The 71293-nt window shown below is 43.8% G+C and overlaps 2 protein-coding genes across 5 annotated transcripts; both read left to right on the top strand.

Moving 5' to 3' along the window:
* The first annotated feature begins 34502 nt into the window (after nucleotides 1-34502).
* STX16 (syntaxin 16) lies at nucleotides 34503-49609 on the top strand. 4 transcript variants are annotated; one of them, XM_037402480.1, is made up of 9 exons: nucleotides 34503-34755; nucleotides 37318-37329; nucleotides 40147-40254; nucleotides 41467-41607; nucleotides 42174-42336; nucleotides 43267-43358; nucleotides 44387-44530; nucleotides 45297-45377; nucleotides 47616-49609. In XM_037402480.1, exons 1-9 carry the CDS (start codon nucleotides 34675-34677, stop codon nucleotides 47718-47720), a joined length of 927 nt encoding a protein of 308 aa, XP_037258377.1. In that variant the 5' UTR covers nucleotides 34503-34674; the 3' UTR covers nucleotides 47721-49609. The 4 variants fall into 4 exon arrangements, with proteins under 4 accessions (XP_037258377.1, XP_037258375.1, XP_037258376.1 ...); XM_037402478.1 differs by having other exon boundaries at nucleotides 34503-34809; XM_037402479.1 differs by lacking the exon at nucleotides 37318-37329 and having other exon boundaries at nucleotides 34503-34809.
* A 2812-nt stretch (nucleotides 49610-52421) lies between these two features.
* Nucleotides 52422-67883, top strand: NPEPL1 (aminopeptidase like 1). Its single transcript, XM_037402476.1, has 12 exons — nucleotides 52422-52633; nucleotides 53624-53809; nucleotides 54967-55137; nucleotides 57723-57812; nucleotides 58494-58575; nucleotides 58770-58912; nucleotides 59470-59547; nucleotides 63156-63256; nucleotides 63912-64035; nucleotides 65208-65384; nucleotides 66067-66177; nucleotides 66981-67883. Exons 1-12 carry the CDS (start codon nucleotides 52484-52486, stop codon nucleotides 67137-67139), a joined length of 1572 nt encoding a protein of 523 aa, XP_037258373.1. The 5' UTR covers nucleotides 52422-52483; the 3' UTR covers nucleotides 67140-67883.
* The last annotated feature ends 3410 nt before the right edge of the window (nucleotides 67884-71293 follow it).

Here is a 71293-nt window from a genome sequence, read left to right as displayed (position 1 = left end):
GAAGGAAGGCAAGGTTCTCCATTACCGGGCACGAGGTGTGACTCCCCAAGCTCACAGCGATGTAGAGTGGGGGCAAGTCAGAGCAGAAGATGAGGTGAACTGTTCACATAGGAAATGTATACCTGGGGATTAGGTTTCCGTGCCTTTTCTTCTTTGCAATAGTTTTATAGTTTCCTAGGACTGTCACTATGAGTTCAGCCACAGGTCAGTCACAGCCCAAGATTTCTTCTCTCTTAACACCATATTCCACAGTAATTTCTGCCCCACATTCAGATTCTTTGCTGTTTGAAAGATGGCATGAGATAAAGTTTTCTTAGTTCATTGAAAAGTCTTACAGAACTAAACAGGCTTGATCCAGCAACCTTGAAAACTGATGGATCCCCTCTTGCTCCAGCGAGCTGGAAGGGAGAGCGTCTGATGTAACAACCTTCTCTTCCTCTTCAACGGTCCATCCTAGACTAGACCTCTAGGTCCTTCCTCGGGAGGTACCCAGCCTGCTCCTCGAGGCAGCAGCCTGCAGAGCCTGCAGCTGTGCTGCTCAGCCCTCACCCCTGGGACGCTTTTTCTGATATCTTGCCTAAAACTCTCCAGCTTCAGTTTAAGCCCACCTCTTTTTGCTCAATCCACTTATGTGCGGAGGAAGGCTTTATTTCTAAAATACTTCATAAATCGATAAAAGGTAAGATGGAGCCTTTTTGTTCCATTGTTACTTGTTTATTTTTAACCAGATTTTGGAGGATTTATGAACTTCCTCAGAGGGGTTCAAATAAACCACACAGAAGAGCAATAGCTTTCTATGGAGTGCTTTAGGGAAAAGTAGTTTCATGCACCAGTTAAACCCGGTGTACTGAAGTCATGGGAAGTTTTTCCATGGAGTATAACAGAGCCTGGATTTCAGCCAGTGACTGGCAGTTTTCATATGCATATATTCGTTAGGGTCCCCTGGCTCATCCATCCTGAGAGCATCTTAGTGTCTTCCAGATACACATAACAACTGTGAAGCCTCCAACAGGTCTTGCTGAGCTACGGCCCCTCCAGGGGAGAGACAAAAGGTGTCCTTAGAGCAGAGTTATATAGGGCTTGACTGATTTGCCTGATCTTGACTCTAAGTAGAGAAGAAAGCTGAGAGTATAATTGTCTTGCAATGGGAACACAGGTTTGAAGGAAGGTAGGAGGTAATACAGATTCTGGAAGAGGTAGAGACTCATGGCAGAGCACTGACAGCCTCAGCCCCATCCATCCATCACCCCAAACACGGACCAAAAGTCTATCAAGCACAACAGTTTACTCTTGTCAAATGATTCCAGCAGGAGCGATGGGACCAGCACCAAGCAGGGGAGGTTTGAATCATTTGAGCTTATCACACAGAGGTTTCAGAAAGTTCACATTACAGAGCCCCAATGCATTTTACAGCTTACTTGAAGGGAAGGACTGAAACATCCAATATATCTCCCATAGGCTGACAACCTAGTAAACACTCCAGCAGGACAACCATGATCCCTAGAACAATGGAAACATTTTAGTTAGAAACTGTAGAAGTTACAAGGCAAAGATTTATGTGCTGTGGGGCAAATAAATATTCAGTTCCCATTAATGTTAATGGGAGTTAAGTGGCTAATTCCCCACACATTATGCTGAAGATTTACTTCTCCGTGTTTTATAGAATAAATGAATTTATAGTCTTCCTGGAGGTTAGACCTGAGAAAAACAAAGAGCTCAGAGTTTACTCCATTTTTATGAGGTCATTTTTTTAAAGGAGGTTTATTCCCCAAACAGAAGGAAAGGTTAGAAGAGCACCAAGTTAAAGCAACCCCCTCCATGGGATGCCAGGGAGATTTGTGGCAGGCTTTTAATCCAAACTCACAGACAGAGAGACACACAAAGATCCATATAAAATGTCTTAATAACAGAAGCCGGAAATTCGTAACAATAATAAAGGCTGACATTTATACAGAGCCTTTCATCCACACATCTACAAGCTGGATTTTGCATTCAGAGGCACTCACAAAATTCTCTTGCAGAGCACATGTGATTTCACACTAAAAGGGCAAGACGCATCAAGTAGGCTGACTTCAGCATTACCGAAACTCAGCCAACACTGAGGCAGCCATTTAATGCCCCAGGAAGTAACGAAGCATGCTTCTATTTTAAATCTCAGAGTATTCTCATTACCTTCAATTGATTTTTCATGGTTTATAGACAGAAATGAGATATGTACCTTAATGAACTAATACCTATGCCAGCGCAATGGTCATTCCCTGCATCTCCATGCAAAAAATCCCACAGATTTTGGTCTTTTTTTCTATGCTCCAGTCTCTAAGATGACCCCATAAATTTTCATTGCTGGCTAAAAACATTTAAAGTCGGTTTTGTCAACAAGTTAGAAGTTACAAGAATCCTTTGCCCAAGACATGAACACTATGCCATAGTCTCTGTGTTCAGAGGCGACCAAGCATTCATTCCAAACAATCACATTTTTCTCTTCCCCTGTTAAAGACTGCTACGTATTTGTGCTGAAACTGAAATCAGAGATTATGTATGAGACAATTACACATTTGTTTCCCTTTTGCCTGATCTGAAAAAGAACAGCTTCAGAGAGAGGGAAAGAAAAATTCCTAGCAGTGTTTTCAATAGGGCACAGTGATCTGCTACAGAGAAGCAGGAGTCTTTTTTCCTTATTCAAATGTTAAGCTTTCCCAGGCAAACAATATTTTCCCCTAACTGGTCATTCACTCATCTGTAACTTCATGCAAATAAGGGTCACTGTCACAGTTTCATTTTGATCAGACATTGCTTTTGTATTGCATATATTGGATTTTTTTTTTCCTTTTTGGCAGCAAAACAGCCTCTCAAGACCTTTGACAGTAACTCCATGCACTCATCTTTCATCAGGACTAAGTTCTCTCTCATCACTTCATATTCATCTGAGCCAACAGCTAGAGAGGTAATACAGGATCAAATGGACCGGGCACCCTTGCCCCAGCTTCACCCAGCACCCTGGTGCCAAGGCTGGGCCATTTTTCTGCATCCCCTCCCTCCCCCAGCTCCTGTTAAATGCTCTTGGTGCAATGGGTTCCCCCCAGGCTCACCCGGCAACTGCAAAATGAGGTAGCACACACAAATTAAGTGATAGTTCAGGTGTGTTATGCTTGGCTTGGTGTGAACACAGAACACAAATGCAGCCCCTGGAGAGCTTAGGGCTGAAATGCCGGGGAAGAGGCAGCTTGTGGGTGGAGGGGCAGCGGGGGGCTGGTGGGGACCATGGCTCAGAGCTGGCCAACCGCCAACCGAGGGCATGCCCCACCAATACAACCCTTCCGTCCTCTCTGCCAATTTGCTAGGTTATAAGTGCACAGAGGAGGGCAACAGCAAGCTGTGGGCCACAGCACAATGTAAGGGGTTGGATGGCTTCCCCTCCTGCTCAGGACTGGGTCACTGCTGGTCTTTTGGGCTTTTTCAGTGCTCAGTGAGAGTGATGGGGAACCTGAGTGAGGCTCCTGCTTTCCATCAGACTTCGGAGGGTCTGTCTCTTCCCATCAGCTTTGAAAGCCACACAGGGAGACGGGCCAGCCAACAGAGACACCAAAATTATGTCTCATGTGAAGAGGTGCAAATATTCCCCAGAGTCATAACTATCTGAGTTTGTGCTGGACTTCCCACAAGTAGAGCTGATCCTGGAGGGAAGGCGGACAGCAGAGAGGAAGCAGGGCAGGAATGTGATTCCCTAGCATATTTGAAATGTTATTAACTATCTAGTAAAGCCACTTTATAGCACCCTACATTTTATTTTCAAACACTTCTATCGACACGCACTGTATATCAGTCATTATCTGATTATGGAAGCTTTCACAATGGTTTCTGGGCAGCTTTAAAAAGCTGCCAAAGAATTCAGTGTGGCAGAGGTTTGAACTTCATTGCTGCTTTTCACAAAAAGGCTGAAGAATAAATAACAGAGATTTTAAAAATGGATTTTGATGACCTGTGTGAATGCAGTAGGCCCCAAACCATGAAAAAAAAAAAAGACCTTTTGGGGTTTATATGGTTCAGATAACCTGCTCACAACTTTCTGCCAGTGGATCAGGAGATCCATAGCCCTTCTGAGTTTTTTATTAGTTCCTGGAGAAGAGCAATAAATAAATGTCATGTCATTACTGAAAAAGCACCTACAAGACACAGAACAAATATTAATTGTACTTAAAGTAGTCCAGTAAGATGGTATGTGCACATCCTAGAGAGATGATGGACAGGTAAAGAAAGAAATCTCTCCATTTAAGAGACAGCTGACTCGACCGGTTTGTTTTTGCTGGCCACACGTGAATAGGATTGTGCCTGTACAGATTACTTTTACATTCTTTGCTTCTCCTTGGGGACAATACCTTGTCTTTTTAAGCCATTTAGTTGTGTTGATAATTTTTATTCTTTACACTAGGCTATTAGCCAAGGCAAATGTTTGTGTTGTTTTAAAAACTTCAAGTGTATCACTGTGGGAAACTTAAAATATACAGATAACTTCAGAAAGCATTTTTGAAAAAATTGTGATAATATCCCATGTTATTTCACTTCCCTTCTCTTAGTTTTACATGTAGAAGTGTTCAGTGCCTTCACTGGCTGTTTTTCTGTCCTCCTTCCTTCCCACTCCAAACATATGAAAATACTGGTATGATGATAATTGAACTGATCGGTCAACATTTCTGCAACGATAAAACTTACAAAAGAAATCAAGAAGCTAAAAATCAAACTTTATTTTTATCGTTGAAAGAATGTGTGAAATATGTAGCTAAAATAAGAAAAACACTTTGAAGTGCATGTATATTAAATATTAGCACTAAACGGAAGACAAAACGGTAATGGAAGGACAGGCGAAGTTTAATTGAAAATGACAAAATTAAATAAGACACAGCCTCTGAGTTCACATAGAGAACATTTGTCTCAGTCAAATGCTACCAGTGCCGCATACCAATGATGTGCTGTGTGCTGCTGAGCACGCAGGGACTCAAATCAAAAAGATTACAAGTTTGGCTTGTGAAGCCTGCCTCAGACTCTAAGTAAAACAAAGTTAGATGGCTGAAAATATTCAAGGACTGCTAGGCACCAAGCAGGAAAGCTTGGGGGAAGGAGCAGAAGCGAGGAGGAAGGTGTCTGGGCTCTTTGCTGCTTTTGCAGAGCCACCCACTCCCCAGCAGCTCTCCCTTACCCCACGGGCAGGAGCAGAGGAGGATCTGCCACCGCCAGGTTAATCTACTGCCCACTCTGTCCTGGAGGTGGATCCTGGCAAGATCCACCAGCCAACAGGATACTGCTCACTGTAGAAGGAAATATGAAGTAAGAGTGAACCTGACCTGAAGAGCCTGGACTCACATACTTGAACCCAGCTTAACCCAGAGTTCAAGCAGATAGGTGTTGGTACAGCATCAGCAAGTAAATCAGGCGAGCGCCTGCTGGCCGCCCAGCCCAGCATCCCATATTTCTCCCTCATTTTTCATGGTGAGGGCACTGTCATGTGTTTAGATGAGCCAGATGCTGTTCCTGCCTAGAGCCTGACACGTATGAACTATACGTGTGTCTATTAACCAGGTGATGGCTGAGCCCCCATGCATCCGCAAGCTAACAGCGGTCCTGGCATATACAGCGCGGATCCAAATCCATACACCGGCTTGTCCTCATGAGTCATCATAACCTCAGACCCACCTTCCTTTTCCAAGACACATACATGCTGAATTCCCCACAGGTTTGTTGTTTTAGGAGCAGATGACATTAAAGTGGTACGGAGTTGTGTAATGTAGCTTTAATAAGCATGTGCTTTCTATTTGTCACTGCTTAAACTGTACTTTTATACACACAGCCCAGGAGTCTTGCTGAAATCTGCAAAACATTAACGGCAGCGAAGATGAAGGGCTTTCCAACACTCCACAGGCTGGGGAGAGCGTCTGGCTGGGGAGGCTGTGTTGGGAAGAAGTCATTTTGATAGAATTAAAGGAAATAGTAATCAGGGTTGTAGTGAGAACTCTCTTCCTCTGGTTAATGTATTTTCTTTAAACAAAGAACAGGAAGTTATAGCAGAAAGCTCCTCTGTGCTCCTCAGGCACACAGCAACCGGCATCCTTTGGCTTAGCACAAATCCCCTTTGATTGGGAGCAAATTGGAGATCCTCCCTGTTAGCAGCACACAATCCTGGGCATGCTCCATTCAATCCCTCCTTTTCCCACTCCAGGGATGCTTTTCTCCTTCCGTATACCTCCTTAAATAGATGATCTGTTGGTGGAATAAAAAGAGAAATGTCAGTTTTCCCTCCTTTTCACTGAACTCCGTCCCTCTGGCTCTCTTGCTGGCTGTAAGGGTTCTTAGAGTTTCTGTTTTTCAGCAATAACCATTCCCTTACCAAGGTCACACATACTGTCTAAGTGCCAGCAACCAGAAACTTTAAATAAAGTGTTACTGAAGTAACTGTACAAATACCTTTTTTGCAATAATCTGCTCGCTGTCTTTCATGTGTTTGCTAATGAGCTTTACCTCCTGTGGAAATTCAATGGGCTCTAGCTGTACAATTTTCCAGCATTCGAAAAATATATCAGTTTTGCTGGAAGGGGAGCTGGTGTTTGTTTTTCTGCGGTGAATTTTGTTTTTATTTCTCTAACTGCAGCTTCAGAAAATGAAATGTCTGTCAAAACAAATCAGGAGTAGGAATGCTTGAAACTCACATTTTTGGCACCATTCTGCAACATCAAGTGTTCATCGTCTCAACTTTTTAAAATGCTGAACATGGTTAAAATGAACCTCAAGATCAAAAATCAGTAGTTGTCCCATTAATTATGTTCCAATGTGTAGTAAGCTTCCAACCTGGAATGCAAGACCATACGGAATTTTTCTAGATGCCAAAGCCTGAGGGCTTCTCCAGCTCTGCTATGGCTGCTGTAGTGACTCCCAACACATTCCATCCCCACAACTCACTAATAGAAGAGGAGACTGGAGAAATCCTAGTTCTGCAAACATGTGCCACTGATTGTATTCATAGTACTACTAGCATCAATACTCGTAGCATTTACTGCTGGGAAGGATAATACAAGCTGCCATGGGGTTGCTTAGGTGTACAGTGTAAGCACGAGAAATGCTTGCAGGTCCCAACAAATATTCTCAAAGCAATTCAGTGCAGCGGACAAAGGGATCATAGATTATGAGCTGATAATAAAAGCAGGGATGCTAAAACACAGTGCAGTTTGTTTTTGCAAATGAACCTACATCAACTTCTAATTAAGCACAGGCAAGCTGATGAGCATGATTAATTAGCCTGGTACATGAGTCCTAGAATACAGCCTCCTCGGCATAGCCTCATGGTTTGGGTGGAGGATGGCAGGTACGAAGGCTAGAGCCTGCGTCGGGCATGCTGTCCGTGGTAATGCCAAATATTTTCATTGTAGTAAGTCTTCAGCTAATTAGTAAAGAAAGCTCAAGAGGCAAAGCTAAAAGCTGAATAGCATTACTGTGATATTAGGGTTCAGATGCTGATAATTGGCCGTGCTTATGATATTGCTTATTAATAATGAAATTAATTACCCAGTGGGGTATAATAATAATAACAACAGCAATCATATATCAACAGTGAGCTAGTAGTTGTACAAAGGGATGTGTGCTTAGGCTTGTGTGCTGCCGGACAGCACCCACAAATCTTAATGTGCAAATTCCGAGTCCATGACTGAACAGGTGGCTTTGGAGAAATGTGGGTAAATACTTTCCTAAACAAAACATAAATAATAGAAAGCACAGGAAGGCAACCACATCTAATATTTTCCATATGCAACTGAATCACAAAGTCCAGAGATTAATAAGGCGGAAATTATTCCATGTCAACACTAGTGAAAGTTTTAGAAGCCAAAATACTCTTGAGTCTGAGCTCAGCCATGAGAATATTCCCTCAATGAAGAACAATGATTCTCTGGTAATAGAATAACGGGAAGAATAATGCATTGCCCTTGCACAGCACTGCATGGGAAGTGGCACATAGGGACAGTGGCTTCATCTATGTAAAATACAACCCAGGCTGGGCTCAAAGCCAGCTCTGCTGTTCACCTACACTTTGCTGCTGTAGCAACCTGAGTCAGCTCTGGGGAGTCTGGCCATGCCGGCAGTGGGGGATGTGACATGCTCCCTGCACCATACAGCACACCCACCACATATGGGGCCCGGAGCTCCATGCCCAGCGCTGCAGCCTCCCTCTGCCCTGCCTGCCTGGGCACCAGTGCCCTGCATCAGTGCCGGCCAGACAAGACCACCTGAAACCTTTCCTAGAGAGCCACACTGCTAACTGCCTGCCAGGGTGGGTGGGATTTCTGGGCACCTCAGGCTGAATCCAACCTGCGTACAAGGGCAATAACAAATGCAAGGTTCTGGGATTTAGGAGATACCCCTGACTTCAGGACAGGCCCAGACTAGCCAGTTAAATTTTGAGGTAGCCACAGAGACCATGTTTATCTAGATCTGTGGGATGGATCATGATGTCCACGCTGGCCTGGTGCTGTCCTCCAGCAGCACAAAGGAAGGGAGCAGTTGACCTAAGGGGTTGCACATCACCATTCCCAAATGCCATGCAGGCAAGAGGCTTGGCTGGGACACATTGAAGGAGAAGGGGTGGTCAAGAGATGTTCTGCTGGCCATGCCTCGCCTCTGGTTGAGTGGCTACCACCCCTGAGGTTGCTCCAGAGTAGCTATTTATTGCTCCCCTTTCTGCAGTGTGCTGAGCAAACGTTTGGACAGACAGATTATGTTTAATCTAAGAAGTATCTTTATTGGTTTGTGGCATCATTGTTCTTTGAAGTTCTATTAACAAGGTTTTGTGTGCCTTTAGATGATGTTTTATTATGGTTTTAAAATGTTAACATAAATCCTTTTGTTCATCAGTATATCTGCACCGATCTTATTTCATTAATTCCTATCTTTGCTCCTGTGGATTCTATTAATTTTAGTCAGTATATAATTAGATTTTTTAAGAGCCATCATTAAATTTCTAGAATTTGAAATAGTCCTTGGAGAGTCACTCTGTAAATGTGACCAGCTTCAAGCCATTTTTTCCCTTTATAAGTAGTGCTGTAAGATCTTTTTGGTTTATTCATGAAATGTCATGCTGTCTAATATCACAGCACTACATCACGTAACACATCCAGTTCTGTAGTAGTAAATCCCTTTATGTTTCTACATTGTATTCCAATTTGCAATATTAATGCTGCAAGTAACATACAGTGACAACTGAAACTTTCAAAAGAACATACAATTTCCATTCCAGACACACACTACCATTTCCAGTAATGGGTATCCAGTCTGAGTGTATGTTTCTAGCAGACTATAACAGTATCACTGTTAAAGTACCAGTGGTACTTGTGAAACCACAAATACACAGGTAATCTGTGAATAGTAAAACATTTCCAAGAACTTTGATTTTTCCATTTCAAATCTTAATTTCTTCTTATTCCCCCAAAAGACATAATAGCAACAACAATAATCATATTTATAATAATAATAATAATAACAACAGTCAATGGCAGAGGAACTATGAAGTGTCTTCCAGCAATACATCAGTGCACAACTAAATTTCTGTACGTGGCACAGCAATTAATCTTGCCAATCCTGTCTAGAAAGACTCAAGATTTGATGACTAAACCATGGATATCGTCAAAAGGTGATTCTGAGTTTAACTCTTGAAGATCTCAAAGGGTTTCCCACTTCTTTCTGTGCCATCAGGTTCACACAGAAGTTGCTACTTTCCCATCGAGTGACCCTTTCACCATACCCTTGGTGGAAGTCCATGCCCTGAGGGCTTCAAATCAAGCTTCTCAGGGTCTCCATTTTACCTCATCAGAAAGAGCTCATGCAGCTGCATATACATGATGTTCCTGCTCTGCCTGCAGCTGTATTAATGTCTGAAAATGTAACAAAAGAAAAATGAGGAGAGCTTTTGAAAATGTGATTGTTGAAATATAGAAAAAAGACCAAATGAAGATAGCCCCATCCCCTCCTCCTCGCACACCTCAACCACAAGTTTAGATTTGTTCAAGTTCTGGTTTTTCCTGAGGCCTCATTCTCCATTAGGAAGTTTTATCATTTCTTTACTAATTGTTTATACCAGAGGTAAATCCTCCCAGCTGCCCAAGAGGAGCAAAGAGGTTCCCACAGCACTGCTATGTCAGGGAGCACTGCGAGCCTCAGGGGAGCGTTTAAGAGGAACATACACGCTGCATGTCAGGACCACATTTCTTTCAGGCACCGGTGATGTGAGCTTTTAATTACCTTCTTAGATATGTCAGGACAGGTGACACCATCACAGGCAAGGCTCAGGGTTCTTTGCTGGCATTGCATCAGGGGTAAAGCCTGACTGCAAAAAGCTTCAAGGGTGCCTGAAGATAAATGAGCCCCTGCACCCCAGCCTCTCCCAGCACAACTGCTTTCAGCCCCGGGATTTCACAGGTCACGTTGGCCTCAGCAGGTCAATAAATCTGCCCTGGGTATCCATGTTTACCCAATTTTTTTTTTTGCATCAGAAGGATGTTCCTAGCAAGCCATTTGGTCCCTGCCATGCTAGGGGGAGGCATATTCAGTTCATCAGAACTCGCAGATAAATAATGTGCAAAGGCAGGGACGGGTGACAGACAGCAGAGAGGCAGCCAGGGCAGCTCTGCCCTGCCCCAGGGCTCCCATGAGGGACAGTCCTCCTTTACTCTGCATGGGCAGCACCTTGGCTGCTTTCTGCTGCTGCAGCAGAGAAACCTACTACCTGGACCAAAGTCCAAGGATTTAGCCCATAAATCTCAAGGCTTTGATAAATTCCTTTCCATTTTTTTTTCCCTTTGCAGATGTTAACGTTTTCCAAGCAGTTATATGCTACCTTGGTGAAGTGCAAAGAAAACAGAAACCATGTCTGAAATTACACAAAGGATCAAGTAGAATAGCATGTGTTGGTTTAATGCAGCATTTGAGATTAGATAAGGAGCATATGCCCAGTGCTGTATCTGAGAAATAAGCAGGAATGCAAAAGACATATTTAGCATGTGTTTCTGATATAAAGTCACTTTCGTTCAGAGGGAAAATACATTGTGCACTAATACTGATGTTTTCTTCCCTGATCCATCAGGTGAAAACGTATTGGAAGAGGCAGGATAATATTATTTCACTGACAGTACAATTTTCTTCTTACTAGGAATAGATTTATTGTGCCTTCTCAGTTAAAACTGATAGCATCCAGCATACTCCCATTTACCTCTCACTGCTTCTGTCATCTGACATTTTTCTGTAAACAGACAATGATTTAAGATTTCAGTAGAAATGAAATTATTTTGCCTGGTAGAGGGTGGTAAGCTTTGAGGCTGTACAGTCTTGATTACACAGACTTAACATGAAAATACACCATACATCTAAAACTTTCTTCCTTTTTTTCCAAAACCTAACAATTCAGGAATACAGTTGCTTTTGTCATCCATCATCACAATAATGGTGATGATGAAAAGACATATTAGTCACACAAGTTATTTACTTGGAAAAGTAATTTTTAATATGGAAGTACTATAATCAAATTTGGGAACTCAAAAGTAAAGGTTTTCATGTTATGGTCTGTTAGCTAAAATGTGGCAATATAGATGTACCTTATAGTTCAGAGGAATCTGGAATCTTCCCTATGAAAGACATAGGAATCCCAGTCTCAGTTGCATTCAAATAAGCAGTTTTCACTGGGAAAGTTGTGGGTTGGCTAGTTAAAATGGTATGAGAAAAGGTTCATTTCCACTCTTGAGGCTCTATGTGGAATTGATGGGCATTTTTGGTAAATAAATTTGTGGAGGAGCATCGTGCTGATGCTGCAGATCCACCAGCCAAGGACCCCTCTGTCCTTCTGACTCACCCTCCAGAGAGCCCCACTCTCCCTCTGTGGGAGTCTGGCAAGATGAGCAGTCTATTTTAGGGACTCGAGTTAAAGCTAAACAGGAGAGAATACTCCTACAGATACAGCAACATCTTTTGCAAAGAGTGGCTGAACAACTGGACCATTTCTGCGATTTTTTCTGTGTATTTTCCAGTTATACTATATACAGCCTCAGTTGTTTTGCGGACTCAGGTGAGACGTGCAGTTAAACACGTATGTGTGGCCATCTATCCTAGCAGTGCAGTGGTGAACTACTCACCACTCAGTCAACCCCCTGGCACTGCTCTCAGACCACTCCTCTCTTTCACTTCCCAGTTTAACGTCTATATTATTCTTTATGCAAGAAACAAATGACTCCCACAGCACATGGGCTTCCACAACACAGTCATTAACCTTGCATACATGATGCTCACCCAACGCTGTTTCCAACATATCAAAATCGCAGGACTGAAATACATGACCTCTTCCTTCTCCCTTCCCACTAAAAGGAATCACAATACATTTTTTTATACGGTTATGTACTCCCACACAGTGAGGGAAAACGTGGTGCTGCTCCTGTGTGTGTGCGTGTGTGTATCTTACAAAAGAAATTTATTTTGTCAAAGAAGCCCCACAAATTATAGCCTAAGGCATAAAAAAGAGATCTAGATCCCAACTCAGATTTAGATGCGAACACACTGTGATCAAAGATCTTGGAACTAAAGATAATTACACCCTTCTGCAATGATCACTGCTGCTTTAAAAATAAATCAGCCTGGTTAGAATCTTTTCACTGAAAGCATTTCCAAAGCAAAAATAGGAGTTGGATCAAATACAATTTTAAGAAAATGTTAATTTTTAACTATTGAAAAAATAGATATTTCCAGGCACAATTTAGACTTTTATATTAATAATATTTTCACTTGAAACAGAGGTAACAGTTGACATTTTGTTACCTTTAGAAATCTCCCACTAAACATTTCAAGTGAAAAGATTTTAAGCAGAAAACCTTGTTAAAAATTTTACAAGAAAAAAAGCAAATCCTCAAAAAAAAAAAAAAAGTCATAACTACAAGTAGGATTAGCTTTTATTTATAAAAGGAGAGGTTTTAAATAGACATCAACCTAGCCTGTGATGTGTGAGCCCAACATAGTGTCACCAGTAGGACTATAACTACAGTCATTGCCAAAAGTGGTGACATACTGGTGTATTGAAATGATTGCTGTCATGAACGATGCATGTGTCTTATAAATTAGATGGATGAAAATCAAAATCCCTCATTACTGTAAGCACAAAATTATGGGGATAGATTTAGAAACCATTTTTGGATTTTCATATTCTTATACCATTAATCCCTCTCTCTGCTTCTCCTATTATTACCATATTAAGTTAATAAGCCTATAGCCAGAACTGTCACAAACAGAGTCCACTGGTAACTAATATAAATAATTTATTTCAGTTCTGAGATTAATCAATATATGGCCAAATTTTTCTAGCTGTATTTTCTTCTATGTATAGAAAATGCAGAGAATTTCAATGGCCATCTCAGAATCCTTTTTAAAAATTGCACACCAGAGATCATATTTTCCAAACCTGCCCAGACTGTCTTTTCTAATTAATGATGTGGTGCACTAAAATAGATTGCTGTGTATTTTGCAAAGTGTTGCTTGAAGTTTGACTTGTATGACTGCCATTGGCTTTCACGGCTGTTGCCATGAAAACTCCAAATCGTTATAAAATAATAGATGTCTTCACAGCAGAATAAAGGCAGGAGTTGCAAATAACATGCCGAGAAATGAATATGCCTAAGTAAGCATGCCATCGCTGCTGTATACCAAAGGTTGCTCCTCCAAACTGAGCTCCATCCAAGAAGAGAAATGGCAGTGACGAGTTCTCGTGCCATGTAATCCTCAGCCTTGAGCTCAGCAGCAGAATTAGCACCAGCACCTTTCAAATCTATTTAGCAGAATGGAGAGCAATGAGTCATTTTGCAGGAGAAGTCAAACACCGATCAGCTGAGAACAGCTTTTGCTCCCAACCCCTTCTGTGGCCCTTCCCTGGCAGCTCCCACAAGAGCCACATGCAACTGCAGATTCTTTTGCTGGTGGATCTATTCGTAAATGAGTTCTGTGTAAAACAGTCCAGCTGCAGAAACTTGGCGAGGAGGCTGCTCCACAGCACAAGCACTAACTCAGTTGTCACTCTGGGTACCGGGCTTTTACACAGTGTGACATTTGCACTGATGGATGATGTACCCAAACGTGGTGTCTGTGTAATAAATGCATACGAGTGAGTAAGCACATTTCATTCCCAAACAAAAATCATGCCTAGGAGAACAAGAAATCAACAAACACATTCGGGAAGTGGAAGGTCAACGAGAGGGAGCTTTTTTTCATTAACCCTTTAACTACTGAGAAGCCGGAAAGAGTAGCTGCTTAGTCAATGTATGGAGGCCTAAAGGTCTCCATTGCCTTCTTCCTTCCCATCCATACCAGCATCTAACTGCGTACACTGGGTTTTCTGGTATTGCAAAGCAGTTTATGTCTTAGTGTAGACAAGAATCACTGAGATCGCTACCCACAGGAATCAAGATCTGACATATTCTGGCCTATGCAGCAGTATTACACCTCTGTTAACATATGCATGATTTAGTGTAGCCGGTGTCTTATGTCAATGACCCACAAAGGATGAGCGTATGCTCTGCTGGGGGAAACTTTGCCCATCGCCTGCACTAGCTGATCAGCAGCCCTGGCCTTCGCACTGGTTCCTCCAGACCACTCAGGGCTTGTTCCACCAACACAGCACATCTACCTGTGTGCCACTTGCTAAGCCACCGCTACTGCTGGGGACTCCTGAAGTCCTTTTTATCTTGGGTTATAAAGCAAAGCTTCACTCAGCCAGTGCCTCTCTCTTTTCAGATCCAAATGCCCTCAGGGCCTCAGTATGGCGAGTTGTCTCTCTTCCTGAAACTATCTGCTATATTTACTTCACAACTGTGTAATTTTCTGTAATGTTTCTTCCTGCAGATCACAAGGAGAAGCCTGGCTTTCCATAGCTCTCCTAAATTCCCAGCCACTGCTGGTTACCTATCCTTTTCTTCCCCTATTTTCCATGTGTCATTTCAATGGCTTCTTAGGGAAGGGCAAACTCTCTCCCTTCTCTCCATCAGTGGATGGTCTTCCTCTCCTTCATCCCTCTAGCTGAGGCAGGGAGGGAGCAGGGACCCAACAGCAAAGGGGACGCAGAGCTGCCTGTGGCGCAGGAGCAGCCCTTACTGCAGTGTGCTGCACCCCAGAAAGCGCTCTGCAGCCATCGGGTGGTCCAGGATCCGTAATTTCAGAAACACTGACAGGGAGAAACAGGCTTTCTCTGTTCCACTCCAACACCATTTGGTGTTTTCTCTTACAGGCTGTTCTCTCCACCTCACTGCACAGAGAAAACACCCCAGAGTATCCTGTTCAGAGCCACTTCCTTACCCTACATCCCGGTGGATGCAGCTTCTGAAAGGAAGCAGAGTCGGCAAGGATGGAGTGCTTTTGGGAATCATTCCCAGCATATGGAGACTGCATTCTGCAGCAAGCGAGGGCAGTTCCCTCAGCAAGTGGAAAATGGGCTTCACCTCCCTGTGGTCTCACTGTGGTTTGCTTCCCTTGCGATATTATTTTTGAACAGCCGGCAGGAGCTCTGTGTTTCTTGTTCTGTTTAGTAAATCCAATAACCAAACCTGGCCCACTTCTGGGTGGTCCTCGCAAAATACCAGAAAACCACGCCAAGGCCATGTGATATAATAATCATGAGAAATAGGGATTGCTTTGACAGATACCTCAAAATCAGTTTTTCAAGAAACGGGATGTTTCAACCAATACGTCCATTCCATCTGGGTGCCGTGTCCCCCTCCACCCCCACCCACCCCCATTCCTTTTACTTACTCAGCACCTTTGTTCTTCATTCTGGTAAGCCAGAATTACCAGCTTGGAAAATGAAGATCACTGATGCGTGATGCTTGACTTTGTCATGGGCTGGGAGAGGTTACACTCCACGAAATGCCTTCCAGGTTAAAGAATTCAGATGTGAATCGCGCGGCAGACCGACTGCTTTCGTGACCAAGAATAAGAAAGAGAGATGCAAACGGCCAGCCACTGAAACCCAAACACAGCATGGTTTTCCTTGCTTTCCCTGGACGCTCTGTGGGTAGTTAGCGCTGCAGGACTGATGCTGGTGCAGAAGGCCAGCCTGAGCCCTGCTGGGCAGCACTGCCCACCCCCAGCCCTGCCAGCAGCCCCCGCTCGCAGCAGCAGCCGCTGCCGTCCCACCGCGGGGCCCCCGCGCTCGTCACCTGCCAACACGCCTCAGCCACCGCTCCCAGCGCCTGCGGCTCAGCCCTGGCCCTCCTGCCATCGCCCCCGCTCCGCCAGCATCCCTGCCTTCCTGCCTCCAGGGTTGCTTTTGGAACCCACCGGCCCCCGGGGCGAGGCGGGTGGTGTGAGATGGGCTGAGGAAAGGAAACAATCCCAGTCCTTCCTGGCCTGAGCAGATGTGGAAGCAGGAGCGGAGGCTGCACAACTGACTCTGCCGCCCGCTCCCTCGAGGAAGCAGGGCATAGTGGCTCATCAGCCAGTTCATCTCCCTGCACATTGTGCATATCCCTAAACATGCTTAACTCAGAGGGAAAACAAATGTTCTATCTCATCACTAACATGCTCCTTCGCAGCTACCAACTATTGACGACATTATACCAAACTAACACTTCTTCATTCACAGCTTTTTCCAGCTGCATTGTACATGTGCAGGGCTTTGCTGGAGGGGATAGCAACCCAAGTCTCTCCGGATCCAGAGGACAGGCTGGCCAGAGACACAACACTAAATTCCTGTTCTGATAGCAATCAAAGTAATTAATTATTTGGAGCAGAAAGGCTCTTCCTTCTTAAGGACCTGATCCAAATCACATCACATCAGATGAATTTTTTTCATTTCTTCAGTTGCCTGTGCAACAGCGCCTAATTGGGCATCTACGCTCTTATTTGTCACTGCCCTGATTTAATTAATTACTGTAGGATTAAAAATACTGATTTAATTCATGCTTACATTAATATTAATTGTTCTCATCTCTTTTCATAAACACAGGCCCTAATTCAAGTACCATAATTTTACAGAGCAAACAGCCAAAAATGTGACAAAGGAGAATTTCATGATCAGAGATTGGCCGATATAGAAACATAGCACAACAACGTGACCAAAGCAGAACAGTGTGAGTTATTTTTCTCTTCCTTTACTCCCAGCTGCTGTGATTCCTGTGAAGTCTGTCTCAAGACAATGGGATCCCATGAAGGAAGCAATTGGTGCTGGGAAGAAGCAGCCAGAGTTAAAGGGATACACCTCCTCCCTTTCCTCCTGGCATGGGTATCCATCTGGATAGACAGCCATTGCACTCCTGGGTGCCCTGTCACTTCCTCAATGCCCCGGGATCCCAGCTGCTAAGCTGCACTTACAGAGGTGCTCAGGTTTAAACAGGCACCCACCGACCCTCCCGAAACCTTCACCCCCCTGTCACCTGGCACTGCACAAGCCTGCTGGCTTTCCTTTGCCGTGTTACCTTCTCACAGAGCTGCCTCTGCTGTCTCAACACACAAATGATGTAAAAAACACTGTTCTCTTTGTATTCAGGTAATGAGGGAAAATAGGTTTGTGGTTAACAGACCAGGTGGGGGCTCAGGAGATGTGACTTCAATTCCCAGCACCGCCACATGCTTCCCATGCGACCTTAGCTTCCCACACAGCCTTGTCACACTCACCCAAGCCAAAAGGCGAGTAACAGAGCAAGTGTGATTTCCAACAGCCAGCCCAGGGTGCCAAAGCCACCAGCCATCAGACGACCTGGCACTAGCGACACCGATGCACCGCTGCCCACACACGGCTTTGTGCCATCGGGGTCGCACCCTGAGCGGAGCACTTCGCGTTGCCATCCCTCCTTCTCTTCAGCAAGGAAACTGCACCATGATATTTCTGATGACAGTGATTTAGTGTCTAGTCCCTTGCACGGCATCAGGTTGAGCCAGCAAGGGCACAGGGAAGCCAAGGACAAGCTGTGATGAAGGGGGCATCACTGTCAAGACAGAGAAAGGTTTATACAACTGCAAAGGCAAAAAGTCAAATCCTTTTTTAAAAAAATCTGTAAACAATTAAAGTAGTCACGAACACGGGAGGTATGAGTGCAGCCATTAATATTTAGGGGAGTGGAGGAAGGAAGACAGAGAGATGAAAGCTGAACACCTTTTTGAACCTGAGCCAAAGCTTTATCAACCATATAACTAAGAGAACATATCCTGCTCAGCAAGACACGTATTCACCCTGTTTCATTACATTCTGTTCTGTCCTCAGTCATGATGGATCCTGCTGAGACTCGTGTTTAACAGCTCCTTCCTGGAGTGGCTCGAGCAACAACAAGAAAAAAAATATTGTGAAAGTCACACCCCATTGAAATTGCAACCTAAAGGGACCTGGCGAGTGCAGTAATTACCAGATGACTATGAACACCAGGGCCACACTTGGTGCAGAAACTGCTGTACATGTTAAAATTAAAAAGCACTTTAAGCAGATACAAGAAAAGTGGAAACTAGGGGCCAAAGTGTAGGCACAAGAGCGATTCATCATTCCTGATAAGGAGCCATTAGGCTGGATTTTGATGGGAGCAGAAGCCAGGGAAGCCGCTTTTCTAAGCTTACAAATGCAGTGTAATCCCCAACTGTTTTCAGATAATGGAAAACGACATTAGCCCTGTAATGCTTCCCTGGTGACTCTATCCCATTCACCCTCTAACAAGCTTCTTTGCCACTTTTTTTGCACCCTCTGATTTCTGCAGATTCTGATTTACGCCCTCTGGGGACAACGCAAAATGCTTTGGTACATGAGATCAGAATCCAGCTCCTTGTTATTTCAGCCAGAACAAGATTTCTGGCTTGTTTTACCCATCAGGATAGCCTTGACATGCTTTGACTTGCCTGTACCAAGAATGTAAACAGCAGCGCTAAGTACAACAATTAACATTGTGTCTCTGCAGATGTTTGTTTCCCTTGAAGGAGCTTGGAATTTGAGTGGGGAAAAGCAGGGTAGGCAGCGGACAGGGGCTAATGCAGTCTGGGGCAAACTTCCCAACTGTAGTTTTATAAACAGCTCAAGCTGCTCCCCTTTCTATCAGTGATGTCACTCTTAAGCTTATAGCGGGCTGCGGCATTGCTATCCATCATCTGCCAGCTGCTATTCCTTCCCCACCATATAGCAGGAGGCACATGGTGTGTGAAGGCGGCTGGAGTCTTGAAGCATTTCAGCTTCATGTGAATAGAAGCCAAGAAGCTTCAGATTCCCTGGATTTTTCATACAAATTATCTCACCCAAGTCTGCAGATAATGCCGTCTAACAGTTGTAGGTTATAATTTCCAAACAGTAAGATAACCTTCATCATCAAGCAAAGGCAAAAATGCCATTAGCAGATAGAGAGGTGATTTAACTCAACCTAGCCATTTGCTCACAAGTCTGAATTTATGTCATCAGCCGTGATGAAACGAGTGTTTTCTTAGATTGATATGGACAACTAACACAGCGCAGAACTCAACAATCTTCAAAGGACTCTGAGTTTTAAATTCTCTAGCTAAAGTCAAACATTTGTCTTTCTTATCACTTTCACTCAAAGGATGTGTTTTTGCAATATTACATCAGGTTCATTTGCCAACAGAAGAGGCCAAAAGGTGACGTCCAAGGGATGAACGCTGCCTGCACTTAGATGACAGTAACCCATCAGCTGCACTGGAATTGCTCTGGGTTTCCAGTGAAGGACTTGACAGCAGGACCATATAACACCCTGCTAGAACGTTTCATCTATTACCATTGCCAGAGCTCCATAAATCCAGCACTTTGCAGCTGAGACATTTCAGAGGAGAGCTCCAAGCTGAGGTGGTCAAACAGCTCGCAAAGAGGTAGCCGGACAAAGAATAGCAGCAGGACACTCACCTTCCTTCCCCTGCCCCAAAAATGTGTTAAGTTAGAGTAATACTGAATGCAGAGTTATTCTGTGTCTAAACCTATTTTGTCTGCAATTATACCCCTTCCCAGCATGAGAGCTGGAGGCTTTGGGAACAAGACATATTCTTTAACAGGTCACCTGCATGTTCTTGTTCTCTTCTCAAATGACAGCACCTTGGATGCTCTTGTACCATTAAACTGTTTCTGAGCCAATCCCGTATGATTCCTTGCAGTGCTGCTCCCATCCCTCAACAGGCCATGAAACTCAAAGCAAAATTCATTTCCTCTGGAAGCAGATGCCTTGTGAAAAAGCCTCTGTCTGTTTACCGGCCTGGCAGATTCATTCCTCCTGCAGTCAAAAGGTTTCAAGTTTAGTGAGGTCACACAGTCAGAAATGGGCCAATTGACTACTCACCGAAGAACCGCTGCACAAGGCTGATCCCATTCTACAGGACAGAGAATCACCTTCAGCACCAGGGGGAAAAGAGCTATTAGAGCATCCCTCATTATTCAAATACAGTGAAGTGGTTTCACTGCAGTACAGTGTTATTATTATATACAAGAAATGTTGCTACATCCATTTTGCCTTCCTGCAGCCTCCCATGGGACTCACAGCGAAAGCAAGTGAAGTGAGCAAAGAATGATCGTGGGCACCGGACTCCTCCAGGCATAGGAAAGGCTGAAGGTGACTGACCGTTTTATGCAATACATGACTACAAATCCTGAGCTGGTTGTTTGTCACATTTTCTACCAAGATAAACAAAACATGCCCCTACTCAGTGTATGCGATTTTCCACAATGCCATGAACTCTGCAGGTGACAGCTTGGGCAAGGGAACAGAGCCACACCTGCACGCATGCTGCTTGGCTTTCAATACACAATTGTGACAGACGTGGATCTTTTTCAAAGCTATCTCTGTGTACTGGAGGATTTGAAATGTTTCTTACCTGAGGGTACCTGCCAATAACTACTACTATTATTTGCAGCTGCAAACACCTTCAAAATGAAGGCAAAGTTCCAACTGAGCCTGATGTTCAAACTCCAGCTCCAGCTTTAAGGTATGTGAAGAATTCAGTCAACCTACTTGTGCATCTTGTTGACAAAGACGAGTTGTTTTTCATGCCCATAGTTTCTGGACAGCTGTGTCAAGCTTTTTGCTATATCTGGCCGAAAACTCGCCTAGACCCAGATTCATCACTAGGTTAGTGAGGTTAAGCCATGCCCGTGTCTCCACAGTGATGTTGAAGAGCGCAACAGTCTTTGCACCACAAGTAGCCACCTTCATGGCTTGAGACAGAGGGGTCAGCTGGGCATACCTAGGCCAGGATGACCAGAAGGTTTCTGCACAGAAGCAGCTGAAGAAAAGCACCCCGGCACAGTGCATTTAGCCGTCACTAAGACTTATCAAGAGCATCATTTGAAATAAAAATAAAAGTAGCTGTGATTCCAGTCTCTGCACTCCCTGCCCTCAAAGAGCTTCCAAAGGCAGCTTGAATTCTTCACCCTTTTGCTAGCATGCTCAGATTGACATTAGAAGCCACTTCTGGCGCTAGCTGTTATCACATGCTGGTAACTGCAGCCCCCAGCTAGCCACATGTTGGCAGCAGCAGAGGAACGAAGCTGTAACACTATCTGACACACACCAGGAGAGTTTGTGCAGCCCCACTCACAACTCTGCTACGAAGCGGGTATCAGCCCTACACACTAACTATAGACTTGCTGAAACATTATCATACATGAAGGACTAATTAGGTGTGCTGGGCCATTAGCCATCTCTGAACATTGACCGATGAAAAACATAATTAATGGCAGCTTTCATAAACAGACTGCGGAATGGAGAAGAAAATTAAAAGGGAAACAGCTGTTGCTAATGGAAATAAGGACCCTTTCTTGATTAAAATATCTGCCTGTCTTTCCGTGGGAGTTTTTCCAGAATGGTGGGATGGAAGAGTGTAACGAGATCTGGGAGCAGAGAATCTGCAAAGCTTCCTGCTGAAAAAAACCACAACTTCTCTGGCTGATGAGTCACAATGTTTTCCTTTTGCAGATTGGAGTAGGGGAAAGAGCTACACAATTGCCTTGTTCATCTCACTGCCGGTCTAAATGGCTTTATAAACCTTGGAGATCAACCTTGACATAAAAGAATCCAGTTCAGCTTTAATGTAAGGTAGTATTTCAAATTGCATGAACCCACAGATACGGGAAGGTCTAGACTTCAAAAGTGACTTGCTAAGGCTCTACATACTAGTCCAGAGCTCTGAACACAGAAGACAACATCTCTGCAAATCACCCTTAAGCACATATATTGATTCTGACATGAAACTGCAGCAATAAATGCACAGCTGAGAACATCTGTCAGAGGGAGACTTGCACCCAGGGACAGCCACTACGGACTCAGCAAAAGTTTGTTGTCTGAAGGACAGAAAATGTCAGATTCAAGACTTTTTCAGGTCATGAGGACTTTCTTTCATGCTGTGATGACTCTGATCCTCTCTGAAAAGCAGTAGGTTAGGAGGAACCTGCAGTAAACATCCAGATTTCCACAGACACTGAGCAACACAGCTTCATCTGGCTCCTACTGTCTTCTGTGTGACAGAAGGCGCACACCCTGAAGTCATTTACTTTTACGTTTACTTAATTTAGCATAAAAATTTTCAATGTGCTTCCAAATGCCATTAAAACCTGTGTGTCAGTAGACATGGCCCTCTCACAGTTTTACTCTGTGTGTTTCAGTGTGTCTCCTCCAAGGCTCACAGACGCTCTAGTTTGTCTTCACATAAAGTCTTGAATCGTGGGTTTGACTCTAAGGGAGGACCCTGAGTGCTGCCTGGTACTTAGCTGTTGAGCTGCTCTTTGCGGATTTGTACCCCATTCCGTGCCCGCGGCAGGAGAGCCTCTGCTCTGCCGCACTGACTCCATCAGTCTCGCTCTGCCTTGTTCAAAATGATAGATCTTTTCCATCCGTGATGCTGAGAGCTAAGCCCTGGAAATCCTATGCCCCATGAAGCCTGCTGACAAGGAAATACATGCTCCATACCACCTGTGCCTTGAGGAATGAAGGTGTATGAAAGGCTGCGTTCAGGCTGCGTTATCAGATTCAAAGTGGAAACTAAAGAGAGAGAAGGGTCTGAAAGATGAGCCAGCCAGGAATGCCTGTTGCTTTCACCTTTGATCCACGTGGTGCTTTGATGTGGTGTTTCAGTCCTTCAGACAAGGTAACTTATCCCAGTCTGCAGCTCACGGCATCTCCAATGGATATAAATGAGGTAGCAAGCCGTGCTCTTCAGCTCTCACTGAGGCGCCGCCAGTTAGCAGCATAATTCAGTCCCAGCTCCCTTCCCAGCTCCATTTTTTTCTCTGCCTGCAGAGTCTAAAAGGAAATTCCCTCAAATAAATACAAAAGCACTTGATGTTCATCTAATGGCATTTCAGGGAAAGGAAGCATGAAACCACACAAGTTATTCATCTCCACAAAATGGTTTTATCAGGGGCCCAGAACACGATTCCTTAGCCTGAGGAGGTCTGATCTTCTTTGTGAGATGTAAGTACATGACATTATGTGCAGAATGGGTGCTGCTTAAGAACCCTGATAGATACAGAGCAGGCATGTGGGAATGATCAGCATAAAATATTTCCTTTTAATGATGTGCACACTTCTGCTCCTTTGAGGGAGAACAGTCTGTGCACTGAATACTGCAGCACATCCTTCTAGTGATACGGAGGTCCTGATCTGCTGGTGAGGGCTCAGGCTTGGGACCCTGTTTGTATCAGTGACTCAGCCAAAGGTTTGCCCCTCCATTGCTCACCATCACTCAGCCTCCCTGTGCCAGGGTTTTCCCACCTGTAAAACAGAAACAAAGTTCATGTCCATGGATTTCACCATCTGGGCAATGAATCGAGATGGAAAACCTGTCTCTCAGCTCCCTGGGGTCTGCTCCTCTCTGCAGTCAACAGCAGCACAGAGTTTATTTTAATTCCATGCGATTGTCCCAGCTTTTTCCCTCCCTCACACCATAGCACCGGCATGAGCCTGAACTCCCGAACCCAGGAACCATGTTTGAAGGAGCCCAGAACCAAATTCTGCAGGAAGGCAGCCTTTCGTGCCAGGGGCCTGGGTGTAGAGCAGCAGAGGGGCCCTGCTGTGTGGCAAAGGATCCGTGAGGCTCAGCCACGGCTGTCCGAGGTGGTGGCACCACAGCCGGTCACTGCTGCTCCCCTGCAAGCTGCTGTCACAGCCCAGCAGCTATCACAGAAATCACAGCTCGCAGCCACTGCCAGTTCCCAATTCACAGCCATAAATTAAATCACCAGCGTAAGGTAATACAGCAGGCTGGGAGCTGCTGGGCCGAGGACCTGGCAGACACTGGTGCCTCTCTCCCCTGCCACTGTGAAAACAGAGGCTCAGACCTCCGCCGCCCTGGGAAGGTTTGGCACAGTTTGTCTGCCAGAGTCCCGCACAGCTTGCTGGGGGTCACGCAGGAAATGTGTGTCGGCACCGATCGCCCTTGGATTTGCGTCTCCAGAGGCCCGGGCAAACACCCCGCCACGAGACAAACCTTCTCCTCCGAGAGGAGCTGGCTGCAGGCGTCAGCCCCCAGCCTTCGGCCACCAGCGCTGCTGCCTGCCAGGCGCGTGGCTGTCGGGCTCCTCGCGAGCCGCTGGCACGTGTGCTGTGAGGAGCGTGATGCTGCAGTTGCCTTTCTAAAGCCCTGTTGAAAAATCCGTCCCGAGGAACAGAAAGAGAGGTATTAGTTTAAACAAGCACTCCTTGACGTGCACATGAAATAAGCCCTGGAAAGGGAGCAGAGCTGGAGCTGTTCTTACTTGCTACCTCCTGTGCAGGCTTTAATTGCGCATTATTCATTAATCCTTTGCTCTTCAGAGCAAACAGATCCATTTCAAGACACTCGTGTTACATAAACAACCAGAAACCCTTCTGGATGAGTGTGTGTGTACACATCCACCCGAGGGAGCATCACAGACATGTTGGAGATCCTCATTTCCCTGTGCAATTGCTGCGCTAGAACTGACAGAAATTAGTATTCCTTGTGTGGCTTTGTTGGGCTGCTTTTGAAATCGGTTTTACAAAATCCACACGGGAACCCAAGGATAATTGCCTAGCTCTTGGTTAATTTAGGAATAACAGAGACACTGTCAGGAGTGACACTTGGAGGGAGGCAGATATCTGCAGGATGGCTTTGAGCTACAGGAGGCATCGCACCGAGGTGCAGTGTGTAACGCAGTCCCCAGCAGGAGGGATATTCCTCCTCTCCCCCACCAGCAGTTTGTGTCTGCTGCCACCCCCATGTGCTTGCTCTGCCGTCGGACCACATGCGCGTTTAGCTGTGCTGTTCTGGGGCCACAACTATTACCATTGACCACAGGGATAAAGCTTCACAGTCGCTCTGTAGACAGCATCATCCTGGCACTGGGACCATGAAACCAGAAAGAAACTAATGATGGAGCTGCAGGAGAGGGTGAATTCTCCTCAGCCAGGGCTTTGATCTCTGTCACACAGCTGCCATCTTGCTCAAAAAAAAAAAAAAAAAAAAAAAAAAAAAAAAAAAAGAGAGAGAGAAAAATAATCTGGAAACAGAATTGAGGGAGAGAAAGGTGAGGAAGCAAATGCAGGGAGCGCAGAAACAGGTTCTTGTGTCTCTGTTGTGCTTGGACTGCATGTTCAGGAGAATCAAACACAAACACAGTCTGTCATTCTTTGATTCGGTAGGAATGAATCCTGGTCCTGCAGGGAGGAGGACGGGGTAACTGGCAATCAGTGCAGCAGGGAGCCATTCTGGGCTGGATCTGGAGCCAGACTAACTATGATACAACGCTGCCAAAAGCAGCTCAGCATTCTTCACCTCCCTTGAGCTTCACCAGGGACCAACCTGGCCAAGCTGCGCTCAGCCTGGAAAATCCAAGCTGTGGTAGGACCTAAGCTCAGAAAACCAAACAGCCTTGCGGGCACTTGCCAACCTGACATGTCTGAGTTCGTGAACTGCAGATGGTGCTGGCCCACATGTTTCATTTTCCCTCGACATCCCCAAGCAAAGCGAGTCAAGCATGCCTCACCACAGTGCCTGGGAGACCACGGGCAGGAAGGGATCAGATTTTCCAGTTTTGCCTCAAGCGTGTCACCACATCAGCAGACAACTCCTTTGCCTAATGCCAGTGTATTGTGTGTCACCTCATATTTCACACGATACAACACAGTCCAGTGATGCGAGTCCCTTCTCCTGCCGGCTGACTGGTATTTACGGAGATAGCAATTACCAGGAAACCAGGATTTAGGGCACGCAAGGGTTGGTGGTGGCGCAGAGCCCTTGCTACTGGTGGGTGGGATTCCTTTACCTCTCCCTGAACTCCTGCCAGGCCACTCAGCACATCTCCAGCCACAAGAAGTTTGCAGCTGTTTTGGTTTGAAGCACCAGAGGAGAGGGAGAAGTGGGGGAGGCTCTATCAGCTCTTCCCAGGGAATGCGGTTCAGTTCCTCACACCTCATCTTTGGTCAGGAAACTGAGATGGGGATAGGCAAAGCTGCTGAGCCTACTTAGACAGAATACCTCAAGAAAACATGTGGAGTCAAATTATGTCCCATTAACTTCTCCCAGCCCACCATCTTCCACAGCTGTGCTGCAGGGAAAGCAGGCCAGCTTTTGGACCGTTATCTTGGGCCCCTGGTACAAAACACCTCCTGGTCTCTCCTGTGCTCTCGTTCACAACAGCGGGGAAAGCCATGGCTGTTAGCTGGGACACTGAAGCACCAAGAATAACGCAGATTCAGGCACCCTAAATCCCACTGTGGTCCTTGTGTTCAGCGTTTCCTGCTGACTGAGTGCTTCTGATGGCCTCTTCTATGGATTTTAAGAGGGACACAGCAGACAGAAGCCAGGGTGGACATTCCCATGCATGGTGGCAATGGGGTGGCTGTGTCAGGGTAACCAGCCGGACTGGACTGGCACGGGCTGGATCCAGCCCTCCTCAGGTACAACAATTCGGACGTGGGTCTCTTTTTCCGTCAGCTCAGCTCAGCTCCAAGAATTCCAAACCCTCTGTGGTCAATAGCAGATGTACTCCAAGCACGGTAAGATGTGACCACCGTGACCACCACTGCAAAGCACAGCCAAAGGGCACGGGATTGCCTTTCCCAGCAGCAACAAGGGATGCAACAAGGACAGCAGAGCACAGAGATAGGGCCAAACACCCCAGAGACTCGAGAGCCTCCCAGATCAGTCTATACATGACAGCACAGAGGTGGGAGATCAAATTAACCCTCTGCCCACTCTGAGCACTGCTGCCGTCATTCACAGTGCGCCGGATGATCCTCTCCTGGCAATGGGGGTGAGTAGGTAGTTTCAGGCACTGATGATTGAAGGTGATACTCACTACTGCTGCAGACCAGGTGGAGCCCACAGGCAACAGCTGAAGGGTCCTGGCCTAAAGTCAGCCACTGGGACATCAGTGGGAGGTAAACTAGTGGAGTCTGGCCTGCGTGAGTCATCCAAGGCTGGACATCCATGTCTTCAGAGGGAGCAAACAGGGACAGCTTGGAGAAAAACTGGTTGTCTGTTGGCAGCTAAACACCACGCAGCCATTTGCTTGCTCCCTCCCAGTGGGATGGGGGAAAGAGTCACAGAAAAGATAAAACATGTGGATTGAGGTAAAGACAGTTTACTAAGAAAAGGAAGGGAAAACAATAATAACAATAAAAGCATATACAAGTGATGCACAATGCAATTGCTCACCAAACACTGATCAACACCCAGGCAGTCCCCCAGCAGCAGCCACCACTCCCTGGCCAACTCCCCTCAGGTTTTTGTTCAGCAGGATGCCGTACGGCATGGAGTAGCCCTTTGGCCAGTTTGGGTCAGCTGTCCTGGCTGTGTCCCCTCCCAGCTTCTTGTGCTCCCCAGCCTCCTCACTGGCAGGGCAGCATGAGAAGCTGAAAAGTCATTGACTCAGCAACAACTCAAACATTAGTGTGTTATCAACATTATTCTCACCCTAAATCCAAAACACAGCATTATACCAGCTCCTAGGGAGAAAATTAACTTTATCCCAGCCCCAAATGGAACACTGTCAAATCAGCATCACTGTCCCTTGCCTCAGTTTCTTCAAACTGGGGACAGTAAGATGTGTTCCCGTGAGGCCTCATTCTCTGCAGTGGAAGTTCCCAGGTGGTAGTAAAAGTGGTATTGGAGACACTGTAATTCTTTTATCTGAGCAACAGGAAAAAAAGAGAATGAAACAAGAGCTCCTTTCTTGGAGCTGCTGTTCTGCTGTTCTTTGCAACCCCTTTGTTTTGATTTCACATGTGTGGTTTGCTCTTTTTTTCTTTTTCTTTTCTTTTTTTTTTTTCCCTACTGTGATGCTATTTAAGGCAGAAAGGGGATTTCATCATCTCCCCATGGCCATTCTCAGCTGCAGCTCTGACTGCCACCCCCTGCACCCCCCCCGCCTTGCTCCACTTGGTCTAATAAACTCTTTTTTTTGCTTGGTCTAGTTTCCTTCCTTGCACTCTTACATCATCTTTGTACTTATCTCAGATTCTAGCATTTCCCATTTCTAAGCACCTCTGAGAATAGCAATAAACACCATGTACAGCAGTATCTTGGCATAATAACGTCAGCTGCGGGCAGCAGTCCTAAGTGACAGAAAACCAGTGTGGAAATCTAAGATTTCTTCTTCAGAGGGTACCCACTTGCTAGCCACTTGGCACCAGCAGATTAAGAAAATCAGTATTTACAGTTCCTGATTCTATAGGAAGATCTAGGCCAAAAAAGTGAAGATTTGTTAAGTAGGAACTTGCTCTTACGTGCCCTCTGCTGCTCCCAAATGCAATTGAAATTAGCAGGGTCATTCCTTCCTTCCCTCTTTGTCTCAGGATGATTTATGGCTAAATGTTATTCATTATAAAGCAGAGTCAGACTGCTTCTGTGCAAGATAATACTCATTATGCAGACTTTCTGACTAGATTTTTTTTTCACTATTTCATTGATTATTTTTACATTGTAATGTGCAAAAACCTATTCATGTCTTTATTAGCCTGACTTGTTTCCTACATTTATGAAAAAGATCTTTCTTTGATAACAGTTGTTATTGCTGGAATGAATGTCAGACTGTGATCTACTGTAATACATCTTTCTGAATTGCCTTCTCTAATTTTATTAGTTGGAAAAAAGCACCGCCTAATTTAAAGAGATAAAACCTTCTGGAAGAGGAACATTGCCACTAATTAGGATAACAAGAACATAGGTATGAGTTGCTGGGGATATGGGAGTCTAAGCTTCTTTTTCTAACACAAGCACAGGCATCTTTTTCTGGAACAGTCTTCCTTCTCTTTCTGAAATTCTGCTGCTTTTGGGGAAACTATTGACATTAATCTCCTTATCTGTAATTCCCTTGGGAAAAATGCTGACCAGGACTCAGGAGCTCCAGATTCAGGTCCTGGGTTTGCTATAAATACCCCGTGTGACCTTGAGCAAGACACACTATTGTTCTGTGACTTGGTTTTTCCATCTGTAAAATGGCAGTAATGATGAATGCTGTGTTTTATTGCCAGCTCTTACATTATGCATTATCTGCAGGGCAAGTGCTCATCGAATCTCTTCATGGCTTGCTTCCTCATCTCTAAAAGAGGAATAATAACTCTTCCCTTGTCTACTTATTTTGATTACAATCTTTTCATGTATGGATGTACTTGATGCACTGTGGGACTCTGCCACGGTATGCAAACAACACACTTCCCTCTTCTCTTACTCCAGACATGGTGCTGTTCAACCCTCAAATGTGGGTTTGCAGAGTGTCTTCAAGCTGAGTCCTCTCAGCACCCCGGCACATCAGCTGCAGTGGCTTGACCTCTCAAGGAAAGCTGCTATATTAGTAACCACACTGATTGACTTCACTAAAGCACATGATAAACACTCACAGAGCAAACTGTGCTTGCTAAATTGCAGGGTAACATCATTGCCATAGTCAACAGCAAACAGCTAGGGGACAGAAACATTCTGAATTCACCCTGCTACTTCTGTGGATGAACATCTAATCACTGCTGTGTACATCCAGCCCCACAATTTTGCTCAGCTAAAACATACATCTATGACAGGTAGGTATCCCACCTTGATCTGAAATCTTTGGATATGTATCTTACAATAAAGAGACCAGTAACAGTTTTTTACATTTGGTAGATCAGTTTAAATACAGAATATCTTCACATGACTACTGCAGAGGTAATTAGGATAAGAAGAGATATAAATGCCTACAATGAGCAATCTTTTCTCTTTGCTGCAGAGGTGACCTAACACCATGGTGACACAGAAGATTTAATACCGTGCCCAGCTGAGGAAAGGAATTTTGCACAATATTAGATGACAAAGTTGTTCCATTGTTGAAGTACCACAGGCATTATTAGCCTGTCACAAGACTAGGGTACAAGCTCATAGGCTGTAACTCTCACATCTGCCTTTGAACAAGGTTGCCTGTCTAATTATGTATTTGAAGTTTGTCTGCCTGAAAACACCAAACTTTTGCAGCTGAATTTTGATTAAAAAATTCCTCCCAGCCCTCCAAGCAGACACAGCAGTCTTCGCTGCCTACCCAGCTTGAAATAAGACTTGATTTCATCTGGACTGATTGCATTTCAGTGGCAGGGGAGGAGTACAGACACATTTGCAGGATCCATTCTACCATTTTTCAGGGTGCAGAAGAGCAGCTGAACTCAAGGCAATGTTTGAACATAGAGCAACAGAAGACAGAGCCCACTAAGAGATGTGAATTTCTTTCTTTGTGTAATTTGAACATCCATTACTTAGGGTCCCTGCGTGACCACCTTAGTATTTTTTTTTCAGATGTTCTCCCCTAAATCACTAGATTCTACAGTCTCTGTTAAAATCCTGGTAAAGTTAGATCAATATGAAAAGATAGTTTGTTCAACTGCAGTTTTTCAAGAAGAATACATAATGCCAACAGTTTGAACCTAGAGAAAATAACAGTTCTCCTCTGTTTATATTTCCAGTGGGTGCATTCAGATTATAGCTCATCGAAATAAAGAATTTATGGGCAACTATGTTTGATTTTCCTTTAAGAAAGTTGGAACACCAAGAGCTGGTTAAGAAACCGAGGGACTGAATTTTAAAAATAGCATCGGCCATTGGTACTCGCATCTCGCTGCCTTGCAGCACCACCTACAGAGATGCTGTCAGAATCACACTCATAGCCAAAGCTCGGGAAACTCCCTGTTCACTCTAGACAAATCCTGGTTCAGTGATTAACACACCCGGGAGACTGCGAGTTTGACAGCCCTGAAGCCTGAAAATCTGCTGCTACAGGATAAAGGCAGGAATATGGTCAGTTTTTTCCAAAAGCCCCTCAATTCCCGTGCAGAAAATGCACCTCTAGCCATGACAGAGCTAATGCAGCTACTTTGCTGATTTTTTTCTTTAGAAACTTTCCCGCAGAAGAACTTTTCTGGCAGCCAAGTGTCCCAGCTGCAAAAGGATGGTGGGATTTTTCAGGGCAAAATGCACTTAATGGTCCATTAATCCTATCTTTGGCACAAGTTGATTGTTCAGGCTTCAAAAGACTGCAGTATTTCACCTCCTCCGTGTATCGACTCAATTACACAAGACAAAATGTCGTGGAGATTGACCTTCATCTGATCACTGAAGCGTAAGGTCTGTTTGCCCTTGACTTAGCCTCAGTAGCTAAACAGTGGTGATACAGGGGCTGCAAGCCCAGTTTAATTGAAACATGGCTCTGATTATCTTCCCATTAAAAACAAATAATACTGCTTAGCTATTTGCCTCAAAATAGAATGTTCTTCTGAAACAGGGAATATTGTTGTCTTTCTCCAGAAGCCTGATCCAAATGCTGTGGTAGTAACTGGGAAGTTCCCACGGTTTTGGATCAGGCCCTGGCTGTGGGAGGCAGTGGGTGCAGGAATGTGCGAGTGCTGGCAGTATTGCTATCTCATTGCTCGTTAAGAACACCAGAAAAGAACAGGCATTTAAAAAGCAGATAAAAGGGCAAAGGAAGATACAGGCTCCAAACCTACGGCAGACAGCTTTAGCATCAAGAAACAACAGCCCAAAATATTAACAGTATATGTTTAGAAATATATTCAGGGATCTTTGCTGTCTTTGGAGGGGAAAATATGATCCTTTTTATGAACGGGACAAGTGCTACTCTATTTTTTGAACAAAAAACAAGTGTTTGTTTGCCCTTGCTATGCCTGTAGGAAAGATATACCAGGACTTCATTCCTCTGATGCTTAAATATTTTCTTCCAATTTCCAGCCTACGTTTAGTCATTACCAGACAGAGCAGATCTACTTTTCTCTGTTTAGAAAACTAGTTACCTTACAAAGTCATCACGTTAGTCTACCACAATCCACCTTCAGTAAATGCACATTGTATTTTGGCCCATTTCTATCTGCCGTCATGTCTGGTATTATTCTTTCCTGCTACCTTTATCCAAAAGTCATGTATTTGATTTGGATCAGACTTCAAACATTTTTCCTCTTCTTAAATGCTAGAACAATTTTTCCTGATCTCAAATTGTGTTGTGTTGCTCCTGCTGTTACACAGCCAGATATAATCTTGGTCGGCCAGTGCTGTTAGGTGTCTGGGTCAGGAATTAGAATATTTCAGTTGAAAGGGACCTATAATGATCATCTAGTCCAAATTAAGCTTGCATTATGATCTTTATGATTTTTTCCACTTGGATGAGATACTTTGTATCTCCGTGCATTCATTTCCTCTATGGACATTTCCACCATATATTACACATTCATTTGTGTCCTGCCTCTCTCCCTTTCATCACCCCTCCCTCTTCTCTCCTTCGTCTCCTGGTATGCATGCCTGAAGAACATTTTGCTATTTGTTTTAATTTCCTTTGCAAGGTCTAACTCGGCTTTGCTTCTGGCACATTTCCCTTTATGCCTACACTTCCTAACTTCTAGGATGTAGTTTTCTTTGATTAATCCTTTTTTCCATTCCTTTCGCTCCCTTTGCTTATTCCTAATAGCCACTTTGAAGTGGTTATACACCAAGTTAGGTCTGGATGCCTTCCTTGCAGAGTTTTATCCCTCTGTGTACAAGTCCCAAATACTTTTTATAGCCTCTGCTTAAATTCCAAGCCTGCCCAACATTCAAACCTTTTTAAGCTGTCAAAAATCAGGAAGCAAAAGATGTTAACTCCTGATATGCACCAACTTCCAGCACATTAAACTTCCCATCGGGTTCATGTTTGCCATCCCACTGTGAAAAATATTCCAGCCGGTTTTCCCTGTGCACAGAGCCAGAGCTAAAGGATCACAGGGAGACCACCGATGGCAGGAGAAATTCCTCTTGACCTACAGCCACGGCAGCACTGCCAAGAGAAGGCTGGAAGGTCATTAGCTGAAACTCTTCTCATAGTATAAAAAATTGTTACAGTAGATTAAAAATTAGCATGAAGAAATGGAGTATGTATGTATATTTTTAAAGTCTCTGTCAGGCAGCCAAAATGAAAACAGATTTCACCAGACCACGAGAAATGAAATGCTTGATGACTGGAGCTTATTTCCTTGCTAAATTCCAAGTTTCGGGTCTCTCCTGCTGAGACAGAAGGGCTGCTCCAGAAAACTCCCTACATGTCTTATAATAGCAAAAGGATAGGTTTTTTTCTCTTTCTGACTGTACGAGCGTGCCCAGGCGGTTAGATAAAACGAGGTAACATTTCCAGAAAATGTGGCTGTGATTACAGTCACCATCCCTACCACATGCGTCAATCCTGGTTGTTTGGGGTGGGATTTTTTGGGTGCTGGAGCTGGGGAGCCTCTTGCCCCAGCACGCCGGGGGTCCCTCGTCCCTAGGCCTGCAGGCACGGGGCACAGGGACCCCAGACCCACCTCACCCACCTCTGCCCACGCAGGCGGAATCCCATCCGGCCTACGGAGCAGTGGGCAGAAATCATTTCAGCCCACCTTGTCCAAAAGCCTCTTCCAGCAAGTCAGACCCAATATTGTGGTTTTAAATGCCTTGGGGGTTTTTGAGGGAACATCTTGATTTTTCAGTGGTGGGAGTTGGCAAAATAAAGCTGCGTGGGGTTTTTGTGGAAAACTGAAAATTGACTGGAAGCAAAGGGAATGGGGGAAGGTGAGGCGGCGTTCCGGAGGGAAAACAGACTTGGAAAAGGGGAGCCACCAAGCCAAATGGGTCACACCGCAGCGGTTTGCTGTGAACCAGACCGGTGCCTTTGGAGAAGCTTCACGGCAGCGGGAAGGAGCAAAGTCACTGACGACGCTGCGGTCACGGCAGGGCCCCCGCCTGGGCAAGCAGGGCCCCGGCCCAGCCGCCACCGAGGTGGCCCGCGGCCCGCCACCCGCCACAGCCACACCTGGCCCTCACGGGCAACCACCGTGAGGGCCTCACACGCCCCGCGCTCCCCTGCCACGGCCTGGGCTGGGCGCGGGGGCCGCCGCGGGCCCGGAACGCTGGTGCGCGGCCGGCGGGCCCGGGCGGGGCGGGGCGCGGGCGGGCCGGAAGGCGCGGGGCGATGCACAACGCGGAAGTGAGCCGGGCCGGGGCCGGGGCCGCCGTCGGATCCGGGGGGGATGGATGGGGCCGGCGGCCGGGGGGGACCGGCGCTGGGGGCCTCTGCCCGGGCCCTGTGAGCGGCCAGCCGGGCGTCGCCGGGGGCGGCCGCCGCTTCTGGCCGCGGGCCCGGGGCTGAGCTAGGGCCGAAGCCCCGGCAGCGAGGCGCTGAGCGGCCCCGGGCGGGGGGCCCCGGGGCGGTAGGCCATGGCCACCCGGCGTCTAACGGACGCGTTCTTGTTGTTGCGGAACAACGCGGTGCAGAGCCGGCAGCTGCTGGCCGAGCAAGTGAGTAGTTACGGCTCCTCCAGCCCTCTGAGTTCACGTAGCATGGCTGCTGCGGTGAGTCTCCTCCCTTCATCCTACTGTACCTTGCTGCGCCGAGGGCTGCCAGGCAGCCGTGCCCTGTGCCCCGCGCCCCCCCCCCCCCGGCCCTCCAGGCCCCCCCGACTCCCCTCCCCCGCCCCGGGGGTCCCCTTCGTCGGGCTCCCCATCCCTCCCTCTGAGCCCTCCTCAAGCTCCCCCCTGTCTTCGGTACTACACCCCCCAATCCCCCCTTAGTTGATCCCTTTTTCCTACTACTCCATGTAAAATGAATAGAAGAGATCTGTCTTTGTGCTGGTCATGTCTCTATTCGCTTCATGGATAATAAAATAGTTGTTCTAATAACTTCATGTTAGCATTGACATGAGGTTTTTCATCCATTGTGGTTTTTTGATGTGTCCTTTCCCCAAAGAAAAAAATTCAAGTTATTTCATAGAGCAGAACTCTTCTATTCACTCCAGTGTGGGCACCATAAAATACACTAGTGTAAATTATTCCCATTGCTTGAATTTTTCCATAATTCACTCAGATGTTCATTGTCCTTTTTATATTTTCCCCCCCAAGTACAAATAATACTGAAAGTCATGAGAGGGAGGGGAGTCGGTAGATTCTAGTGTAAGCCCTTGTTACAGAAATTTCAAAAAGTCATTTGTTCAGAGGCAGTTGATGTGGCTTTTCCCAAGTTTTGAGCTAGTCAGACTGTGATGGACTGCTTGACAGCTCAGCTCTGCTGAGGTTTTTACACCTTCTGTTCAAACTTATTATTTATTTGTGATAGTAAATATCTGCTGGCAGTCTCGTCATTCTAAATTGCTTTGCATTAATGCATGTATGTTAGGAAAAGCAGTACTTCGTGCTGCAAATTATTTCAACTGATGAGTTGCTGTTGAATGGTCTTTGTTCGTTGTTAATGTTATTACACCTGTGTCTAACAAGCTACGTATTAAATTGATTTGCAGAATGGGAAATGTCACGAGTAATGTATTATACTTGTTTAATTTGGCACTGCATTTATTTCTTGTTAACATGTTGTTTTGCCAATATCAATATCGCATCTTTAGGTCCTTGGGTTTTTTAAGCATCACCTAGAAAATTTAGCAATAATTTAAACTCACATACAGGTTACTGAGCAGTGAAACAGCACTTTTACTCAACAGTGAGTGCAACAACACTTAGCACTTGCATAAAACATTTATTTACAGTGTGTGTTAACATTAATGGAAGCTATTCTCTATGATGCTCATTCAAATGTAATGAAGGCTAACCGTGATTGGAAATTGTTGCTCTTGTGCAGTGGGTGAAGTTAGTCAGTGGCTCAGTCTTGATCCTGCTGGACAGTACAAAGTTCTGTAGTTACTTACCACAAGTGTACTATTTATCAAGAAGCGTAAAGGTGGTAGTGTGAGCTACTTGCCTCTCATGTTTCTCAGTTGCCTATCACTGTCAAGAGGTGCAGCTATATTTACCTTTTTTTCAGGGTGGTATCTCCAGGGCAGAGCTGCTGCTTGCCAGCAGGGCAGTGTTGCAGGTTTTAGCTCATAGTACTTTGGCCCACTGTAGTTCAGGCTTCTCCTGAAGGAATCCTTTACTGTGAGAGCTCTCTGTCAAAAATTGGATTCTGCCCTGGAAGATGCATTCTCATGTGGACAGCCAACTATTCCTCAAACTCAAATAATCCAAGTAGCATTCTTAACAGTATAGTCCTATTTCAAAACCTTAGTATAGGGTAAGAGATCATTAATTGAAGCCTGCTGCTTTGTAAACCCACAAGTATTTTGTCCTTGTTTAAGATCGATATGCTTCGTTAATCTTTCAGTGAAACAGCCTATTGCTCACGCATACCCTCTACAGTACAAAGACTGATGAATAGAGAAGGTGGAGATACATTGTCTTTTCTATTTTTCCAGATGCGTATAGGTTTAATTTTACCTGAAACTAGAGCGTAATCAAAGTGCGCACATAATTGAGCATATACTACATTTGCTTTCGCTTTTTTGTCTTTTGCTGTCTGTTTTATCCTGTGATAACTGGGGTGCTTGTCAATAAATGTCTTACAAAAGCTTGTATGTGCATCCTCCCATCATAATCAAACTGTCTAACTCACCAGTGGATGTTGAATACTGCAGTCAAATTGCCCTTGCTGTCACATTTCAATATATTCTATTGCAGTTTTCTACCTGAAATTTTAGTAACTGGAAACTTCACTGTGCAGTTACCTTGGAAAGCAAATCAAGCTCTTAACTTGATCTCTTATGTTCTGTTTACCAAGCAACTGAAATATTTATTTAAAAAGTTTGTGCATCAAGGAAAATGCGGACTTAAAGTACAACATTGTGGTGTATATATTGAATAATTGTGTGTTAAAAGCCAATTTGTTTTGTTCTTGGTAAACCATCATGCTTAAAAAAAAAAATCCATATTTTTCTCAACTGACCATACCCTGTATCTGTCCTATGTCTCTTTTTCCCTTTCATCTTTTGCTGTCTGTAACTGGATGGGGCTGATGGGATCCACAAATCACTTCAGGAGCTGGATGAGGTATTGTTTTTCATGTTTTATTCTGCCATGGTGCATCAAGCATACGTTGTTGGGCTAAAATGTTCCTTTCTTTATCCTGCTAGTTTATTAAATTTCTTTCTATAGGATGGAGTGTCTCCATGTGCAGTAGGACAAGGCTGCATAGAGAAGACAAGCATGTTGTGATACACTGTTATATTGTCGATACATGTATAAACTAGTCTGACTTACTGTATACGTATGGGATATAGTGACTTTGTAACAATGAAGCTATTAACTATTTTTTATGCTATGTGTAAACTGTACAAAACTTATTGGCCAGGAAATAAGGTCAGGGATTAAAAAACCAGGCTTTTGGGGAAGAGTTGCCCAGGAAGGAAGAGGGTTTGTTTTTTTAAAAGGGAAGGGGGTAAAGAACCACAAAGCTTTCCAGGCCTGACAAAGGAATATTAGAATTTTGGGAGGAACTAGGAAGTGAGGTTTTTGTATGAAACCTTTCCCTGAGAACAAACAGTGAAGTAATTGGGTGAGTTTCAAGTGGTATTATTGATGATGTCCAGCAATGGAAGATTATTTTATCTCTGAAGCTACAAAGCCTGGTTCAACTGGCAACAAGATCTATATTTGTCTTCCAATTCTAACCATTCCCCTGTCTTCCTCTCAGAGGAGGAAGCTGACTAGAAGTGTCTGTGGCCCCAGTGCTAAATGTTGCTCTGTGGCCCTGTGCACTGTTAAGTGTGTGTATCATACTCGGCCTTAAATTGGGAGAATCGTAGGCATGCTTGTTAGAAGGAGCCTCTAGAGCTCATCTGGTTCAAGCTCCTGATCAAAACAGGACTATTGGTAATCTATATAGGATCATCCATCATTTGGTTAAAGTCTTAAAAAGCTCCAAGAACAGCAACACCACGCTTTCACTGGGCGATCTCATCCAACGCTGCACCATTGCAGAAAAAGTTTTCATCCGGCACCGTAGCACTAAGCCTATTTACATAAGTTTCTAAACCCTACCAAGAAAAACCTCTGATCTGTTTAAAGGTCAGTAGTACTAATACTGTCCTTAACAAAAGAATTTTTATTGAGGGTGAACAGCACATTTTACTGGTAATGATATCAAAGCAGATAGTTAAATCTGTACATGGTATTCAAGATCAGACCATGGCTTTTGATTTCTGCCAAACTGAGCTTTAAAAAATAAGAAAAAAACACCCCACATATTCTTTCACATTTGTCATATTTTAAACTTTCCTGAGGTTGAAGTTATGAAAAATAAGATTCTGATAGATTTAACACAGGTGTTTTGTGACTCTAAAAAATAGAAACATGGAATCATGTAGGTTGGAAAAGACCTTTAAAATCATCAGGTCCAACCATTAACCCAGCACTGCCAAGTCCACCACCTAAGCTATATCCCTAAGTACTGCATCTACATGGTTTTTTTTAACACCCCAAGGGATGGTGACTCCACCACCTTCTTGGGCAGCCTGGTCCAATGCTTCACAACCCTTTCAGTGATTTTTTTTTTTTTCCCTAATATCCAGTCTGAACCTGCCCTGGTGTGACTTGAGGCTGTTTCCTTTTGTCCTGCTGCTTGTTAGCTGGGAGAAGAGACTGACCCCCACCTGCCTACAGCCTCCTTTCAGGCACTTATAGAGAGCAATAAGGTCCCCCCTGAGCCCCCTTCTCTCCAGGCTGAACCCCCCCAGTGCCCTCAGCCGTTCCCCATCGGACTTATGCTCCAGACCCTTCCCCAGCTTCATTGTCCCTCTCTGGACATGGTCCAGCACCTCAATGTACTTTTAATCAGTCACATGAGGTTTTTTTTCTAACATCTTTTAATATTTCAACCCTACAAATTTTATTCTGTTCCCAAAAATATTCTCAAAAAAATAAATCATGCCTTTCTGCAACTGCTGTACGTCAGTGTGCATCAGTCTCCAATAACATAAACTCCTGATTTGTTGCACCTGAGTTACTCATATTATGACTATTAATTGTGATAAAGGATTTCTTTTACTCCTTCCCCATCTCCAGCCCTCCTGTGGATCCGTGGAAAGCTGTGTATAAGCTGGCCAGCACATTGTCTTACTTACTCTCTGGCAATCTCTGGAATTTTGTGGAGAATTATGTGCCCGTTTTCCTGCAAGTTTCTTTGCCTTAGACCATATAGCTGGAACAGCAAGCACATATCGTTGAGATATAGGGAAGTGTGGATTGCCCAGCCCCCCGCCTTGCTTATTTTTGTTTAGCACCTTTTTATTTCTGTTAAATAAAACCCGTAACTATTTTAGTTGCACATCAGTATGAGAAAGTGTTTGTTCTTCAGCTGCCTAGTAGGTGACTGGTGAAATACAACAGTGTTTGAGAAAAATCATGGGATACCTTTTTATTTCTTGGAGATATAATAAATATTTTTACTTGGAGATTTTCCCGAGTGAGATTTTCAAAGTTGCCTGGCGCAATATATACCATGCTGCACCACTGATTAGGGATCCCTTGGCTGTGGCTAATATGAAATGTACCAACATGAGAATTACTTGAATTCTCACTGCAATACCATATTTTCTCCTTGAAAATTGCTAGGAATTCTACGGAGTATTCTAAGAATTCTAAGGTAACTTTCATCTTTTAGGTCCTGTAGGAAGTGGGAGGATGTAGCTCATTGGCATATAGGGGACAAACCAGGAGATGCGAAGCTTGATCATACCTGCATCATGTGCAAACATGTTTTTAAGGTTATTTTTTATGGGAAGGCATACAAGCATTTTTTCCTGATGCTCATGGATTTGGATCTAATCTGAGTAAAGTTCATTTGTTGTCTCTTCTCATCTTCCGCAGCTTGCTGATGATCGTATGGCACTGGTATCGGGAATAAGTTTAGATCCCGAAGCAGCAATTGGAGTAACAAAACGTTTACCTCCCAAATGGGTTGATGGAGCAGATGAAGTAAGTGGCAAATCCAACACAGAGTTTGATTTCTCATGTAGGGTTTTATTAGTGTTGTCAGTTACGTTCTCAATGCTGTAAATTTTATGATAGAAGCTGTATTAGAAGAAAGATTAAAATGTGTGCTTTCTAAATTGACATCCTTGTTCAGAGGAAAATATCAGGCAAGCTGTGACTTACTATCTTGAAGGATATATTGCAGGTGAAATAAAATGAGATTATCTAGGACCAGAAGTTCCAGGAGACTGGGTTTGCATCATCAGTGGGAGCCCAATCTTAACAGTGCACTGGGACTGTTAGGATATAGACATGCTATAGCTGAGTGTTTAGACTTGAGACTGCAGGAAGGTCCCAAACATCTTAGCAAAGCAGAATTGTTCTCAGTTTGAAACTTGGAAGGAAGGGTACAAAAAAATTAGCACTTCCAAGTAGTTTTTTTGTTTGAACCCACTGAGGGGTTCAACTGAATAGACCCTAAAATGGTGGAGATAAGCAGTTTACTGTTTGAAGACAGAGAGTGTTAGTGCCTTCTAGCAGAAGAATTTTTCCTGCCTATGCAGTCCTGATGCTGTGCAAGTTATAGAAACATTTGGACAAGCGTGAGGAAATTATTCTGGAGTCATTAAATTATAAACATTTTCCAGTATTTGAAGTATGAAACAATTCTTGACTTCCAGAAAATCCTTTTGAAACGTACTCTCAGAACACATTGTTGGTTCATCAGAACCCATTGTGCAAAAATGTGACCAGTCCCCTTTTTACTACAATAGTAATCAACCTTACAGATATATTTTAATGGCTTGTTTGAAGGCATCTCATTTTAACTTCTACTGTTAAGTCCAGGCTGTTCAATGTTAGACAGAGTTGAAGGTGTGACCTGAATATTCATCTATATTTTTGGAAGTTGGCTAAACCTTCTTACTATGATATTAATTATATAATGATAAAAATATTATTCCAGCTTAACGAAGCATATTTGAAAACAGCACTCTTGCCTAAGATTAACAAAATTATGTGTTTAAAAAGTAGCAGATTCAAAGTATATGAGAGTATTCCGTTACTTCTTAGTCAGCTTTTTATGTGTGTTGGTTTTGATCTTTGGTCTGCTTTATAGATTTCTTCCAATAATTATTTTTGTCTAGCGTTTGTCAGAACTTTCTCCTCTGAAACATTAGTCACTTCCCTTCTTCATTGTTGGGTTTTCTGTTTCAGATTCAGTATGATATTGCCAGGGTTAAACAGAAGATGAAAGAATTAGCCAGTCTTCATGATAAACATCTAAACAGACCAACACTGGATGACAGCAGTGAAGAGGAGCGGGCAATAGAAATAACAACCCAAGAGATCACGCAGGTACAAACTGCTTTCAATTCTAAACCTACAGTTTGACATATCTGTAATGCATCGTAATGAGGCAGTGATTTCCTTTGAGTAAAGCATTTCTTTTGTAATCAGTGTTAGAGTGAACCAGAGGTCCTGGGCTTTATGCTTGGTACTGCACTCACTGTCTCACTGAACTTCTCACGAGTCACTCACTCAGTCTCCCTGGTCTTTTACTTACCTGCCTGCTTGCTTTTCTACTTGGAATAGGATTGGGAGACTTAATCAAACCACATTTACAGTTATCTCAGAGAAATACAGATACATGTGTTCTGAGACGTCCGGTCCAAGTAGTTGCAATGAAGCAAATGTCTTTGATCAGAAGTAGTTGTGTTAGTCTGCTACCCTGTTAGGTTTAAGCTGTTTGTTCATTTGTGTTCTGTGTTTCCATACCTTTTTAAACAATTGCACTGGGCCATAAGAAATTGATTTTAAAAATCTAGAAATCAAAATATTAGTCTTCCCTCTGGAACTTTTGCAATGTGATAGCTAAAGTGCATGTTGCTGTGTGTTTTTTACTAATGGAATTGTTTTCTCAGTTATTTCACAGATGTCAGAGAGCAGTCCAGGTCTTGCAGAGCAGGTCACGTAGTTGTACAGAACAAGAAGCACGTGTTCTCAGGAATGTAGTGTCTTCCTTAGCACAGTCCCTTCAGGACCTATCCACCAACTTTAGGCATGCACAGTCTGACTATCTCAAACGTAAGCATAAGAGATACAGTAATACATGGGCACCTTCTGTGGAAACCACTAATTAAGGTGTGCTTATTTTCTTGGTTGGGAAAACTGAAGCACAGAAGGGTTAAGTGATGCACACAGGACTACCAGAAGTATATTAGAGTGGAGGTTAGAATTTGGGAGTTTCTGGTTCACAGCCCATGTTCAAACTGCTTGTCAAAATGCATCATTACTTCTCAAATTGTGGTCTGCAAAGCTACTTTAGTTACACTGGTGAAGCAGCCATTGGTCTTCAGACACAATACCTGCTGTTGATTGGGAGTCTGTGATAGAAAAAACTTCAAAAGGTGGTCTGTGGTAAATTAAAATTCTGCATCCATAAACAGATCAGAAGTGGAATATCCTCTGTTTAAAACTGAAATTGTGTGTAATTCTATTTTCAGCTGAGTAAGCTTGTTTTATCTTGGAAGATCAAAAATTTGATCTTCAAATTTTTTATTGGTAAATATATATTCTTATATACTAGTATAATATTTCTTCCTCCCATGGTATAAATGGCACAGGTGGAACTTAAGATTACAATTCAGACAAGGTATGTTCCTAAGAGACTTTGTTTGAAAATAGCCTAGAGTGATCACACCTTAAGGCTCGTAACTTACCTTATTTGTTTTAAATTCATGGAACATAATGACTTAAAGTCACTGATTTAATTGCAGTCTTGCAGGTCTGGTTGAATTTGTTATGCTTTATTAAATATTAATTTTAATTACTATTTAATTTAATATAATAATTAAATAGTAAGCCTGTGTGACAGTTAAAATTTAGATACTGCTATTTATGTCACATATAGGCTGTATTTTCTTTCTTGTGCTTTTTTATCTGGTACTTCAGACCTTACTCTTACTCTGAGTTTAGTTTGTGTAAATATTATGCTCAAACATTTGTCTTTTACAGGCATGAAGAATAGAGAAGAAAGATCCAAACACTTCTTCGACACCTCAGTCCCACTGATGGATGACGGGGAGGATGATACACTTTATGATAGAGTAAGTTGAGATATTACTGCACAAATTCAATATGAAGAAACTTTATGTACCTTTAATTTTAATATGAAAATATCAAAGTGGTATGCCGTCAGCCTCAGTGTTGCAGTGTGAGGGAACTCAGTTTGACTCCTGAGTTCTCCTTACGTGTCTGACAGGGGCTAGAAGATCTGTAAATACAGTGCTGCCCTTTGTCATACCACCTTTCTGGGCAGATGCAAGACTAAACGTTAGAAAGCTGTGTGATCCTGAGTTTGGATGGAAGGTGGCACTCTTTAAAGTGAAGGAGCCCTGCCCTGCCGGGAGAGCTGCCCCAGCGCAGGTCCCACGGGTCACGGCTCCTTTGGGCACCCCCTGCCCTGGCGTGGGGCCCTCCCCGGGCTGGGGGGGGGGATCTGCTCCCCCGTGGGCTCCGTGGGCTGGGGGCACGGCCTGCCCTGCCAGGGGCTTCACCACGGGCTGCCGGGGAATGGCTGCTCCGGTGCCTGGAGCCCCCCCGCCTCTGTCCTCACTGACCTGGGGGCTGCAGGGCTGCTGCTCTCACATAGTCTCACTCCCCTCTCTCACTGGTGCAGATTTTTTTTTCGTTCTTAAATATGCTGTCCCAGAAGCACTACCACTGGTGCTGATGGGCTCAGCCGTGGCCAGCTCTCGGTCCAGCTGGGAGCCGGCTGGCACGGGCTCCACTGGGCATGGCACATTCTCACAGAAGCCACCCCTGTAGCCTTCCCGCTACCAAAACCTCACCATGCAAGCCCACTACAAGGTCATGTTTTTAAAAGTTGTTTGTGTGTTTGGTCAGGATGCAAGAGTCATGTTTTCTCTGCTCAAACTGTAAATAGCTGTCCAAGTTATTTTAGTGACCCTGAAACTCGGTTTTTAAAATACAGTAATTTTTTTCTTAGATACTCGTCTACTAAGGAAATTCTAAAAGGATTTTTGTGTTATGAAATCTTACAATCCTTATAATTATTTCTAGTGTTTTCATGCTGTTAATGTTAGTTTAACATCTAAATATTTTATTTCAACAGGGTTTTACAGATGACCAGCTAGCATTGGTGGAGCAAAACACATTAATGGTGGAAGAGCGGGAACGAGAAATCCGTCAGATTGTACAGTCAATCTCCGATCTCAATGAAATATTTAGGGACCTGGGCGCAATGATAGTAGAACAGGTACATTGGCATAGAATCATAGACTGGTTTGAGTTGGAAAGGACCTTAAAGAACAGCTAGTTCCAACCCCCCTGCCCTGGGCAGGGCCACCTTCCACTAGACCAGGGTGCTCCGAGCCACATCCAGCCTGGCCTTGGACACTTCCAGGGATGGGGCATCCACAACTTCTCTGGGCAACCTCTTCCAGTGTCTTGCCACCCTCATAGTGAAGAATTTCTTCCTTATCTACACACATCACAGTGTTAGCAAGAAATAGATTCCAAGTAGTGTTAAGGTTTCCACACTCTTCCTGTTGTAAGATCATGTTTTTGTGTGCTTCTTGCTTTTCCTAACTTACTTCTTAGGCTAAGGTTTGCCCTGCTTGAAATCTGCCAAAAGATGAGTTAATGAAAATTAATAAATAAATAAATAATAATCAACTGGTTATGAGTGTTAGACTAAAAAAACCCAAAAACATAGAATGCCAAAGTTTTGTTGGTTATTTCCCCCCGAGATTCAGTTTAGGTTAAATGTGTCAGCCAAAAGCACCTGAACTGGAAGTAAGATGATTATTAAGGGATGTGATGTGAGATGGTGACACAGCTGCCGGTTGGGCATTCAGCAAGGATGTCATTCCCAACTAGTTCTTCTGCAGAAGTTCATAGTTTACATAGTTCATTAGCTTTTTTCTGTGAGCGTTGTTAATTACTCTGCTGCTCATAATAATAATTGTTTTATGAAGTTCATTTAGGTTCAGTTTGGTGCTCATTCCCTCCATTTTATTTAGGGAACAGTTCTAGATAGAATTGACTACAATGTCGAACAGTCATGTATGAAAACTGAAGAGGGTCTAAAACAACTACATAAGGTAAGCTGACGGAATATTTAAGCTGCTTTGCATATCTAGTAATCTTCCATAATGTCATAGCCATTAAGTTATTGAGTCATATTTCATTTGGACATCATCTTTTTTAGAAATTATTGTTGTATAATATAAAATGTCAACTGCACTGTAGTAGGAACTTTCCATATAACTTCTGTTAATGTCATGCTCGATACCTAGTGTTAATTTCTTAAATAACTTTCTGGGCATCCAAGCAACGTGCTTTGATCTTTACATTGCTTACCTGGTGGGACCTCTCTGCAATTCCTTCTCTGTTTGGAGAGCCCATCACTTGTGAAATGGAACTGGTTATGGTGTACCTCACTGTAGATTTTAGTCGGTTGATATATTCTAGTTTGAAAACATTATCTCAGTAGTGTGAGCAGCAAGAATAATTTTTAATGTTTTCTCTGACCATCTGATGCTGGTTAGAAGTTAGGTCCAGCCTTATGCTTTTAATGTGAAGCTTTTACTGTAAACATTTGAGAAGTTTGAATTGGCAGCAGAACACAGTTTTGTGGTTGTTTTGTTTTGTTGGCTTTTTTGTTTGTTTTGATTTTAAGCTAAGTTCTGACTTAGCTCAGTTCAGTCCTTCCATTGCTGGAAATAAAGCAGAATGAGAGATTTATGCAAAAGCCTCTTAAGTAAAACATTCTGTTTTGGAAACATGGACATGTTGTTACTACACACTCAACTTCATGTTATGGTAGACTTCTAATATATGAACAGCAAAAATTGCCATCTGAGGAAAAGCAAAATAAATTGGTTATAGGTTTATTCTTGTTATACGTAAAACTGGAGATCACTAAAATAAGGCACTGACCATTGGTGAGCAAGGTTTAAAGCAATTGCAAGCAATTTGCACAAGCCGAACTGGAAGTAAACGAATCTGTTGGAATCAATGCTATTTCTAGTCTAGTGGTAGCTAATCAACTATCAGCAAACCCCTGTTTGGATTGCTGACTAGAGTATGGAATTTTGATGCAATATATACCTGCTTTCAGTACAGCACAGGGATTTTTTCACCTATCATGGAAGACATACCCACAGATCTGAATAGTAATATGAAACACAGATACCTTGCTGTTTCTAATACTGTTGGTAGCTTTATTCTGATTTAATACCTATAATGTCAATTTTATTTTCTGTTTTAATTGGCATAATTGTTACAAACTGCTGAGACAGCACATCCACAGAAATTGGATTAATTCACTGCAGAAGTCTGGTGGTATGAATCACTAGTTACCAATTCCTGTTTCACACGAAATTGGAATCGGTTGTGATACTTTGTCAGGCTTTGATACCTAAAGCCTAATTAAGTATCAGTGGTTGTATGTTATGTAGTTTCAGTTCAAAAAATCCTGCAGATCTCATAATAAAGAATTACTTTCCGGGGACTATAAAGGAGAAGAATTAATATATTTTTCCAATTAAATTGTGAAGGTTTATTCACTTAAAAATAATTAAATGCAAGTTTTGTTTTGTTTAGCTTCTATTAGCAGACTTTCATTTGGCTTTTGGAGAGTTTTCTCCACATTGCCTCCATTTAATTGCCCTGGAAAAAAGAGGAAAGGGATGAGAAAATGTAGTTGGAAGAAAGGAGCGAAGCATAAAACTGAGAGCTAAATCAAAAAGAAAGCTTTCAGTTCTAACTGAAATTAAATGAAAATGCATAGTTGGATCAGGTACAACAAAAATGCCTATTAAAAAATGAAGTTTTGTTGTGAGTTTTAATGTCCTTCAAATATAATACAGGAATCTTATATTGGCAAAATGAGTTAAAACACCTTACCTTTAGTGTTGAGAATTTCACGTACCCAGTTGCCTGATCTTGTTTCCATGGTCTTCATAGCTAACTGTTCTTCCAAATGAAGTATCAGTCTTCTGTGTACCTCGTGTCCTTGAGAGGGCACAGGGCCCTCTCACAGGACGTCTCAAGAGAAGTCACAGTAAGGTTGCTTAATAGAGATGAGGGTGCTTTCTTCCTTATAAAATCTGCTCTTTAATACAGAGAAATGTGGCTTTAGTGTACACTCACCTTCACTGAAGTCTATGGTGCAGACCAGAGTTATTTTGTGGGAGTTGCTTGCAATATACACTGTACAAAATGTCAAGTTACCAAAGAACTTCTCTGAGATACGTGTACTTAGACTAAACAAGAATCTGTATTTTGTAGCTTTGCAGAAATCTTAAGTATTAACTCTTTCTTTTTTGTGTCTATAGGCAGAGCAATATCAAAAGAAGAATCGGAAGATGCTTGTTATTTTAATTTTGTTTGTTATAGTAATTGTCCTCATTGTTGTTCTTATTGGTGTAAAGTCACACTAAGTTTCACTTCATTTTTTGTTTTTGGAGTATATGTGAACTTTTTCCCCAATGTGAATGGATGGACCTGCACTCCAGAAAGCTGCCTTTGAATGTATAAGCCCTCGTGGTGCCAAGTCTGTGCAATGTTTCTGTTGACTTCTTCAGAGTACAAATTTGGTGATATGTGGGGTGTTTGTAAGGATTATATGGAAAATGTCAGGAAATGTGATGCTCCCAACAAATAATTTGGTGCTTTATGCAGAGGTATTTGGAAACACAGTACTTAATACAAAATTTAAGTTTACCAGTGAGTACAGTAATTAGTGTGTTACTGTGGACAAAAAAGTGTTGTCTTCATTATTCTTATGTCACAATTGTTACAGGCTTAAAATTTAAACCATGTTACTGAGTTATGGGACTAGATAACAAAAATTTATCTAGGTGGAAAATATGTTGAGGCATAAAAATGTTTGACTTCATCTCCTTTCTTCCAGACTCAAAACCTCCAAATAACTGGATAGACAGCTAAAAAAGAAAGCTTTTAGCAACCAGAACATAATCCAACCCCTGCGATCTTAATTTAGATACTGGACCATTACTAAGAATCAGAGTAGTACTTGATCTTGTAAATAACAAGATTTAATCACTGGCATAATTTAACACAGTTAATTAAAAAATTTTCTGAGCTTGAGTAATCATGGGAATGTTTTTCCTCACCAGAATGATCATACATATTTTTTCATGTACATTTTTTTTAAGTACAGACATTACGTTAAAGCAGTGGTGAAGTTAAACCTAAAAAGTTAAATCGAAAGCCAAAAAGAGAATCTCTATCTGACCTGCTGTAGTGGGTCTCAGATGTTTCAAATATTAGTTGTATAAGCTGTTTATTTTACAGTGTGCCTGTCCATATGTGTTATGTTTTCTATATAAGAAGTGACTTCACTACAGTGTATATTACATCCATTTTCCCTGACAGAAGGTTATTTCTTTCAAATGTCTGCCTGGAAGAGGACGTGTTTATACTCTTACTGACCATGAGAGATGTCATGCAACTGACATGTTACTAGGCCTTCAGTAGAGAATTTGGGTTTGGTTTTTTCCCCACTACTTTTTTCAGTGGAAAACTTTGCTGTAGGCCATAAAAGAGAAATTAGGGCAACATCTGAGTAATAGAATACTCCTGATTTAATTCAGGCCTGAAGTGGTGTGCAGTTCTAGAGGCCTTGTCTTAGTATTTTTAATATGGCTTTTCTGTATGGTTTTTTTTTCCCCAAAGAACTGTAACTTCCTTCATTTTCTGACTGATAGATACCAGTTCTCCCCATAAACCTGCAGAGGTGCTCTGCTCAAAGCCCCCGAAGTGCAGTTCCATACTACTATGATGATAATGTTGCATACGTTGCCTGCCCTGAGTTTATCTTTACTATGTACTAGGGAGGACATAAGATGTGGCTTTAAACCAACTTGGTGCAGGAACGGACCTGAAAGCAAAGACTACAAAGATGTGAAAGCCTTGGCTTTTTGTGTGGCTTACTGCAAATAGCTTTGTACCACTTTTGTTACCTCTAGACAAAGGGAATGTTGAACTTCCAAAACTGCCAATTCAAACCCTTGATTAAATTCATAAAGTAAGTTGGTAAAGGAATGAATGATGCTTCTAGTTGGGTGTGCAGCTCCCCTGTTCTGGTAATAGATCTTTTCAATGATCGTGAGTAAAACTACTGTCTCCTTAGTGTGCTGTCTACATCGGTTGGTGTGAAGCAGCATATTGCTATAATTTAATATACTGTATTTGCAACTTTCTCGCTAACATGAGATCGTGTTATTTATTTCTGTCTTGACTGGTGCTTTTGACATTTTATCACGGCTAATGAATTCAAAGAAGTAATAAAACACTTCCAACCTAATTGGGCAATTATTCATTTTTTAAAAAGTATAAACTGAAACATACTTGCGTGATGGTAATGTGTCTCTATATATTCTTCATAATTAAATTAAAGCAGCAATGACATGAAATATCTTTGAAAAAAGTAGTAACTTTCTATAGCACGATATAACTTGCATTGGCAGGAGTTATTTCCCATGAATTAAGCCTATGGTATCTTAACTCCACTGAAGTAACTGGCTATGTATTTTTTTATCTAAATTCTCTTAAAAGGAAATGGATTTTTAATACGCATCAGACGAGGTTAAACTCACATGTCGACTGTCCTGTGTAACTTGAGCTGGAATTTATTGAAGCTGATTATATCGAGGGGAAAAACAACCCCGCAACAACAGGCTTCTAAATGATAGCAGGTGTCTAGCTTATGATGAGTCAGTCTAAGTAACTATCAGCAGCTAAATCAAACCTTTATGCTGTGCCTTGTAAGAATATCTCTACATGGCATGTGACAGAAGGGGTACTATCTGCACCGTTGGGCAATGAAAGCCCAAAAAAGCCACTGCAGCTGAGGACTAGCTTGGCTTTCATAGTAGCTGCAGCCTACTCAGGTGTTACAGGAGCAAGATTTGCCTGAACCTACTGACTGCGCTTCTGTCCAGCCCTGTATCATCTCTGTGCTGTTGCAGAAAAAGCTGGTACACTCTGTGCTGCAGGTTGTGGCCTCTACGTGGTTGCTGGATGATTCTTCACTTGTATTGAACCTCTGATTCCTTCCAAAGGAACAGAACGGCATTGGCAGAGCAGCTCCCAAAAATCTGTGGCTCCTCACTTGGTGGGAATGACCTATAAAGCTGTTGGCTTGTACAGAACCTCTCCATTAAAATGCATGCAAGTGTGCAAACATCAGCTGCTGCTCCTTGTTAACAAAAGTTAATTCTACTGATACGTGAAAATGACGGTATTAAAAGCACACTGTAATAGGAAATTTATTTCTACCGCAAGACTTCTCTAGGTACTGACAAGTAAAACAGAAGAATTAGTTTCTTGCTTGGTGATTTTTGGAATGTGCTAAAAATCTGAATATAATTGATGCAGTGTTCACTGTCTGCCTAGGTTGTGTTGATTTAAGGTTTGATTTTATGAAACGCCATGAGACGAAGGAGTCTTACCTCCTTTTCTTAAATCCCTGGAAACCTTGCTTTTGGTACAGCCTGCAAAATGTAAGTTCTTAGATAGGTGACATTTGGGGGGGAAAAATATGTTTACTTTCTAAAAAAACCAAAACAATATGAAACAAAAAAAACCAACAACCCCAGGAGTCTTCCTAGATAAATTTTATTACAACAGGGAACCCATTATGATTTTGCGTATTCATTATGATGGATTATGTAAGATTATGTTTTGGAGGATCAGTGACTGGAGTGGCCATGGAAGGCTGGTCCGTACTGCAGCTTCCACTGGGGCTCCTACAAGCAGCAATGTTTGCAGCTGCTGTTGGTGGAAGGCGTATTGGAAGTTTCGGTGCTGCAGATAGGATTGATTTTCCCACTCAGTCTGTTATCTTGACTAGGACCCTTAACTATAATGAAGGAAGGATCGAGGGTTAGGCGAGTATTTCCTACTGCTTTGTTTACCTTTCATTTAACATGGATCTGGGGAGAGCACTGTATTGATGCTCTTGCAGTAGCAGTAATAGCAGCACTTGTACTTGGTGACTAGGAACTTACTGCTGGTAGAATTTTGGGAATGTCTCAGTCCTGAGAGAATTGCTGTGTGTTACTGTCTTTCATACCTCCCATGCTGTCCATGTATATTGGAGTAACATTGAACCCCTAAATGCTTTATGTTCTGTGGCTCAGCAAAGAGACTCACAGCAGCTGGAGCCTGTTGAGTTACCCCCTCCAGGCTGGGGGGATGCACGACTGACCTCTGCAACAGATTTTCCTAGATCTTTCATTCAAGGTTATTTTCAATGTAGCAGGCAATAAAGTTTCTATAATGTCCCTTCAGAGACTGAGTAAGACCTTACTCCAAGGAAGTGTTTTCTGTGGCATTCATTTTTTTTTTTTTCTTTTTAGATACGTTTCCATTACACGCAGCAGCATTTGCTGTCCCAGTGTAAGCGGACGCGCACCCTTTCTGATGCTGAGGCTTTCCTAGCTGCCGGTTACCGGGGATCAGTTCCTTACTGACCTCACGTTAGTAGGAGGTGCTGGGAGAACGGAAGATGAAGATAAATACCCGATTATATTTACATTTACTATCAAAGCTGGTGTTTGGGAACATTGTTTCTGTTCAGTGAATCCCCGTGCTGTACCGCAGAGCTCGTTCCAGCGGTTTGCTCCCTCTGGGGTATTTTCAGGTCTATGGTTTATCCCGCATTTACTTTCAGGAGAAGAGGAATTCAGCTTTTTTCCATTTTTATCCCTACGTAGCTTCTCGCTTTCGAAATGTGGCGGTTCCATGCTGAGGGCACCGCCGGGGGAAGGCGGGCAGGGGCGCAGCGCGGCTCCGACCGTGAGCGGGGCCGGGGTCCCGCACTGCGCGCGCCCTCCCCCGCCCCGGGAGCCCCCCGGCCTGCCCGTGCGCTCCCGGGCCGAGCGCAGCGGCGCGGCACAAGGCTGTTCCCCAGCACGCCGCGCTATGCCCGGGAAGGGCCCCGCGCCCCCGACCCGCGCCCGCCGCCGCATCCGTGTCCCATCCGGGTCCCGCGCCCCGCCCGGCGCGGTGCCGCCTGCAGCGCCCGCCCCGCCCCGCCGTGGTGCCCGCCCCGCCGTGGTGCCCGCCCCGCCGAGCCGGCGCCGGGCGGCGGGGCGGGGCGGAGCCGTGCGGGCGGGCCGGGCCGAGCCGAGCCGGGCCGAGCCGAGCCGGGCCGTGCCGGGCCGGGGGCAGGAAGATGGCGAACGTGCAGCTGCAGTTCCAGGCCAGCGCCGGCGAGGCGGACCCGCAGAGCCGCCCGCTGCTCGTCCTGGGCCAGCTCCACAACCTGCACCGCCTGCCCTGGGCCCAGCTGCGGGGCAAGCTGCAGCCGCGGGTCACCGAGGAGGTGAGGCCGGGCCGCGGCGGGGGCGCGGGGTCCCGCGCACTCCCCCTGAGGCGGCGGCGGCCCTGCCGCGGGGGGGTGGGGGGGTCGGCGGGGGGAGCGCGGCCCCGGCGCCGCCCCCAGCCCCCCCGAGGCCGCGTCTCCCCGCCCCGGCCCCCAGCGGCCTCGCGGTACGGGGGAGGCGGGGGCTCGCCGGGCCTGCGGTGCCTGCGCGGCGTCGGGCCTGCGGCCGGCGGGGACGGAGCCTGCCGGGCCCGTGGCACGGCCCCCCGCAGCCGGCCGAGACCCCCTCGGAGCGGCCCTTAACGGAGAGATAAAAGGGAGGCGGGCTGGCACCCCCCGCTGCGCGGGCCGGCGGGAGCCTGTTGCTGCGGCCCGTCCCCGCCCGCGGGTGAGGCGCTGCCGCCCCGTGCCCGCCGCGGCGCCGGAGGGGGCTTCACCCTCCGCGGGGGTCCGCCCGCAATTAGCGCAATTACCGACATTACCGACCCGCGCCTTCCCCGGGGCTAGGTGGCGAGCGGGGCGCCGCGGGCCGCTGGGGCTCCGGCGGGGGTGTTTGCCGGGCTCCCGGGTCTCTTGGGACAATATTTAGCCTTCGTGTCGTTCTGTTTGTTTTTAATTAAATGGCTACGTGAAACGAACTGAGGACCAGTAGATCAGGGCCATCTATTTATCCGTAGGAAAACGTTCTCAACTTCAAAAAAAAGCTCTGAAGCAGCTTTGCACTAAATGGTGTGAAATTAATTTTAATTAATACAGCTCAAAAGAGATGCTTGTAATGGGAAGCACGTTTGCATTTTCTGGTTAATAAACAGGTTTGTCATCTTCCCTGTTTCCCTTCGCTAGACGTTATTGCTTCTAAAATTGGGGGCACAGTTTCTTTGTTTCTGATACCTAAAACCCCGTAATTAGAGTGCCAAAACGTAGTGGGAATGAGATGGGAAGAAAAGTCTGATGGAGTTCTTTGTCTTTAAATTCTTCTTTCCTCCCCAGATCTGGCAGGCTGCCTTAGGCACCCTGAACCCAAACCCCACCGACAGCTGCCCTCTCTACCTGAATTACGCCACTGTGGCCGCTTTGCCTTCCAGGGTCAGCCGGCACAACAGCCCATCTGCGGCGCAGTTCATCACCCGCCTGGTTAGAAACTGCCTTCCAGGAGGCATCAACAGATGTATTGTTGTAAGTGGCTGCTTGAAAATGTCTCTGCTGGAATGTCTAGTCAAGTATTTTCTCGACTTTTCAGATCTTAGTGGTATCCAAGGAGACTGGAGGTGGGCAAGTTTTGCCGATATAATTATACTGACACTTATAAGTGGTTTTGCACTGACGCGTAAACAAGACCGAACTGTAATAGCTTATGCATGCTCAAGCAGTTGGAGGGAATTAAGGTTGGATATGTATAGAATGTCTTCAACTACAAACGTCCATGCAAAAGGGCTGTGGCTAGATAGTGGCTTTTTTTGCGCTAGGATTTATGACATCAGCACATGCTTTAGAAGACTGACGTAGCCTGCGTGCAGGGTGCTGTGTCTATATTGCATAACCCATGTAAGGTGCCTCATTTGTGCTATTCAGTGAGTTTTACAAGTCTTGATGCAAACGTGCTCCAATGTGAGTCCTTTTGCAGGACAAGCTCTTGGACTGCTTTGGTCATCTTCTGTATGAGCCTGATGAATTTGTTACATGTTTCTATGGCTTCTCCAGCTTTCTAGGTTGTTAGAGAAGACTCATATAATCAGTGTCAGTAATAAAATCTAATTATGGTCTTCACTTGGAAAGCTTATTTGTAAAAGTAATAACTCTACTTAATTTTTTCCCTTTATGGTTAACTTTGAAAATGTTTATCTAAAGCTGCTTTCCATTGGTAGTTTCTGTAATGAACTTCAGAAAAATACTCTGCATGTTAAAAGCTTTTGGGTTAATATTGGCCACGTTCTCATATCATGTCTCTCTTTGTTTCATTTCTTTGGAACACATACTAGTGGTTCCCGTGCTTTGCTTTTTTTTTTTTTTTCTTATGTCTTGATCTGTAGGCTAACCTGTGTTAATTGCAGTAGTATAATTAAAGCAGTCCAGCTCCCTTGTAAGGATGTACTAATACCCATGGTCAAGACCAGCAGTGTAATTAATTTCTGTATGGGAAATGAACTGAACCAGGTCAATGTGGTACTGTTCATACTACCACTCCATCCATGCAAAACATGATGTATGTCTTGATTCAGACAACAGTCATCCTCCCCCCACTTCACCAATAATATCACAGATTACAGATCCCTTTCAATGTAGTCTTTCACACCCCTAATGATGTCTGTTTTGTCATCTGGTTGGTGTTTCAGATGGTCTGTGAGCGGTCTGAAGTCTTCGCTTCTGCTTGTGCATTGGCCAGGGCTTTCCCGTTGTTCACACATCGGTCCAGTGCATCAAGAAGCACAGAGAAGAAGACTGTAACAGTAGAGTTTTTTCTGGTTGGACAAAACAATGGACCAATAGAAGTGGCAACGCTTAAAGTAAGATTTTGTTTTATTTCCATCATCGGTTTATTCCCTGAAATATTTTTTTCTTCGAATTGTTGCATGCACAAATACATCTGTCTCTGGTTACATATGAAATAGGTATTGTATCTGAAGTAATAAATTATCCTAGGCCAGAGTTCCCTGAAGTTGATCAGTTCACAGCACCTGGGAGTGGAAATACCAAGCATACTACTGCAGCAAAGACTGAAGGTGTTACTCAGAATTTAGATTTCAGGGGTGGGAAACACCAAACAGATAGCACAAAGAAAATGTTTCCTTTCTCATATTTAGCATAGGTGCAAGTAGTGTACTTTTAGCCTGTAATATTACATTGCCTTCCCTGTGTAGGCTTCTCACTTTCTTTTACCCAGGCACAATCTGTATATGGCTGTGCAGGTGAATATCACAGTGAAGTCATTAAAAGTTGCTTATTCAGGGATCACATGTGGCCTCTGCTGTTTCTGTTTGATGTACCTCTTTGGCTGAGTGTTTCTGGCAGAGCTGTAGCCAAAAACATGACCCTAAGAAGCAATACAGCTTGGATATGAGCTATACGTAACAGTTAAATATGTCATAAGTCATCTTTCAATAGTAGATAATCAAAGTCTGTTTCCCTTGCACCTGACTGTTGCAGAGAGGAAATGCCACATCAAGTACCTTTTACTATGCTAGGTTATTCCTCCTCAAGATCCTAACGTAAAAGCCATCCCAGGTTTGCACTTAAGCCTTTGAGCAACTTTCTGTTCGCTGCTCCAGGTTATGTGCTACAATGATGAGTCAGTGAGATTAAAAAATTCCCTTACAAATTTTGGCAATGGATTTAACTAAGGATATGGTGTTGCTGCATCTGAAATTCACATAATTGTAGCTTTAGGGGTCTGGGGTTTTTTCTTTCAGTGTCTTTTCCTCCGTACTTTGTTCTTACTCTGCACTGATTTGACCACAGCAAATGATGCCAGACCAGTTTTCAGGAAAGTGACAAAGACAGAAATGCTCTAAGTACAACAGTTGATCGCTCAATTTTTCCATACCCCAAATCAGAAAAAACATAACTGGTGTCAAATATAGTTCCTTCAGATAGGTAGATTCCAAACTACTTGGGTTATTTATAACTTAAACGCAAATCTGAAATTATTTCTACCTCCTCTTCTTCCCCTTGATGTCAGTGCCAAAACTATTACTGGCTTCCTCCGAGCTAAGTTTTCACCCTTTAAATTCAACCAGCACCAGACAGGTAATGTAGAGCATGGAAGAGACGTGGTAGGTTTTTCTTTAGTTAAAATTCTCCCTTGGCACGTTGTTGCATTTTGCACCTACTGCTTTGTCCAGGATACTTTATGGTGAGGACTAGTAGGGATTGTCATAGCTTTACAAGGCCCTTATTAAAGGCTGCCATTGTCTTGGTTGCCTTGAGTACCCTGGAAGCCAAATGCAGGCACAGCTTATTTCTGTAAGTCATAATTGTTTCCCTTAGACTTGACCTTTGGGTTTAGAGCACCTCCATGTACCTGCATGGCCTTAGCGGTGAATCAGTTCAAGTCTAGCTTGGCTCCTGAGGAGGTCCTTATCCCTTTAGGGGAAGCAAAGCAATCAAAAGTAATTTTGGCACCATTCCAAAGTAAGCCAAGGTTTATGAGTCTGCTGGGATACAGAATGTATAGAGTCCTTTGGCCAGGCTGGCCAAGCCAAACTTCAGATACCTCCTCACGAATGACTGTCCAACACATCTGATTCCTTTGAATCCCGTCTTGACTCACCCTTTTGCTGTGTGTGGTCTCCAGTGGCTACTGGAAAGTGTGAACGAAGTTTCGTTCCACCTACTCTTTTTGTTTCAAGTTGTTGATTTACAGGAGTTAAAAGTTGAAGCTTAGTGTCTGGTGCCCTGGTCCTTTTTGCCAGGAGGATCCTTCTTTAAGGAAACAGCCTCGGCATGCTCACTGTCGACCATGTTTTCTGTCCACTCGTGCTTAGATGGGTTTTTACTCAGTCCAGATGAGGGTCAGTCCAGTTTGCCGCAGGAGTGAGGAAACAGATGCATGTGTGCTTGACACAAATCTGAAGTAGTCCACGTTCCCCATGGGCCTGCCATATAGAACATCTTACGGCAGTAATCTTTATTGCGTTCAGCCACTCTGCCTGCCATATATATAAACTCTGCAATTTCCCATGTTGTACATTATAAAATCCCTGCAGGTTTCCAGCCCGAGCAGCCTGCCAGCTCATTGTGACTTCCTGAACTTACTTCCTCTTATCTTCCCTCCACCTTGCATGGCAGCCTTGGTCTCCCTTTGATAGTGAAGGCTACTAATCTTGCAGTATTAGTTCACTGTGGGAAGGCATACAGTTGCTTAGAAATTAGAGCACAGGGAAAAATAACTTAACACATACAAAAACTGGTGGTTAGCTTGGCTGACATTATTTAATACTGTACAACTGCCTGTGATCAGTTGCAGTGAAGCATTAATGTGCTCCAGAGGAACCACGTGTCTGGTGTAGGCTGCACAGGACTAAATGTGAAGCTATGCAGAAAACCAGCCAAACCAAGGCCAGTTCTCATGTGTCCTCACTTCTTTTCATAGTGTCTGGCAAGTGCTACAGAAGGAGTCAGGCTGGCTGCTCGAATTGTGGACACCCCATGCAATGAGATGAACACAGATAACTTCCTGGAGGTAGGTATTACACCTGATGAGTAAGGGTTACTAATTGGAAGTCTAGACTACAGTAATCAAGAGGTAGTATTGCTATCTCTTAGCAAAACCTGTATGTCAGCAGTGGGAAACACATCAAAGAACCTGTCCAAGGATGCTGGGGCTATTTCTTTGGCCTTTAATATTTCGTAGAACTTTGCTAAGTTGAAAGCAGGCAGAATGTGCAGCTTTGGGGTAAGGCACTGGGAGTGAGATTAGGTCATGACACTGTCTCCTTTGCCAGTGCTAGTGTTGTCTTAAGCCTGATGGTGATAAGAGTTTCTGAAATTATGGGACAGAAGTTGACATGTTTCCACATAAGTTTCATCATGAAAATCTGGAAAGCTATTGAGAATGAAAATGTTCCTGTCCTATTGCATCATGATCCAATAGAGTGAACAGCTGGCCTTTGCCTCTGAAGATGTCTTTTACTGGCTGAGCTTAAAGGTCAACGTTGTATTTCATGCCGTAGTAAGTCAAGGATGTCTCAGTGGAATCAGGCTATTGGAAAACCAGTACCACTCCTAAAATTGTGCACGCGTGTATGTGTATGCGTGCAAAAATCACGCAAAACCCTTAAGTGGGTGCCCATATGTGTGGAAAGACACAAATGCGTCTTTCTGATGCCTGGCTGACAATGTCCTTTTTGTTTTCATGATTAAGGAAATCAGAAAAGTTGGCAAGGATCTTGGGATTACTCCTACCATTATTCGAGATGAGGAGCTGAAAGAGAGAGGCTTTGGAGGTATATCTTGTTGAAAATTCAGCTTTTTTCCTAGCAGTTAATTGGAATGTTTTGCCTTCTCTGTTGTAATGTTTTACTTGCACATTTTTAAACAGTTTTATTGTCCATAAACTGAGATGTTTGACAGAAAATAGCCACAGATTTCTCCCCGCAGTCTTTTTTCCCCAGGAGTGGTTTAATTCTGTGTTTTCCAGGTATCTATGGAGTTGGCAAGGCAGCTCTGCATCCTCCAGCCCTAGCAGTTCTCAGTCACACTCCAGATGGTGCTACACAGACCATTGCATGGGTGGGCAAAGGTATTGTGTACGACACTGGAGGACTCAGCATTAAGGGAAAGGTACATAAACACTTGTTCTTCTGCTGCCTTGGCTTACCATGTTGTTTTCTGATGGAAAGTATTCAGTTAATGTCTATAGGAAACCAAGTATATTTATTTGAGTAGACACTTGATCTACTGTCATCCATATGGACACAAACTATCAGGAGAGAGTACCAAATAGGATTCAAGGAATGCTTTACAGAGCAGTTAAAGAGCTACCTGATGTTTTGCCCTTTAAGCGTTGCACACTGTTAGGAGAATGCTCAAAACAAAGTTGTTAAATGGGTATTGGATCTATCTCCAGAATTAGAAATTAGGGTTGGCCTCAGTGCGGATCTTGTGAACAACCTTTTTTCTTTTCTAACAAATTAACAGCAGAGGTTTGGTATTTTCCAGTTCTAAGGCAAGATTCACCAAGAAGCAGATGCATGTGTTCTGTCTTTCTGTTATGGTGGAGGACTTGTCAAAACCAGAGTTACAGAAGCATCAGAAATGCTAGTTTTATTTAGCAGGCGTTACTGTGAAATTCTCTTTAAAAAAAGAAAAAAAATAATTCTATGGTCCTGTTTAAACAGACTACTATGCCTGGAATGAAGCGAGACTGTGGTGGAGCAGCTGCTATTTTGGGTGCCTTCAAAGCCACTGTAAAGCAAGTAAGTAAAATGTGTTAATTGATATCATGTATCCCAGCATTGCCAAGGAGCAGTCTGGCTTTTGGATATATTCCCAGATATGGGGGCCAGTCTAATCCTGAAGTTCTGACCTACCACTGCTATTAGTGACCTTGCGCTGCTCTGCTTTTTCTGCTGTTCCAGGAAAATATTTCAAATCTTTACCAGGATCTTGAGAATTGTGAGAAATTCCTTGAGTGCTTTTTTTTTTTTTAAGACTCCTTCTTGAATTTCAGGGTTTGTTCTGTGGACTGAGTGGTTTCTAGTTCCTTGAATCAGATTTATACTTGAGTTATCCAGTGCTGATTTTGTTTAAGCTGCAGGATTTGAGGCGGCTTTTGTCACCTTAGCAAAGAGCGGGATGAGTGACTCTGGGATATGAAGTCTGTCCATATTCCAAATCCTGTGCCGGTTCTAATATTAACCTGCTGGGGAAGTGGCAACTCTAGTCTCATCAGGGCCTGCTTTTAGGTTTGCTGCTGTGGTCAGAAAGTAGTAGGGGAGCTGAGAGGGAGCCAGGTATTGAAATATGAAGAATTAAAAAAATGCATGTTGTGCTTTAACAGTATGAACTGGGGAAAAGAAGTGGCTGCTGCCAATAAAACTCTGCCCTCTCCACAAATCCAGTGACTGAGTCTTGCTGACAGAGCAGCTATTGCCTCCAAGGAGTATCCGAAGTTCAAAGAACATTTACTGCTGAAGATTAATGCATAGATCTGACAGAAGGTCCAGGGGGTGATCAGTGCCAGATTCCCATTTCTCAATAGTTCAGCTCTGTGTCTTGGCCCTAGCAGCATGTTTGATGTGGAAAGATGGTAAACTTCACAGTTATCTGCAGAGACTTAAAATTGTAAACTTCACAGTTATCTGCAGAGACTTAAAATTGAAAACAGATTGGCGAGCTGCATCTCAGGCAAAATGGCCAACTTTCCGTAACGAGGTCCTCCAGAAGGTTAGATCGTGCGTTTGCAAGGGAGGAGAGCTAGAACGTAGACAGTGGTTTGGGAGAGTCTGGGAAAGCCATGAATGCAGTACATCCTTTTGGTGATTCAGTCCTTGTTTCCAAAGTAGGTTTGTGTGTAATTATCTGCACTGAGAGAAGTTGCATTTGCAATCGCAGTAGGTGTGAACGTAAGTGATCTGTCATTTCATGTGCAATTATTGTAACAACGAATAAACTGGCAGTGATATGTTTGGGCAAACTGAGCCTGAAAAAGCTGTCATACCTCACAAGAAACCTATGCCTTTTTATGTAAAAACAAAAGAATGATTTGCTGCTTGATTTTAAAACATCATGTAAGAAGACCTGTTAATGAAATCCCTGCAGAAGACGTATGCAGGTAGGCAGTGAAAAGAATTTGTTGTTGTTCCTGTTTCAAGACTTTTTTTTTAAAAAAAAAAGCTCTTAATAATATAAAGCTGGCAGAGGTTTAAATTAGCTACGCTGTGTCACAGAGACTGAAGTTGGAGATGCATGTTGGATAGAAAGCTCAGTGGGAAGAGGGGCAGAAGTTATCCATCTTCAGAAAATATCTGCCTACATGCTGTTCAACAGTTCTATACCGTTATTTAAAAAGGCTTTGGATAGCAAAATTAAGGAAATTATTTTTTCCTAGAAAGATGCATTTCATCTGTTGTGAGCTTTCCAACACAAGGGAGGAGAGAAAAACACTCACTTAACATGCAGGATCAAGAAGGATTTCAAAATTTTAACATAGTGAATCCTGCTGCTGAAGAGCTACAGGCAGAATGAGATACAGGAAAAGGCAACTGGTACTGGAAGCAGGTTTTCAGTTTTTGACAGTAGATTAATCACATCTCTTGCTTGGAGGAGGAAAATTTGGTACAGTCCAGTTAGAGATGAATGGAGTGGGATTTTTGCTGCCTGGACTGTTTTGGAAAGAGCAGTCATAGGTGGAAGGTTGTCTCATCAGCAATGCTGTTTGCCCACTGGCTGGGCTGGAAACTGCAAAGTTACTTTATGGCTTCTAGATGCTGCCCGTTATTTTGAAAGGTTTTGATTTGCCTTTAGACTTTAGAATGTGAGCTGATTCAGCAAGTCCAGGTGTCATCAGCCAGGGACTTTTATCAAGAGATTAACAGTAAAACTGACCCTGGTTTCCTGAGGAATTTGGCATTTTTAAAGCTAGTTGTCCCAGCTGGGGGGAAACGATGTTATTTGTTAAATGCTGCTGTCTCCCTTTCCATTCCGAGGATCCCTCTACACAATGCAGCTGTTGTATAAATAACAAAATCATCATACATTTTAAAATATCATCCATAACCATATCAGCTCTTGATTTTAAACCGAAGTAAACCAGAATGGGATATGCCAGAAGAGAGGAGGCTAAGGGGAAAAAAAAAACCCTTTGAAAATGCTGTGTGTCTTCCAGCACAAAAAAAACCCAACCCAAATTCCTCTTGGCCGTGGGTATTTTTGGTTTTACATGGAAAGAGAGAAGATAGATCCTGATAGCATGATCTGACCTGTGGTGCAGGTTGGATGCTGAAGGGCAGTGAGCTGTGTCATTGGAGTTCCACCATGTTTCAGGATTGCCATGATCAAAGTTACTTTCCAAAAAAATACTCAGAGGTGGAATCTGTTCACCTGGGGCTTGGTGTTTTGTTTTGTTAGGGAAAATACACAGTTCACAAATGGCTACATATTAGCATTTATTATTTTGTCATTTTACACTATTACTATAGGCTTTTCCCCAATGTGGCAGAAATGATGGGAAGGATCTCCGTTTCTCAAATGGCCCCAGCTGTATCATTGTTGTTCCTGGAGACTAAATAAAAGCAGTGGAAAATACAGGGTTTGGAAAATAATCCCAAGCATCCTGACTGGCTGTGTAATGTTCTCTCACAAGCCTTTGTAATTGTCACTTCGAAAGCATCCTTTGTTTGGATCTTTCCTTTGTGGCTACAGAAGGTGGAGTTACATGGTCTGGATATGTTGTTTGCGATCTGTATAGTGAGTCAACGTTAAGAGTTGTATCAAAGTTAGGTGAGTGAAGTGGTGCATCTTTGGAGATGTATTCTGCTGGTTTTCATACAGGGGTACTGTACTTAGTGACTTAAGGTTTGAGTTTGGTGTGCCTGGCAGTTTCCTGGTGAGCTCAGTGGGCTTTGGAGTTGTGTTTGTGAAGATCTGACTAGGGCTGGCTGTAAAAAGCTGAACGTGCTCTTCCCAGGGAATCAGGTTTGACTAAACTTAACCCCTGCCAGCTGCATCTGCACGTTTCATATAAAAGATGTTTTAATTCGGGTACCTTGCCACTGAGAGAAGATTGCACTGATCACTGTGTAATTGACAGGGTCTTTCTAGATCCCTTCCCCATTTTTCTGTCACATGCATATAGGCTTTTATTCACGCTGCAGTGAGAACTCTAAAACCAGTATTAGATGTTACCTCCTCGCCCACTTTCTGTAGCTCTTGGCCTCAGGTTCAAGATATTAGACATTCCTCACAGATTTCCCATGTAATTATTGGCATTGCTATCAAGAAGTCGGAATTCCTCATTGATTTCAGTCCCAATAAATCAGCTTGATGTGAATCAAAAGCCATTTCTCTGCTATGGTTGTTACAGGGTTTTAAAGACAATCTTCATGCTGTTTTTTGTTTGGCTGAGAATGCAGTTGGACCACGTGCAACGAGACCTGATGACATTCATGTTCTTTACTCTGGAAAGTAAGATTGTTTCTATCCTTTTCACAGAAACATTGAGAGGAAACACCGTGTTTGCTTCTGTTCATCTGGGTACCATGCAGATTATGAATCTGTCCCTCATCAGCTTCCCTAAATATTAATAGTATTTCAGACAGCCATAGTAGTGAATTTTCAATGTGCTTAGAGTTTCCTGTTAGGTATGTAAACACACGTCAAAATACATATCATATATCATGAGCTGAAGTTTTCTTAAAGCACTGGGGTTTAGGCATTTTTTCCAGTACAACCTGTTTTCTGTATCCATCTGTAGTCTATACTGTCTCAGTTGCAGAGGCAGGCTACCGTTGTATAAGAATCTCTTCTTGTTTTAAGCAGAGTATCGTTACCTCTTTGTATGGTAATAATTTGTAAAATCCCAGCTCAACGTGCTAGGCATTACAGAGCCCCAACAAGCAGACCCAGCTGTGAGGACAGTACTGTTACAACCCTTTTCTATCTGTGCTCGCTCTGGATGCTTGCAGCTGGGTACAAGCAGCCGTGCAGACTTGCAGAGTCAAGTAAGGAAGCACGCTGGGTTTGAGTCTGCTTCCTCATCCACTGTTCTAGTCCAGGCAGATGAGTCTTAACTTCCAGCGTGAAGTACAGCAGTGTATTAAATGCCCTCTCTTCTTCCTAGAACTGTGGAAATCAATAACACTGATGCAGAAGGTAGACTGATACTGGCTGATGGAGTAGCTTACGCGTGCAAAGATCTTGGAGCTGATATCATTCTTGATATGGCCACTCTTACTGGAGCTCAGGTACTGATGCAGAACTGCTAGCAGATGGGGTGAATCCTTCAACTGTCTGCACATTACACACCTCTGTGCCTTTGTCCTGCTAGTCTTTGGGGGGAAAGTAGGTACTGTGAACTGTTGTGCTGGATGGTGGCTTCCTAAGCTTGTGTAAGAGAAAGTTGCCAACAGCAGCCCCAGTAAACTGTAATCCATCCTCTGTGCATGTGACGTGCTTTGAGTGTGTTACATTTATATCTGCATTACTCAAGCAGGTTTTTGGGGTGTTTATGCAACCTTTTTGCTTTTGTATACTTAAAGAAAAAATGGTATTCTTCTGATGGTATTAGCAGCTGATGTAAGCGATCCAGAGCTCGATGTTTGCAATTCAGTAGCTCTATGATTAGCAGAACTGATTCGCTGATAGTGATCAGGGATTTTCTTCTCCATAAAATAGCTTACCTTGGAAGTCATACAGAGGGTGATACAAGGGTACGAATTTAATGCTATTAGTTTTTGAAATCTGTTTTATAGAAAAGTTCTATTGACAAGCAGTGATTCTTGTGGTTTAATTTTCTAGAAAATGAATTGGTCTTTATATCAGGAGGAGAAATGGTGGCAAATTTTGGAAGTGTGTATTTTGCATACATTGGTGTAAACGTCAATTGTTTGAAAGCTTCCCATCATTGTCCTACTGGAAAACTGGTATGATGGTGACTTTTGGGTTTTGTATATTGGAAGGAAGCAACCTTTCCAGTGAATGAGGATGTTACATTGTGTGATTGACACACATTGCTGTGGTATCCTCTGTGTGTGTGTTAGATGTTTTATTTATAATTTGTTGCTGATTTAATTTTATGTCTAAGATAAATAATTGTAAAGTGATATAATTTGCTTGCTCAGTAACAGCAAAGAAGTATATTTGTCTTGCCAGTGTATGAATGGGCCAAGCAAATGCAGACTATTTCACTGCAGAATAAATCTTCAGAAATTTTAAAAGATTCAGCAGTACCTACAATGTCTTTGTCAACATTTGTAACACTAACTTCTTGTGGAGTGATTTTGAGTCTTTTTTTTTTTTTCTTGCTGGTTTTGTTAGATGGAAAGCAGCTGTTAATGCTGAGAGGTAATAATGCAGAATTATCCTGCCCAGCACAGTTAAGGTGACTCCTTCCTGATTTTGTCTTGTCTCTCACTAGGGAATTGCTACAGGAAAGTATCATGCTGCTGTCCTTACCAATAATGAAGAGTGGGAAAAGGCTTGTGTTAAAGCTGGCAGGAACTGTGGAGACTTGGTCCATCCTCTTGTGTATTGCCCTGAGCTCCACTTCAGTGAATTTACCTCTGCTGTAGCTGATATGAAGAACTCTGTGGCAGTGAGATATCTTTTTTCCTTCTAAATTTCATTTTTTACAAAAAAGCATGTGTTTTCTATGTAATGTGCTGATCTGTTGATAGCTGGCTGAAAGCACTTCATGTGGGTTGTGATCTTTTAGAAATGGACCATATAATTACAGTCTTCAGGGTCTTTCACCTGGGGATTTTGCAGGCTGTGTCACTGCCCTGGTATTTAGTGTCAATTTTAAACAGGGTGGTCTGCTGCAAAGGTATCTTTGGGCTGCTTGCCTCTTAAGCATGGCCTTAAGATGAATGCTAAATTTCTGGGTGGGCACCATTTAAGAGGTAAAGATGGGTATTCCTCAGATCATACATAACCAGCAGAGACAGTAACTGGGAATGCAGAAACCAGGAAACTGGGGATAGAGGCATTGGGAATTACTGCAGCTACTTGTGCTACGCTTGAGAGTTACAATGTCCGGTTAAGTTCCAAAAAAAGCTACAGAAAGCAGCTTGGGCAGAAGAGGAGTTGAGCAGGGCCAGACTGCTACCAGGGATTAATTCAAAGGATTTACAGTATAGCTGGTTTGCAAGACTCTGGTTTAGGGCCATCATTAAGCTTTAAGCTAGATTTAGGCAACTGTCTTTTCTGTAGATAAGGATAAAACATTGACATTCTCTTTTCTTGCAAGACTGACTGTATTTTTATTACTTCTGCAGGACCGAGACAATACTCCAAGCTCCTGTGCTGGGCTCTTTATTGCTTCTCACATTGGCTTTGACTGGCCAGGAGTCTGGGTCCATATAGACATTGCTGCACCTGTTCACGCAGTGAGTATGTTCATACAACTTCTGACTCCTCCCTGGGCAAGCGGGCTGCGTAACGGAACCTGCTTGTGCCTGCAGATACTCTGCATTCAAAGCAAGAGAATAAGGTGGAGAAGAGTTCTTCTGAAAAGCGTTGACTCTTCATCTGTGTTAGGAATGTCTTTGTTTTGGTAGCTTCATCTGTTCATGTTTTCCATCTTGGTTTTAAAATAGACTAATGGTCACTTTAATTGGCAATATCTTTATCATTATTAATTTCAACAGCTTGCCTGCTTTCTGTTCATGGCAATAATCCATTTTCACCCATATTGTTTTAAAACGATTGACTAGAGTCAATCATCCTGCCTGCTGACCTGCAGCACAGAAAACGTTTGCTTCCACCCTTTGATGGGATTTGTGTATATTCTTTTTTCTAAAATACAAGCCAATTTACTTCTCCCCCACTGCCCCTTCTTTTTTTAAACCCAACTTGCCCAGCTTATACTCCAAATCCATTCTCATGCTAGACGGAACGTTCCCTGCCCTGAACAGTGCTAGCATAAATCCATGCTCGAGTCAGTGTGAGCTCTGTTCTTGTGAGAATCGACTGATATGTTGGTTTAACCTGGCTGGGACAGATTCCAGTGGCCGTAAGGATACAGAAGCACAAGCTGAGCAGGCTTGCCCAAGACCCTGAGTATTTTCTGTGGCCGTGTGCCATCACTGCTCTTCTTGAGTGAGTAGGTAAATTAAAATTAGGTTCAGATTATACAATCTGAATTGTGAACTGTTGTGTGGTTTTGTGTTGTGTGTTTTTTTTTTTCCAGGGTGAACGAGCTACTGGCTATGGCGTGGCTTTGTTGCTGTCCCTGTTTGGAGGGGCGTCTGAAGACCCTTTACTAAACATGGTGTCTCCTCTTGGGTGCAATGGAGACTCTCCCACTGAAGACATGGAGAGAGACTCCAAAAGGCGGCGCCTGGTTTAATGCGCCCCCAGCCCTAAGTGACGGGGTGCATGGGTTACCTCACTTTGCACTGATTCATTCTCAAGCAATGAAAATGTCACACATCAGAAATTGCCATTTTTTTTACTATCATTATAAGATTTATTACTTGTTTCTGATAAAAACAGCCGGATTTAATGTTTGGTTGTTTTTTTTTTTTTAAATTATTGGTGCACACAGTTGCTGAACAATATCAGTGGTGCAGAGTCCAGGCTCAACTAACTGTATCAGGAAGAGGGCACATACTCCTCAGCTCCTCACAAAACCTAACTAAGTGCATTAATGCATGAGAAGCTCTCTCTAGTCTGAAGAAGCAACTGCAGCTATTGCTTACAAAGCCTTCTGAATTACTTATTATATGTGAGGTTTCGTCAGATGTTTCTGCAAGGCCCCACTACATCTCAGAACACAGGACAAGGAAAAAAACCTCTGTAGACTTGGCTTATTCAGTGACAATTTAGCTTAGCAGCAAAGGAGATGTAATGAGAAAAGGCCTATAGTTTTAATAAGGTGCTGTTTCCGCATGTTTAATGTTTTTCTGACCAGTAAAATCGGCAAGAGTGGTCCAGAATATATCTCTATGTAAATCTTTCACATACAAATTACAGAATGTATTCATGTTAAATGAGGAAAAAAAATAGAGGGACTGTGATTGAGTAAAATTGGTTTACAGAGTGGCTTCTTGCCACTTAATGAATTTATTATTAAAGCAGCTTACATATCCCATGTGACGTTTCATGGTGGTGTTTATGTTTCTGAGAACACAGAGTGCTCCAGAAGTTTGTGCGTGACATCGTTACTCTTCAAGTTCCTTTTCTCAGTACTTGTACATCTGAAAACAGACCTAACAGAGTCACAGCTTACACCGAATGGTTTGGGGCAGTTGTGTTGTGCTGATTCACGTAGTTTGATTCAACAGCAGTCAGGGGTGCGTGGTATTAGTTTCTGTGTAAGGCAGTCACAAGGAGCTTACAAGCACTAGTTTGGCTTGGCCACTCACAGGAGATGACTTGCCCCAATTTATTTGATGTCAGCAGCAGAGCTGGGAGCAGAGTGACCAGGTTTTAGTCAGTGCTGGTCCCTGCCTGGCGGTTCAAGCGTCAGCCTTTGGAAACATTTCTTGGCTCAACCAGAGTGGTGATGGTGAAAAATCCCACCCAGCACACACTTTTGGCTGCTTTGCAGATACAGTCAAGCTGAGTTGTGATGGATTACACCTTTCCCTGTGTCGGAGGTGATCTCTGGAGAGAACTGGTGCTAGGTTTTAGATGGAGTTCCAATAATGAGGTACACATCTGGTCTAGGCATGAGTCTTTTTGATTAAAGACTTCATGGAAAGCTTAACGCAGAAGGGAGAAGAAACATTTTTCATTCTGGTTTTGTTGGCTATATTTGATTCTTAGACAGAATGTAACTTTTCTTTTTTTTATAAGAAAACCCCGGAACTTCATTACTTCCTATATCTGCTCTTCCCTTGCTGTTCTGGTTCCCTGGTCCACTTGATCATAGTTTTAAGAGATCTACGTATAAATGAGTTCTGCCTTTGGTCGTTCTAGGCACTCAGTATAAAGTGTTATCTGGTACCAAAAACTGTTGTGGGAAGTGTGTTGATGAAGAGTTATTTTCATTAGGGGTTCAGTCTGACCACTGGAGCTAATGGCAAAATGTTCTAACTCCTGCGCTCTGAAGTCAAGTCTTCAATCTCCATCCAGTAGAAACACTCTTCAGATTAATAAATTCTAATTTTGAAATTTAGGGGTTTGCCAAAATGAGGCAGATTTTTACCTAAAAGATGGCCTGCAGTTTTGTGGCATATGGCTAAACTCTAATGTTATTCGCTGGATGCAGCAAGCCCAGATAAAGGAGAAATTAGATTTTGATGACTGACTATAATATCCAATTCTGCTGTGTCTCAAAGCATATCATTCTGCTGAATTTAATTTGGAAGGCACTTAATAGAAGTCATCTTTAAAAACAAAATACCTAAAATTAAGGAACTATAACATGAAATACCTGAAAAGCAAACAGGATGAATATTTAGGAAATAAAAACCTGAAAACCAGCTTAAGTTTGCTTAAACAGAGTAAAATAAATCAATCCAACATGTAATCGTAAAAAGGACTGGTGCTTCCTCTGGTTCAGAGATACAAAATAAAAATCAAGGGCTTTTTTTTTTTTTTTTTTCCCCCAATTCCATAATAAAATCTCTTGCTATTCCTGATGTACATTATTTCCTTCTGTTTAGATAAGAGGTGTATTCTCTAAAGCAGAAGTTTAGGACCTACACAAGACAGGGATTGGTGAGCTGTATTTACCAAATAAATGAGTCTCTCCTGCCTTTCACAGAGCTTGCACATCATTCCCATTAAGTTCACAGTGTTTCTTAACCCCCTAATGAGCAGAATTTTAATTCCCTCAAAACCCAGTTCGACCAGCTGGATTCATGTACCTACTTGGGTGCTGGGCAATTTGATCTTCTGCTGCAGGATTTGCCCTGAAGTACCTTGGTATGAGACCTGGAGGCAACCTACAACAGAGGAGATGCCCAAACTGCCGTAGAAGTAGCAGATACGCAGTGCCAGAAAGTAATGAGTGGGGGAGTTACCAAACAGCAATAGGTGCGTGTTGAGCAGCAAAGCTGGAATTTGGTCTCTGCAGCTGCCACTCCTCTCAGTCGCTGTGCAGCCTGAAGCGAGCAGGGTACAGCAGCTCTGATGTTCTTACTGCCTCTGTGGCCACCCTGACCGAGTGCTCCACAATTCCCAACGCGTCCAGCTTCACAGCCCCTTCTGTGTGACAAAGCAGCAGTTACTCCCAGGAAGGAGTTGCAGACACCATAGGCTGACCTCAGTGGATTTAGGTGACTGTATTTGAAGTATATTCTGGCACCACTTGGGCAACTTTAAACAGAAACGCTCCCACGCTGGGCGGCGGGCACCCACGTAGTTTTGTAAAACTGCTGGGTCATGAGTCCTCCACGCCGTGGGGTACCCTGGGTCAACCCTGCAAAGACAACGAAGCAGCATGTGGCTCAGTGAGCGGCTGAAGGTCACCTCGGTGTCTAAGCAGAGAACTGAAACCTGGGGGCTCCCAAGCTCTGGGTTCCCAGTTGCCCTCTGAGCAACCACAAGCGATGGAGCAGGGTAACAGAGGACCTGCTGCCAGGGGCAGCACAAAGCCAGAGAGGTGCCTTCCCAGGTGGTTTTAGAGGAACTGGAGCTTAAGTTTCTACAGCTGTGAGCCCAGCACTTACAAGAGGAGGCTGACAATTAAGCACAAGCTAATGGGATCCCCCAGATTTCCTTTCTCTTTGTTTCCCCCTTGGAGCTGGGCTGCTGGTGCCTGCAGGTGGTCCAGGGCAGCTGACATTGGCAACGGGTGAGTTGGTGAACCGCTCTGCCGGGGCTGAGGGACCACCAGGGACCACCGCAGGCCAGTGCGGCTCTTTGCCTCGGTGAAAACGTTCCCTGGGCTGTAGCTCACCGTGAGCCGCGGGGCAGACGTGCGGGGCAGGACAGGGGTGACCTGCTGGCTGGCTTGTTAAAGCGAGGGGAGGTGGTGGTGTATGGCTGGTCTGAGGCTGATGTGCTCAGTCACGGAAAACCCTGTCTGGTATTTTCGCTGTGTAAACCATACTGCAGGAAGGGGCTTCTCTGACCTTGCTGCATTTTGCCTGAAGCAAATCGGGCCAACGGCGTATTTTACTGCATTTTGGCGCCACCAAATGCTGTCTGAATGGGGACTGGTGACAGACACGTCACCAGAACTTTACCGAGGGCTCAGTCTTTAGAGGAAAGATGGGCTTAGGCAAAACACTGCTTTGGGATGAACTCTGGCTGGGCAGTGCTGACCCTGGGGGGGTGTTCGCACGATGCAGTAGAGCTGGGTGCGATCCCTCTAACGCGTTGATGCAGCACCGCACAGCATCTCCTGCGCCGCTGGATGCACTGCGTTAGCCAGGTGGAGCACAGGATCGGTGTCGCTGCCGGAGCTCTGGCAGAGGAGCTGGTACCTCCACAAACACCACAGCTGTGCTGTGGGCACGTCTCCAGCCCCACAGGGGCCCCGTGTTGTGTGTATCAGGTTCTTGGATGGCACTTACCGGGTGAAGGGTGCAGTGATTTGTCATGTCGCCG

The sequence above is a fragment of the Falco rusticolus genome, chromosome 10, assembly GCF_015220075.1.
Source record: "Falco rusticolus isolate bFalRus1 chromosome 10, bFalRus1.pri, whole genome shotgun sequence".
Taxonomy (NCBI): Eukaryota; Metazoa; Chordata; class Aves; order Falconiformes; family Falconidae; genus Falco; species Falco rusticolus.
Note: the sequence above shows the minus strand (reverse complement) of the source record. Positions and strands in the feature narration are given on the sequence as shown.

Excerpts from the sequence above, each read along its gene's own strand:
- STX16 (XM_037402478.1), top strand. The coding sequence starts at position 34,675 with ATGGCCACCCGGCGTCTAACGGACGCGTTCTTGTTGTTGCGGAACAAC. Across the intron at positions 44,531-45,296 it reads GCGCAATGATAGTAGAACAG|GGAACAGTTCTAGATAGAAT; the intron begins GTACATTGGCAT and ends CATTTTATTTAG. Across the intron at positions 45,378-47,615 it reads GTCTAAAACAACTACATAAG|GCAGAGCAATATCAAAAGAA; the intron begins GTAAGCTGACGG and ends TTGTGTCTATAG.
- NPEPL1 (XM_037402476.1), top strand. The coding sequence starts at position 52,484 with ATGGCGAACGTGCAGCTGCAGTTCCAGGCCAGCGCCGGCGAGGCGGAC. Across the intron at positions 52,634-53,623 it reads AGCCGCGGGTCACCGAGGAG|ATCTGGCAGGCTGCCTTAGG; the intron begins GTGAGGCCGGGC and ends TTTCCTCCCCAG. Across the intron at positions 64,036-65,207 it reads CCACTCTTACTGGAGCTCAG|GGAATTGCTACAGGAAAGTA; the intron begins GTACTGATGCAG and ends GTCTCTCACTAG.